This window comes from Lampris incognitus, chromosome 4 (genome assembly GCF_029633865.1).
Source record: "Lampris incognitus isolate fLamInc1 chromosome 4, fLamInc1.hap2, whole genome shotgun sequence".
NCBI lineage: Eukaryota > Metazoa > Chordata > Actinopteri > Lampriformes > Lampridae > Lampris > Lampris incognitus.
Genome location: NC_079214.1, coordinates 17,182,682 through 17,254,770, shown reverse-complemented (window position 1 = coordinate 17,254,770; position 72,089 = coordinate 17,182,682). Strand labels below are relative to the sequence as shown.

The window sequence follows — 72,089 nt, the reverse complement described above, 5'->3', positions numbered from 1 at the left end:
GTGGACACAAAAAGTAACATTTTATGCCTAAATGATTTATTTTACAGTAAAATTTTTCAGTTGCCTTTTTCTAAATGAGAAAATGTACCCTTAGGTAAGTAAATTAGCTCTCTTATTGACCTTTAGCACCTTTCCCAATTTTGAGTAGAGCATCTCCAGACTTTATACCCAAGGCGCAGCGTTTTTGGTTTTTACCAATTTTCACCGGAAAATACCCAGATTTTTTAAAAGGAGCAGATCGGTTTAAACCAATTTTCACCCGGATTTTATGTTTCCACGGATCCAAAAGTTGTTCCTGTTCGTGTGATGTTATGTAACAGTGTTCTCTTGTGGCGAAATTCGGCATGCTGGATGGCTTTGAAAAATAAACACCGAAAACGCTGAGCCTTGTTTATACCTGATAAAATCAAAGAGTTGTTAATGTCCACAGGTATAGGCCGAGTCTTCCAGGACCAAATCAACGAAATGGGAATTTGTAAAATGAGTGTTTCCAGCAATGACCGTATAACTGAAATGTCTCATCTTGTATGTCTTGATTAAACAGATTTCAGAAATTCAGTAAGAAGTTTCTGAATACAGAGATACAGTAAGGAAATCTTTCTCTTTTCTCCTTCTCCTGCTCCTGCCCGTAGTGCTGATGGCACCTATGAGGTTACAGTCTTCACCAATGCCATCGTCCATTTCAATGGCACCATCACCTGGCTCCCACCGGCCATCTACAAGAGTGCTTGCAAGATAGAGGTCAAGCATTTTCCCTTTGACCAGCAGAACTGCACACTCAAATTCCGCTCCTGGACCTACGACCACACCGAGATTGACCTGGTGCTGAAGTCAGAGGTGGCCAGCATGGATGACTTCACCCCCAGCGGAGAGTGGGATATCCTGGCTCTGCCTGGCAGGCGGACAGTAAACCCTTTGGACCCCACATATGTGGACCTCACCTTTGATTTTATTATCAAGAGGAAGCCCCTGTTTTACACCATCAACCTCATCATTCCCTGTGTGCTGATAACCTCTCTGGCCATCCTGGTCTTCTACCTGCCTTCAGACTGTGGAGAGAAGATGACCTTGTGTATCTCTGTTTTACTGGCTCTCACTGTGTTCTTGCTTCTAATCTCAAAGATTGTTCCCCCTACCTCACTTGATGTGCCTCTGATCGGCAAGTACCTGATGTTCACCATGGTGCTGGTAACCTTCTCCATCATTACCAGTGTGTGCGTGCTCAACGTTCATCACCGCTCTCCCAGCACTCACACTATGCCCTCCTGGGTCAAGCTGGTGTTCCTGGTCAAACTGCCCGCCTTGCTCTTCATGAGGCGGCCTCAGAATAACTCTGCACGCCAACGACTCCGCCAGCAGCGATGCCTGCAGACCAGGGGGACCATTCTGGGTCTAGATTATCCAGTCCAATCTAAAACAGGAACAACCATGTCCTCCTCCTCTGCCTTACTTTCTTCAGACTCTGCCCTCTCCACTCCGGGACACTTTTGCAACAAAAACACCGCTCCTCCACCAGGCTACACCCATACCCTTAGGAAAGGGGATATACGTTGCACCGAATACCTTCCGAATGGCTTCCCTGCCACCCAGGATCTGCGTCAGAGAAGCAGTTCAGACTGGGCTGCTGATTTCCAGGAGGCAGTGAATGGGGTGCGGTTTGTGGCCGACCACATGATGGGAGATGATGATGACCAAAGTGTATGTATATACAGTCAAAATATGAGTTTGTTTGGAACCAACAACTGTTTTTTTTGTGTTGTAATGACATTGTGCTCTAAGAATATTGTTAGCGGTTTGTGTAAAGATATTGTCAGTGGGGCATCCGGGTAGCGTAGCGGTCTATTCTGTTGCCTACCAACACGGGGATCACCGGTTCGAATCCCCGTGTTACCTCCAGCTTGGTCGGGCGTCCTTACAGACACAATTGGCCATGTCTGCGGGTGGGAAGCCGGATGTGGGTATGTGTCCTGGTCGCTGCACTAGTGCCTCCTCTGGTCAGTTGTGGCGCCTGTTCAGGGCAGAGGCAGAACTGGAGGGAATAGCGTGAACCTCCCACGCGCTATGTCCCCCCTGGTGAAACTCCTCACTGTCAGGTGAAAAGAGGCAGCTGGCGACTTCACATGTATCGGAGGAAGCATGAGGTAGTCTGCTCTGCAGCCCTCCCCGGATCGGCAGAGGGGGTGGAACAATGACTGGGATGGCTCGGAAAATAGGGTAATTGGCCAAGTACAATTGGGGGGGGCAGTTTCTATGAAGCTTATAGGACGTTATAGATGCTTATAGGGTGTTATAGATGCAAGCTTCATAGAAAGTGTTACCAAAAAGAATATCGTCAGTGGTTACAGAGCTCAACAGTATCCTCTGTCAGCAAGGTACTAAGGTGTCTTTAAAGCAACAGTCCAGGGGATCATTGTTTCTGTTCAACTTACCTACACCTATGGATATACCAACACATTCTCATTCCATGGCATCATATATATTGATACTTTGCCAAAGCAATGATATTTGATGTGCAAAGTACCCTGTGATGTCTGTTTAGTGAGGTAGGAGGTGTTCTGTATATTCCAATGTTAAACTTCCAGGTGGATATATGATTAATTATTACATACAGATTATGTAGTTGTTGAGTTTGTGGTAGCTAGCTAGTGGTTAAGTTGTGGATTAAGGTTAGATAGTAGTTAACCCGCCACATCTCATACAGATGTTGAAGGGTACCATGTATCAACGCTATGGCAAAAGTGTCTGTACATGAAGCCGTCGGATGAGAATAGGCTTGTGATATTGGTAATTGCATTAGTATTTGACCAGTCTGGATCCCGGGGATCCATTTGAAATTAAACAGTTGCAAGTATTGTTGTGTCAATACCTTCTGCACAGACAAACTACAAACATGTTTGAACCTGAGTTTTAGCTATTGATATTGTAGTGTCTGCCAGTAAAGGTCTTCTGTGAGCTTTGTCTGCTGCATCTGCCGTTTAGCCATGGCAACGTTGCCTCTTCAAAGTCGCCACTACCTGCCTTATTCTTCCACATTTCGATGCTACGGTGAAGACATAAAACCCAATGCACTGTATCACTCCTCTCGTGAAAGTCCTACACTACAACAACCATTCCAATAACAAACCACTCAAGTGTTCATTTCTGGATATTTGTGGATTAGCTGTCTTCAATATATCAGCATCAAAAATGACTTGAGTTCATGTCAGTCTTCAGGATCGTAGCATTGAGAAGACACAGATTCTTCTCTTCAAGCTTCAGAGGTGCTCGCCTGTATGTGACCCTGCACTCTGACCTCTCAAGAGGCAGACAAGCAAAAAGAGAGTTGCTCAATGGGGATCAATTAAAAAAAATACCTGCAAATATTTTAGGATGTTTGTATCAGCCTTTTCTGGATCAGAATTGTTAGCGTTGGGGTGGGATAACATTTAGCGAGCTCTGTGACCTCCGAGGAGCAGGGAAAAAAACCACACTATCCCTGAATAGTTGCTGTGACCCTGCGAATTGAAGGCAGACGTTCAGTAATCAATTGAGTTGTTGGACAGATCAATGAAATAGGGAGGTGACCAAGCTTGAGAAATGACTCCTTTCAAAAACTGCTAAGGACAGCATGGAGGATGGGGTGAAAGGGTCAATAGTAATTTCAGTGAGGGCATCAGCAATGTGGGGACTGATCCTCGCAGAGATATAAAACATCTGTCTGCTGTGCGTTAACGATACTTGGACTTCCATGTTGTGCTGCTGCTCGAGAAGTCGTTTTAAAGAGCAGGAAGCCCAACCTCCTCCTTCGGCAATATTACTTTTTTATGCAATCAGGAAGAGTCTAGATAAATGGGAAATGGGATGTTTGTGACAGCAGGGGTTGAAATTGAATCCCTTGCACCCTCTTGCAATGGATCAAGTACAGATCTGTAGAATATCTGACATCAGAGTCATTACGGCAACACACCATACAGAAGTAATAGCATCAGCTAATATTAAAAAAAAAAGTTTTAAATTACTCACAATTTTTCACATTGGCCCTCTTGCTATATTTTTCTTGTCGTATATGCTATGTGCATTGTGACACCTCTATTGAAAGGTGCAATCTGACTTCTATGTGTATTTGCAGATAATTGAGGACTGGAAATATGTGGCCATGGTGGTGGACCGTATGTTCCTGTGGATCTTTGTGATCGTGTGCGTCGTCGGCACCCTGGGTCTGTTCCTCCAGCCACTGTTTCAGAATCAGATTGTCCCCACTCAGCAGCCCAGCTCAGAGACCCCTCTCATCTGATCCGCAACCAGCAGGACTGGTCAGGATTAGGCTCTTAGAAAGGGTTGTATGTGAAGGTATGTTAGAAGCAGACTGAGTTGAGGTGGTAGTTGTGAAAAATATGGCATTTTTGCTTCAAGCTCTTTGTAGTACCAAATGGAGAGGGTCTGCCACACTAGAAATACTCTGGTAAGTTGAATGCATAAGTGTATTTCAAATATGTTGATGTGGTAGTTTAAACATTTGGCATTTAGTTTTTTTTTTTTTTTAATGTGACAAATCCATCTATTTGGCCCTTGTTTGGCAAAACAACTATATGGAAAGTATATGCAAATACTACAGCACAGGTCTGAAGGTAAATCAAACAAACCAGGCAAAATTGATGGAAAAAAAAAAGATTCAGGCGATAACAGGCCTTTGGTAAATGGCAAATGTGTAAAAAGCAACTGAAGCAACACAACCCTATCCAGCTCCAGAGAACATCTGCAGCAGAGCTAATGTAGGATAGGTGTGCCGAGTTCATCTGCCTCGACGGCTGAAGAACTGACTGTTACCCATCTGTCTCTGTGTTAAGAGTACCCATCCACAAAATATGATGTGCTGGGTGATAAATAAACCAAATAATGGCGAAATGTGAGGGACATTTGCCTGTTTTGACATGTTTTACCTGTCGTTTGTGTCACCGCGCTACTCCCATGTTGTTGACATAGGTTGTGTTCTGAAAGTATAAGAATTTATCAAAGCATCACATTCTGTTTCAGTTTCATTAAATATACTGAAAGCTGCAATAAAGTCTTAAAATCGTAGGGAAACTTGCCAAAGGTGTTTATTCAGTTTACGTTCACAGCGACTGAATTTGTCATCATAGTCTGTACATTTACTCAAGATATACCAAGTAGAATATTTATTTCAGAAAACCGTTCGGTTTGAATGTATAATTGAAGTCGGGCTATTAAAATGTTTTATTACATTTTGATGCAATAAAAGTCTTTTTTGAAATTATACTGATTCTGATTGTTTTTTAAAAGGCTCCGTCCTAAAATATTCCAATGAAAAAAGAAGCCTGAAACCCAAAACTTATTCAAGTGCTTGCCAAGTTCTATACTGGGTCTTAAATATGGAAAGAAAATGTATCAGATGAAGAAACATGAGTCTTCAGACTTAGATATTTCATACAGTGCCATCTACTGGCAATTCAATTTATTCCTGAGCTGACAGAGCAACGCCGCAAGAGGTTATTTGTTTATACATTAAGACAGATGCACAAAGTCAAACAATTTACAGTTCACTTTACTTAATACTGTGCTTTTATTAAAAGCATGTGGCTGCGGGGATGTATATGCACTTCAACAACATGCACGTACAATACAGACATAAATGCAGTACTGAACTTTTAGTGCTCAATAAAAAGTGCTGAGTGGGCTCGCTCAGGATTCTGCAGACTGCCGGTTGTTCGACATAAACCCAATCCAAATGAACAAACTGATTTGCACATTCTCCCAATTCTTTTCCATTCATGTGATTCCCTATTAGAGCACCTACTATAACCTATACGGAGTGTGCTCGACCCCGAGTGACCGCCGATGGTTAGTATATGGAATATTTACAGGATAACCATCAATATTTCTTGGGAGGTATTTTAATCCAAGCAAAGCTCGGAGACTATTCACTAAAGAGACCCCAGAACTTACAAACGCTATGTAAATAGTAGTGACAGTTACACAAAACACTACCGTGCCTTGATCAAAAGCTATGGCAATATCAGTCCGTCAAAAGTTATCTGTGAAATAATGTGCTATAATAATGTGCTTTCAACAAAGCTTTGCCCATATATATATATATACCATCTGTTGTGAAATGCAGATCCTATTGGCCCATTGTGCACTTCCACCAGGAGCGCATCGGTCCCCTATAGAGTCATGCGAGCAGGGAATCAGCACCATGGACAGCGCTGGTCCACCCTCGTTTTGGGCAGAACTTTCCGCATACTGACATCCTGCTACTTTAGCTTCTTTTTACTTTAGCTACTTTAGCGTCTTACACGCACGCGCGCAGTTAGCTGTAGCGGGAGGGCATGGCAGCGCTGTCCAGGGTGCTGATTCCCTGCTCGCACGACTTGAAAGGGGACTGTTGCGCCCCTCCTATTAAAGCGTACAAAGGGCCAACAGGATTTGCATTTCAGGACGCACAACAGATACTCCTGATACAAAAGAAATTCTGCAAAAAAAAATATTATTGTTGTTATTATTATTACTGATTTGATCCCATTTTTTTGAAATCAGTAAAATATATATAAAAACCGGTCAAATAAGTCCATAACCCTAACCCCACCCTAACCCACCCCACCAGCCCACGGAAGCCTGAATGCTAAACTGCCAGCTTAAATCGGAGGGAAGAAATTCAAACACGGGATGTTTAAATTCCATGTGAACAAAAAGCAAGTCTGGGATGAAAACAGCAGGATCCAGTCTACTGCTGGAAGGGGTTAGGTTTGCTCACTGACTCCATCTGCGTCCACTCTTGATGCCTGCCTGGCTCTCCCTCCCTCCCTCCCTGTTAAGCCTGCACTCTCTCACACAGTCTGCTCCCTGCCAGCTGTGCTCTCCCTGCGCTTTCTCCATTACCACTTTCTCCTATCTGCTCACCGTATCCGTCGGCCGGAATAATCCTGGGTTAATTTTTTATTTTCCCCTTTGAGCAGCAATGAAAGCCAAATTTCTCCCAATTTTGCCCATCTGTTCCCTCCTTCCCTTTTTTCTATCGGGTGAGTAGTTGATATCTTGGTACTTGTTGCGTTACGGTGTTCTGCTGTGTGCATGAGTAATGTGTGGCTTAGTGTAATAATAAAAACGTTGTATTTTAACTGAAATGGAGAAAAGCGAGTGATAAAATTATAGAAAGCAATAGAAATGTTGGCCCGAGACTTAAACATGCCTTTTTTCCCCCAGGTTTTATATCCATAATTAAGTGTCAATTTAGGTCCAACAAAAATAACGGCTTTTATTGGGTGTTAGTTGTTACGGGTAGGTTTTTTGATCTCTACATTGAATTTCTAAATTTCATGTGATATCTCATCTCAATTTGAGAGTAATGGGTTTTATGCACATTGTGTTAGAGCACCACATGTCCCTGACATCTGAAGCAGAGCGAGTCATTTTCATTTTACATCTCCTGGGAATGTAGTCATTCGCCTTGAATTTGTTGGTGCTTTTTTTTTCCAAAGTCAAATTTCCCAACAGTGTTGGTTATCTAACTTTAGAATAAATCAAATGAACACTGCACTGTTTTGATGGTGATGGTAAAAAAAATGTTTTACAAAAAAGTGAAAGCAAAATAGTGATTATTCCTATCTGTGACTTAAACTGAAACAAAGCAGAATCCTTGACTGTTGCCATTGGAGGAAAGGAAAGCCAACAAAAAATGAGTGATCAGGTTATTATTTATATTAAAAGACAAGGAACTCAGAACTCTTGAGCGCAAAACAAAAAAAATTAACTCCAAAAAACATTGCACCGGTATATGCTTTACATTTCTCTCTGCTGTGGTTCAGGAGGCACCTGCTCGGAGGCAGAACACAAGCTCTTCTCCGTGATATTCTCCAGCTACAACCAGTACATACGGCCGGTGGAAAATGTGTCCGACCCCGTCATCGTACAGTTTGAGGTGTCCATGTCTCAACTTGTCAAAGTGGTAAGACAAGTCGCCCGTAAACAGTATCTAAGTGTTATGGAGACCAGTTCTTATTCACTTCTCCTTCCATCAGTTAGTGTCTGCAGTACATGTGGTATATGTCATGTATGTGGTATACGTTGTAAATGTGGTATATGTGGTACGTGGTATATCTAATATGTGTTGTATATGTGGTATGTATGTAGTATATGTGGTTTAAATAATCTATGTAGTATATGTCATGTATGTGGTATATGTGGTATATGTAATATATGTGGTATACGTGGTACATGTGGTATATGTGATCTATGTGGTATACGTGGTACATGTGGTATATGTGATATATGTGGTACATGTGGTATATGTGATATATGTGGTATACGTGGTACATGTGGTATATGTAATATATGTGGCATGTGTGGTATATGTCATGTATGTGGCATATGTGGTATATGTCATGTATGTGGCATATGTCATGTATGTGGCATATGTGGTATATGTCATGTATGTGGCATATGTGGTATATGTCATCTATGTGGGTGCTACGTTGCACCATCAAACGTGTTTCACTTTGCTCACTGAGTGGCGACATCCTAAGAAGATTAAACGATGCGTCGCATATGTAGATGAAGCACTAACAGCCGATCCCTTTGAGTATTTCCTCAAAAGAGCACGCATTAATTAATGATAATAAAAGCCCAAATAAGCCCCGCGGAAAAAAACAAAACAAAACTACTTGTGTGCGAATGTGTTGCTCCTCATATCGAGGAGCAAGAGAAATGTCAACAGCAATTCGTGATGGGGCATGACGAAATGACATGAGGAGAAGGCAGTGATTGAGGCACCATGCAAGAAACCTGAGATCCTCCCTGCCAGCCCAGCGCTGCCCCAGTTTTATAAAGCCGAGCCTCTGTCAAAGGGAGCCTGACACATAGACAGAGGGTCCGTGTGTGGGTTTGATTGGCCAAGAGAAGATGGGACATGTCAGCTGTCTGACTTGCCCGCTCTTTCCCCTCTCTGTTTAGGCTGTCTGCATCGCTCAATCGCCACCACTTAGACGAGCAACTCTGGATTTACTGCCGTGTTTTGGCGAGGCCCAGATGAGTAGACATCGGTCAAGCAGAGAGATGGCTCGCCCACTTTACGTAGACAGTTCTATGGTGATAAGCGGAATCAGAGTCCGAATCAGAATCAACTTTACTGGCCGGGTGTGCCTATGCACATGAGGAATTTGACTCCAGCACACAGCAGGTTCTTGCACTTGCAGACATCACTCACAGAAAAAAAGACAACACAAGAAATAAACGTAAGAACAGGCAAGCATGTATATACACAACAGATATGTCACAACTATACAGAGTTGTATTATGGTTGAATAATCAACAACCTATGACCGTATACTATACCATATTGCTTATATACTACATTGCCCATACATTATACCATACCACAACTCCATGACCCATCATGCCCATACACAATACTATATACTCCCACTATACGTATTATATATATATGTACCAGAAGTATGCACTACATATGCACCTACCATCCACCTCACTACTACATACTATCTTATATACCTACGTTATAATTACAACAATAGCAGTAGTAATGTGTAACCAGTATACAGCACTTGTACGTGTATAATTAAAATACATGACTTGCTTTGGAGAGGGAGGGCAACTACATGCACCAAATTAAGTGCCCTGTGTGTCGAAACAATGAAAAGTCATTTACATGAGGTGAGTCAGTGTTCTTAGTGGAGAGTTGCGTCATTCCCTGTGCTTCACCGGGATGAGAAAAGGAAGACGCGTGTCAGCGTTTCCTCTTTGCCTACGCTTGCTTGTGCTTACAGGAATTTAACTATCAATCGCGTTTGTTTTAAGAGATCAGTCAACTTTATTTACACTATTTGTAGGATTGTAAGAGCAGAGTAAAATGTGTCATTAGAAAGCACGGTGTCTGCAAAAAGAGGGGAAAAAATGTTCCTAAATAGTCTTTTTTTTTTTTTTTTTTTTTTTTGGACCGGCTGGGCCGGTGTCCAAGACGTGTCCAGGTCTGAAGATGTTAGAGAGATAGACGGGTACTTTGTAATGGTTCCCTGAACTCAGCTCCTCCAGCTGACTTGAGGAGCTCCCGGTGCTGATAGATGGCCATTATTTCTTCTCCGCGCCGAACTGGGATTCAACTGGCTCGGCCCGGAGTAACTGCAGCAGTGCTGTATGAGCTCATCTGAAACATCAATAGCTCATCACTCGGGTCTGCTCAGCCATCCTCTGCAAGGTCGGGGCTTGTTGGCTGTGCCTGCGGCTCTCTGGGCTGTTTCAAGTGGCAGAGAGAGGCGGCGGTGGTGCGACCTGGCAGTTAGTTCAAATGTACTAAAGGGCACTGATTCGATTTCTGCAACACCCGGTGTGTGTGTCTGTCCGCGTCAAATTGTCCGTCATCATCCCAGTGAATCACTGCTCCGCGCCCGGTGGATGTAGTCCCAATGGCCTCCTCACGCTGACCCGTTTGGTAAAATGAGTATACAGTACGTGTTTCTAAGAGGCATTTCTACAGAAACACATGCCCAATTACACTGGTTGTGATACGGCAGTTGAGGTACTCTGTAAATTCATACCCACCCCCCACCTCCACCCCCCCCCAAAAAAATAACACACACACCCAAAGATCTGCTCTCTAGTCTCTCCACCTGTGCTTACCGGCCACCTAGCACCTGGACAGCCTGCCAAGAGACCGGGGCCACATGAATGGTTAATGCTATGCACTGGGTCATGAGATTGGCTCAATCACGCTCCAGGTAACACGCTCCCTCCACCGTACCGATTCTCCTCACCCCCCCTCGCCTCTCCCCCAGCTATTCCGCCGAGTTGTTTGTAAAAGTCAAATTTGACTGAAAGCTGTGACCCGCTGCAAGAGAGGCCCCCCCGGCTCCGGCTGTCATGTAGTGTGCCGCAGGCATGGAGGACTCAGGTGTTCCTCTCCGAGCGCTCCTTTCCAGGAAGCGCAGAGGTACGACCCGGCCGGCAGGAAGTGCTCCGTTTGCATACAACAGCCTCGGACGGAGGATTAAACGATGACCAGTGACAGCGTTTTCTTTTATCTAACTTGAAAATATGAAGCGTTTGTTTGTGTTTTTCCAACTTTTTGTACATCTTTTTTTTTCTTCTTCTTCTTCTCTCTGCACTCAGGATGAAGTGAACCAAATCATGGAGACGAATCTGTGGCTGAGACATGTGAGTCCAGTATCCGTCCGTCCATCCGTACATCACTGGAGCTCAGCGAGGTCACCGACTATGGATCAACCACCGTCATACATACATAAAGGGGCTAGACTAAGGACTGCATTTTAACAACACTGATCACTGTGGTCCAGCCAGTACTACCTTTCATTTGAATCCAATGCATTTAAAGTACACTGTCAAATTTGAATTGTTCCCTTTAAAAATTTCAGCCTGGCATCTCTGGGTTTATGCCAGGAACATCATGCTTGCCCAAGTAACTGTGATCCTCAGTTGGTACGCATCCTGTGGCAGAGGTCCCTACGGCGCAACCACGATAACACAATCATGTGTATACAAATTGGAGGGATAAGGGGACTTATGTGTGTCAGTGACCTAATCTGTATTTCATAATTACATGGTAAAAGGGCTGCGAAGGAAACCCCCCTCGTGTTTGCACTGTCGCACGGCTTGGTGAATTTGTCACCTGGCTGGTCCCACATGTTGCCACGACGCCATTATGCATGGCGTACCAATCACACTCTGAGTGAAATGAAGCAGGACAGACCGGCCTTCGGGGTCCCGCATCTTCGGTTTTCACACACATGCCGGAGCTACAATCGCCTCGGACAAATTATCGTTTCTTTCCTAAAAACGGGGCCGATCCGGGGTTTCAGTTTGCGGCCTGCGGCTAAAACACAGTCGTTCGGTGGCTGCGTTGTCACCATAGCGGGTTTATTATTGCTTAAATCATTTTTATTCTGAAATTGATGTGCTTGATGGCAGGGCTGGGAGCATATTAAAAGTGTTCACCAGAAGGAAGTGAACTACCACGCGACAGCTAAATACAGGGAGCGTTTTTACATATAGAGCTGACCTGTATGTCGAGTTATAATTTGTTGAGCAAGCTCAATAAAACTTATCTTAGCTATAAATCAAACACAGTGACGCTGTACCGTCTCAAATGCCGCCTGTAAATTAAAATGTAAATTTAGACGGCCATGTCAATTTGGTATCGGTATCATACTTGAGGTCAAACGCTGAGCCATTCAAGACCGCACCACTGTAGCATCGCTTCCAACCAGTCGAATTAACACGGTAGGAAAATATAAAGTCACATACTTGACTGATGTGAATGTTAATTAGGTTATATAGGAGATGTTTGATGATCTATTTTATGACCAAGAGACAAAGTAACCGGAGTCCCCAACAGAGAAACCCCCTCAGCGGCCATCCAAGCATCTGCAGTCTTAACTGTAGATGCTTTCTGCTCCCTAATTTAAGTGAAATCTTTACAGCCCTCTGAGGGGTCTCTTCTTTGGTTGTTTTATGAGCCTCACAGGGATCAATGGCTGCCTCCAACCGAGGGGAAGAAATAGTGGCCAATGAGCCAACGATGTACACTGTAAACTTGTGGCCTAGAGGGATCTCCTCGGAGACGTATAACTACATATTACAAGCATTGTTTTAATGACATTCCACGAAACAATGAGATGAAATTTTAATGCAAAACAATTGGGTCATAATTATACCCCCCCCCCTTTTTTTTTACACTTTTTTATGCCTATTGTTGCTCTGTGCAGCACATTTGGAAAAACTTGGGTTTGTTTTGTTTGGACTTTTTCCCCCTTTTTCTCCCCAATTGTCAGTTGTATCCGTCCAATTACCCCACTCTTCCGAGCCGTCCTGGTCGCTGCTCCACCCCCTCTGCCGATCCGGGGAGGGCTGCAGACTACCACACGCCTCCTCCGATACATGTGGAGTCACCAGCCGCTTCTTTTCACCTGACAGTGAGGAGTTTCACCAGGGGGACGCAGCGCGTGGGAGGATCACGCCATTCCCCCCAGTTCTCCCTCTTTCCTGAACAGGAGCCCCGACCGACCAGAGGAGGCGCTAGTGCAGCAACCAGGACACATACCCACAACCAGCTTCCCACCCGCAGACATGGCTAATTGTGTCTGTAGGGACGCCCGACCAAGCCGGAGATAACACGGGAGTTCGAACCGGTGAACCCCATGTTGGTAGGCAACGGAATAGACCGCTACGCTACCCAGACGCCCCCAGATAACTTATTTGTTTTGAAGCTTTTCGCTTGGTAGAAGTGACAGGCCATAGATATTCTTGCTAGGGTTTAACCATAAGGGTCACAATGGCACTTTTGTCTCAGAGAGTTGGAATGAAGGTTTTGTGCAGAAACTAAAAGAGAAAGATGGCATTCACAGTGAAACATAAATATAAGGGAGGTAACTATAGGCAGCTAATCATTGCCTTGCCATTTAACATTTAAACATTTATTTTCTTTTTATTGTCTAATTGTTCTGGTTATCAGTGACCTGTCCCGTATGGCTACGACAAATTGAAAACCGAGAGCATCTGCAGATGTGATTCCATCGGGTTGTGCTTTAAATTTGCCCAAAAATATCATGAAAATGCTGTTTTTTACTCTCTCTTTTTCGAGCCTTAATACATTAAGAGTCATTTTGTTTTTTTCTTTCAGATCTGGAATGACTACAAACTTCGATGGAACCCAAAAGATTTTGGAGGCGTCGAGTTCATCCGAGTGCCATCCAACAGGATATGGAAGCCAGACATTGTTCTGTATAATAAGTGAGTTCCAAAATAAATTCAAAACCCTGGCTGGACAACTTTATTGATTATAGGCTGCAATTATAATAATGATAGGAACACTGTTTACACTGCTTTCTGCACAGTGAGACGCTAGATCATACCAATCCCCACTGACATGCATTTTAAATGTGAGTCTATGTTTAATTTACGTTAAACATATTCTTAATAATGAGTATATGAGGAAGACGGCATATGGTAATCAAACAACGAGGCCACAGGCCATCTTTGTTGATTAATGTCCCTGTGACACAACAGTCGATTTTTTTTTATATCCTTTCAATTTAATTTTCAATGACTCATTTGTCTGCCTCCCTCACATTCTGCATTCTTGGCTTCTCTCTCTGTCACCCTGTCTCTCTCTGTTATCATTTCACAGTGCAGTTGGAGACTTCCAGGTGGATGATAAAACTAAGGCCCTTCTTCGTTACAACGGTGACGTAACATGGATCCCCCCAGCCATATTCAAGAGTTCCTGCAAAATTGACGTTACTTACTTCCCCTTTGACTACCAAAACTGTACGATGAAGTTCGGCTCCTGGACTTATGACAAGGCCAAGATCGATCTGGTGCTGATCGGCTCAACTATCAACCTCACGGACTTCTGGGAGAGCGGAGAGTGGATGATCATTGACGCCCCAGGTTACAAACACGACATCAAGTACAACTGCTGCGAGGAAATCTACACGGACATCACCTACTCTCTGTATATTCGGCGCCTGCCTCTCTTCTACACCATTAACATGATCATCCCCTGCCTTCTAATCTCCTTCCTGACAGTGCTGGTCTTCTACTTACCCTCAGACTGTGGTGAAAAAGTCACCTTGTGCATCTCAGTCCTGCTTTCTCTTACTGTATTCCTGCTAGTCATCACAGAGACCATCCCCTCTACCTCACTGGTTATTCCCTTGATTGGGGAGTACCTCCTCTTCACCATGATCTTTGTTACCCTCTCCATTGTCATCACTGTCTTTGTACTGAATGTTCACTACCGCACACCAAAGACCCACACGATGCCCTGTTGGGTGCGGAGTGTTTTCTTAGGGCTGCTGCCCAGGGTTATGTTCATGACCAGGCCAGAAAGAGACCCAGAGAGGGTTGCAGTTGCAGACAATGTCCAGGTGCAACCATCGAGGCCCTGCACTTTCCACTCTTCAGGTGCCCTGCAGCAGCAGCACAAGTCTCAGATCTTGGCCTCCGGCATGATGCCCAACTTGACCCATCGCCAGAGGCTCATCATTAACACGGAGCTCTCCAACCTCAACAACTTGAGTGGTGACTCGGCCAAGGCTCTTGGCTATGGGTTTCTGAGCCGTGAGGGTCACTGCAGCTGCTGCTGGAACCAGAGGTCCACCAAACTACCTGCAGACTCTGGGGGAGGAAGTGGAGGAGTGGGCAGCTTGGGGGCTCTCAGTGGAGGCAGCACTGCTGGGTTTGGAGGGGCTGGTGCAGGAGGAAGTCCATGCTCCAGCTCAGAGTCTCTGGATGGAGGACTCATGTCCCTGTCACCCCTTTCACCAGAGGTCAGGGAGGCCATTGACAGCATAAAGTACATAGCAGAGAACATGAGACTACAGAATGAAGCCAAGGAGGTAGGTCTAGGCATTCTTACAAGCAAGGTGACATTAAGCCCTAAAGGCATCAAATTTATTTTTAAGGTCAGCTTGCTAGCAATTACTTTTAAGGAAGCAAGGGGAAACAACAATCAGCTGCACTGTACATCACAGTCAGTCATGCCATTGAAAATATCCATTCACTTTGTCTTCCAGGTTCAGGATGACTGGAAGTATGTTGCCATGGTGATTGACAGGATCTTCCTGTGGGTTTTTGTCCTTGTGTGCATCCTGGGAACAGCTGGCCTCTTCCTTCAGCCTCTTCTACTTGGGGAGGACCTTTGACTCACATGTTGGCAGAACTAAGACTCCGGACTCTGAGCTAGACAGCTCTGAACATTACACATGAATTCTCCCTGTGGTTCAGACAGGGGTCACACATAGGAGATCCAAATATAGAGAGGAGAGGATAATAGATGGTTAGGAAGTTGATGACAGATCATCAGTGTAGCTGAACACTGTGAATTGAAGTGGTTTCAAGTGGACTATTGTTCATGATGGTTTATGATGGCCAAGACAACAGTGGCAAACACTACGTTGTTCACACACTTGTACTTCTGTTTCAGTAAATCATAATACAATTTCAAGGCTCTACTCATATAACTGAATGTAAAAGTTCATATGGAGATACAATAAAGCTGCTCAAGAATCTTTTGCTGACAAAGTTATGTTTCTCGTTTGCTGATAAATCATTTACCAATACAACAATACATCTTATGTATTTAAATCAGAGGCACATGTCCATTAATAGATACAAGAATAATGCCACAAAAAAGCCAATTTCACTCCTGCCGCCATTTTAAATGGCCATGCAACAATGAAATATGATGCATGCTGCATCATTCACATCTGTGCTTTACTGAACGATGTCAGCCATGTTCAGAGGGTGACATCATGTGATCGTTTTGTGCAACCACAAGTGAAAAATAACAATTACAAGGCCGTGTGGCAGTTTTAAACAGCTTAGTCCGCAATGATGCTGTCTCTCTTTTGCTCTCAGAATGACTTTGTGACAATTCCTATTGGTTTTAAAGAAGGCACCTTTTGCCGTTTTTAAGTTGTTTTGTTAAAGGAAACTTCGAGTTAGCTTTCCTGCAGGAACTCCTTAAACTGACACATCTCCATTTGTACAATTATATAAAATGAGAGACATCCCCTTGAATGGGTCACTACATTATGAAACCTTCTTATTGGTTTTGTACGCTTACCACTCACACAGAGAAAACCGTCTCTAAAACAAAGGAGGGACAATCCAGTCTCTATGTGGCCATCACCAAAAATGTGGCTATTCAAACACTCTCAAAGTGTTTTGTTATGTACATAAATTAATATATTATCAATTCTGGATCCATTTTATTCTGTCGTTTGTGTACATAAATATTTTACAGCTTCAAAATGTGTGTAAACAATCATGCTTATCTTCTAACATGGTAATTGCATTGAAATTTCAAACATTTGAGTTCAGTTTAGTGCACCACTTCTTTAACAGTCTCAAATAACAATCCCTCTGGTATGAAACATTGCCACTGATCTGAAACACCTCCAGAAGAATGTAATATTATATGCCGTTTGGTCCATCTCAGAAGCAAATATGTTGCTTTCATTAAAACAGAATAAGTAAACAGAAGCAGCAGCAGCAGCAGCATATAGGGATAATTACAGGCGGGCCTCTGAGGGTCCCTACTGATGATGTGTTTTTGCAAAAGTAATCCTATAAAACTTTCATATCCTGTGCCCCCCTGAAGCTGCCTCAGCTTATTGGATCATAATCAATATGCAAAACAGTGATGAAGTACATTGCTTGCTTGGTCCCTGTCCTCATCTTATAGTTTGCCTTTGGGCCAAAGAGCAATATTCATCCGATTGTACGTCATGTGATAAAAGCTTAACCATGTTCCTTCGTATCAATGTCACCATCCATATGTTTCATTCTAGCAAAACATTATACCCGGGGATATCATCAATCAGCAAGCATTCAGTAAGAGAGGGGGAAACTAATTTGTGGAATCGGCGGATATAGTAATTGGTTAGATTGTAAACAGATGTGCTCTGAGCCCATTTTGACACATGGTTGTGGACCATTCTACTAAACTGTGCAGGAGTAGTGCCACAATGGCTGCAGAGTGCATTGGACAAAAGTGTCAACCAGACGAACTGCATTAGTTATCTAATTAGTTCCATTATGTGCTTTCCACTTTCGTTCTAGCCAATATACAAAAAAAATGATTCAGATCAAGTTCCTCATCATTCTCAATCAGAGTTTGGAGATGTTTATGGTGGTTATTTAAATAAACATTATCTCAAGCACGGAATATACTTTACATGGAGAGTATAAGGGACAGCGAGGGCCAAAATGAAAAGGCAACCTCCAAATCGTAAATTTTTTTTTTCAATAATTGGTGTGCTAGGGATAATCGTGCCACACTAAATTGTGGTATTGTCAGGTATTGTGTTGCGTGATGGAGAAGTAGACTCTTGAGTGCTTTCAGCGTTAGCTGAATCTTTGCATCATCATGATGTTTGGCTCCCTCTAGTGTTGCCCCTAGAGTTCCCTCTCAGGCCAAGTTCATACATCCCACCTGAGCTGTGCACAGGTGGGAAGGTTAATTTCATTAGCCATTTTAACTGATTTGACAAAGAAAATGGTTAACAGAAGAATGTACATATATAATCTTACATTTTATGTATTTCTTATATATCTTATAAATCCATATCGTGTTGCAATGTTATAGCCTTCTCTCTCCGACGTGTGACTAATGTTTTTTATTGTCTCTTCTGTGCATGTGAATGGTGTGATGTGAGTCTCCCCTGTGTGCATGTGTAGTCTGTCCTCCTCCCAGGTCTATACGGTGATGGTGGTCGCGTGGCTCAGGTCCTGGGCTGTTCCGGTGGCATCTGGACACTGCTTGGCATCCTCCTCATCATATTCTTCATACATATTATAACTCCATTATAATTCTGTTATCCTCTTCCAATGTTGTATTCTGTAAATTGTGTTTTATTCTGTACACACAACATCCATTGTACGTCTGTCCATCTTGAGAGAGAGATCTCTCCTCTGTTGCTCTCTCTGAGGTTTCTTCCTATTTTTTTCTCCATGTTAAAAGGTTTTTTAGGGAGTTGTTCCTTATCTGATGTGAGGTTCTAAGGACAGGACTTTTTGCCCTTCGCCTGGTCCTGGTGTGAGTCTGCATGCAGGGCCACATGAGGGTGACAGTGTGCATCTCTTGCCTGTGTACTAATCTGTCTATTGTCTCTGACATAATGATGATTGCCTCTGTGAGTTTGTGTATGGCCTGGGTAGATTGTAAAAACTGAATTGCCCTTCTGGAATGAATAAAGTTGTCTGAATCTGAAAAGCCCACTGAGGCAAATTTGTAATTTGTGATAATGGTCTATACAAATAAAATTGACTTGACTTACAAACTGACTTGAGTAGAAGAGTGTTATAGAAAACAGACTACACAGCAATCACTTTTCACATGGCCCACCACAGTTTCACCAGTTTCAGTTTTGAAAGTGGTCGTTGGGCAACTGTATTGTACTGTATTGTTTATGAGGAGTGGGGATACCCGCAGTCAGTTTAGACTGAAGATGTTACTTAGCTGAGTGATGAAACATATCTGTCAATAAACGCTGTATCCAGATGAACTGATTCAACCTTCTTTGAATTCCTTTGCTCCATTTTATGAGAACTGTATGTGGAATCCAATTTGCCCTTGGTGGATCTTTTGGTTTTACTGCTGTTAGCTGTTTGTCATGTTTATATGGTGGCCACAAACAAGCGATTTTTGTCAATCAACTGTGGCACCACGTCCACATCATTAGTGGATTCAAATATAATGTGATACAATGTAATGTGCATCCTAATGCAATATGAGGAACAAAAGTGAATCACACATTAAGCAAAAACTGAAAGTTGGCGTGGCCTAAATAACGAAGTTATATACAGTATGAGTATATACAAGTTGGTGATGAAACTAAAGATATGGGGGCTGAAATGAAAATCCGCCATGTAACCAATGAGAGTAACGTTACACAAGCCACTTTATTTGGCATTGTGTTCTCACAATGACTTTGTTCTCTGCATTTAATCCATCCTATTGTACAGGAGCAGTGGGCAGGTGCAGCGCCCGGGGACCAACTCCACTGCTTCTTTCCATTGCCTTGCTCAGGAGCACAGACAGGAGTATTAATCCTAACATGCATGTCTTTTTGATATAGTACTATTACCTTTAGTTAACTATGTGAACATTTAACTAAACAAGAGCATGTGATTAATTTGTGTGATGAAGAGGGAACACCACAAACTTGCTTAGCGATCTCTATGCAGTGCGTCAGAGATTAAAGATACTTGAAGAGGTGAGATTATGGTGAATAAGGGCCCAGAGCATCAACCCACAATCCCATAAGATCTGGAATTCCTCATGACCACGAGCAAAGCCAGTGACCACGCTGGCGCGGCGTGTTTTGGGGCTTGAAAGCAACGGAGACGCGGCGTTTGTATCATTGTTTACGGTCGTTATGCAGCTGTATTGTTTATAAGGGTGGGGACACCTGCAGTCAGCTGAGACTGAAAAGGTCACTTAGATGAGTGGTGAAACGTTTCTCTCAAGATGAACTGATTCAACTGTCTGTGGTTTTGTTGCCTGGATTATTGAACATGTATCAAGACCCATTGTGATGCGATCATGGTGTTTGGGTCAAAGTACATTAAAACTAATGAATCCTTAACTTTGAAATCAGTATGGTCAACTTTATGCCCTGAACAAAGACATTTTGGGTAACACTTTATTTTACGGGGGTCGGAAATACTTGTAATTTCCTAGTAATAAGGTGGTAGTTTCTACAGGTAATATGGCAGCTAACCCTAACCCAAATTACAAGGTAATTTCAACCTTATTTCTAAGAAATTACGTGATAATTGCCACCTTATTACTAGGAAATTACTAGGTAATTTCCGACCACCTAAAATAAAGTGTAACCAAAATTTGGATTCAAAATACAATGAATCTCATAAATTACACTTGATATTTTGTTGAAAGTGTAGTTGTTATTTGTTTAACTGTGAAAACTTTTCTAAAATGGCAAAAAATATATGTACAAGGTAGATGTAAAGAAACTTACGCTTATTATATATTATTGTGTTTCATTAGTGACAAATTCTGGGGGAGGAAAAATATTCCAAAAACTGGCTGAAAATACAATATAAGAATTAACTACTATCATCAGAAATGTGTACCGTGGATATTATACAAGTTGCATACATAAAAAGTTTGGCAAAAAAACATTTATTACAAGATGTTTTCAACTCTGACTTTGAACCAATTCTGTAAAATGGTCCATATAGGAATTTATAAATCGCCATATAAAAGGCACCTGGTGCATCGCCCCCTCACTTGCTCCTTCTCTCCACACACACACACACACACACACACACACACACACACACACACACACACACACACACACAACATTAATTTCCTTATCTATTGCATCTTCCTACCGTTACCCTACATATTTTGGCAAATGGGAGCATGGGACAGCATTGTTACATTAAAAGATACTCTACAGATATAACCAGTCAGCAAACAAATGCCATCTAATAGACATCCTTGAACTTAATTACTGCTGTCAATATCATTCAATAACCATAAGTTACTGAGCAGCATACAATTCATGAACCACACCAACCAAGCAAAATGAGCATTCAGGAAGCAGTAGTTGCAGGTAAAAAAAATAAATAAAAAAAACAATGTTCATTCTCAATCAGCAAATGCCAGCATCAAAATAATAAACAGCAGACATCTGAGCACCATGGAAAGTGAACAATAGGATATAAAGTCCAGATTAGATATGCAGGGTCCACAACCTGGCAAACCTTTTAGTCATGCAACGGCAGCATTCTGTACAGCAAAACGGGTTGAATATAGAAAAATACCAACTCACCAAGTTGATTTTCTCATTGTCATTCATTGTTTTCTTGTGCAACTGAAACAAAAGTTGATTGCTTTAACAGCTACAAAATCTGTGGTCCCATCCATTCAATACAACACTTTTAACAGTAAGCCTAAACTACAGGTGGTGGACTTACTTCCTTAACATTGTCCATCACTACCATCATCTTCCTCATCATCACCAACAACTGCCTAAAACTGACCAAGTCCAGATCTTGGCGGAGACAATCATCCAACATTGACCGTGGTTTTAACATGTGGTTCGACAGTAGGAAACAAGCATATAGAAATTATGATCCCAGTCAAGCAGACCCAAAATGCCTCACAATAGCCTTTCACATACTTGAGCAAAATTCAAACAACAATATCCACACCCTCCATAAAAAGATTAAAATGTGAAAAAACAGATTGGAACTGTTATTTTCTTTAGCACCGGTTCATTCAGTATAAAGCTCAATTCAATACAAAGCTCAACAGTCACAATAAGAAAAAAGAAAAAGGACAAGGACAACATTCTTAATTGTCAATCATTTTCACGTTTAATGCATGTTTGGCTGGCCTCAAAAATAATTTTATGAATATCTAATTTCACCTCCTGCCTCAATGCAAGCGGCATTCTTTCCAGAGACGGAAGCAGGCTCCTGAGGAAGAGCTCGTCCTCTGAGGGAGGTGGAGGTGGTGGTTGAGGTTGCAGCAGGGCGGCCATGAGCTCCCTTTTAAAGGGGTCAAATTCTTTTCTTGGCCTTTTATGCCGTATGGGCCTCCGCGGTGAGGCATGCTCCTCTTCCTTTTCAATCTTAGTAGGACTATCTGTGGAAAGTATATATACATAACATAATGTACATAACATGCAAATAGATGCCTCAATTAACCTCCCCTGCATCTTGGTGGGAAAATAAACTTGGCACAAAAGGTAAGGAAATGTGTGTTTGGTAGATTATTTCTTTGTTGCAACAATGCTTCTTGGCAATAAATCTTATATCAGGCAGCTGATTGTCAGCACCTGGGGTACCAGAAGCTCAAAACAAGAGTCAACAGCAACAGCAAAATAAGCTGTCTGGCACTGGCAGAGAAGATTTGGCAAATTTTTCATGGGCACAACCCACATACTCAGCTCTGCTGCTCATCCCACAAATGCATGTTCCTTACAAATGTGGCACCACTTAAAAGGCAAATAAACAGGCTTTCCAACGGTATAAGATTTATTGCCAAGAAGCATTGTTACAACAAAGAAATTGTCTACCAAACACACATTTCCTTACTTTTTGTGCCAAGTATATATATAAAATCCAAGTAAACGTTAACGTCTGAAAATCCACAGGTCGACGTAGCTCCGCACGGACGTCCACAATCATCTTGCTACATAGGAAGTTATCTTTAACTCACCTGAGACAGGAGTGCTTAATCCGACGTCCACACCATGCTGTACGGCTTGTGATAATGGACGGCGTCCAAGCAGCTCCTCCAATATCTCTAAGAATGGGCACGAAACAGGACTGTGGCCACTGGTAGAGTTACTTTTTTTGGCGTTGTAATGCGCCTGTTTAAGGTGCTTCCACCGAACGCGGACCTGCTCCGGCGTCCTTTTAAACCCTGCCCCGACCATGTGCTCGGCTACTTTTTTGAATAAGTCGCCATTTCTTGTCTTCCTCCCGTCCATGTATTTTAAAATGTTCAGCTCTTTCAACTGAGTAAGCATATACTCCGTCTCTTCATCCGTCCAAAAATGAACTCTGGATGTGTTCGCCATGTTTGCAGTTACTTGCTTCCTCTTCTTGTGTCCCCCTCTTCTCCCGTTTACGCTGTTCGACTTCCGGGTCAGACTTGGCGCGCGGAAAGTTAGCGCGTGCGCAGACCGCCTCGACCAGCTCCAGTCCGACTAAGGTGTATACAAATCGACTTCCAATCACATTATCTGGGTGTGTTAGTCCGACTATTACAACTTCGATTTCAGTCGAGCAAACGTGTTTACATGCATTGTAAAAGTCCGGTTTTAGTCGGACTAACACAATAATTCGATTTTTTAAGTGCCATGTGTCAGTATCCAGCAGAGGACAGTGAGCTAGGTGATGAGCTTTATCTTTGCCAAATTTAAAGTATTCTTCTGTCCTACAAGACCGCTTTCCCCATCAAACAAAGCCAGTAGTGTTTAAGCATCTCAACTCCTCAATCAGATGATCACAGTTTCTCTATAGGAATTCAAATCATAACCAACCATTTATCATGACCAAATGAGTTACACTGTGGGCTTGGACAATTTGTTTCATTTGCAGCAGCACATCATTTGGTACTGCTTTCCTTTGAGGATATTGTCATCCATAGACGATGAATAGCAAAAACATCATGTTGTTGCAGTGAACTGGACACCTGAGGCGAAAAGGGCTCATACGGCAAGTTATTTTATCATTTTCAAATTACAACATATACTCACCTAGTGAGCCAAGAGGCCTACTTTTGGCAACCAGCCCATAAGGCCAGATGTTGACATTTTAATTTAGCACAATATATCATACCACAACCACTGTAAACATGTAAAGCCCACCATTTAGTACATTCAGGTTATCTCAGGCCCATGCAACACTTGCTGTTACTCATGACAAGCCCAGCTCGTTACAACCCAGCCAACACTTGGCAATACCATAACTGTACCAAAACTACCAAAAGTGACCCAGGTGAGGGTCAGATATATCTTCTACCTGGACTACTTCTATAATAGAATCTGAGCGCTACCATACACATTTCCCTCTAAGCAAATTCCATGTTAACTACACTGAACAGACAAACTTAGCTCTCAACACACTTTCACAACCTGCTAATCAGTATTCAGTGTCTGACAGGTGCAGATGAGAAACTGGTGCAATTGGCCAGTGGGAAGTTGACCTGAATGACAATCATGCAATGCAATAATTGGGTTAGAAAACTTTGACAGTATGCAATGAAGATGAATGATTATAGCTTCTACTTCCTGTCTGTCAGTCGTTCACACTCTTCGTGCCAAACTATCCTTTATGCTAAACTCACTGTGCCTTGAGTGGTAGGCTAATGTTAGTGACCCAGCATCCTCACCCTTCACCAACGAGAAAGTCTATTTATTTATTCATTTATTTGTTATCTGTTAAAATTAGAACTTTGATCATTTCCTAAAAGAATAACTAAGAATTGAAGGGAGGGAAATGGATTGATGGTTGATGGCGAAAGCTGGTAAACTTCCCATCTCATCCTGCAGAATGGCCACCGATCGATGAACTTTTGAGGTACAACCTTTCTTTGCCTGGGCAAAACCATACGGGCACAACACTACTTAAACTAGCTGCCCCCCTGGCCATGGCCGCCGCCCTCAGTATTGCCATGGCAATACTACTTTTTGCCAGGCTATATGGAGTTTATTTCTTTTAGAAGACTTGAGTAACCTGTAATGAAAGCCTAATCTTATGTAGTGAAGACTCTGACTGCATTTGCTGTGATATATGAAAATATTCGACTTTGGGATTATTTTGGTTTTAAATGGGACACAACCGACGAACTGAAGGACCTAAATGAAGTAATCTGCCTTCTTTGCAAACGAGTACTGCCGGTATTCTGACGATTTAGGCTGCCTTGTCAAAAACTGCTTCCATAACATGAATCGATAGCAGTCTAACTCCAACCCTAACCATGCGCAAGACCACTAAGTAGCCCATCTCCATAGGTAGACAGAACATTGGCAAAAGATTCTAACACTATTATTGTGTATATCATTGTACGGTTATACCCCTGATGATATCATTGGGATTTATCTCTACTGGTAGACCAAAAGACAAGGTCGGATGATAAAACTTGAGGGCCATTGTTTCTTAATTGGAGATCTGTTGACTAATATACATTGTTGCTACGGTTTAAGGTAGTCCAGCCCATACTTGTGAGCATGAGAATTTCTCTCGAAGTCAAAATCATAAATCAAGATCATAATCAAAATCATAATTAAAGCTTGAATTTTAAATGCTACCAAAATGAAAAGCCTCAATCTCCATTAAGAGAGACTAAATTGTATGGAGTCAATGTCATGACAATATTTGCACTTGTAGTTTCATTTTGTAAACCTGTATTTTTGCCGTTCACTCAGATTTAAGTTTCTGTGGTTTTGTGTAAATGTAATGTATTATTTCATATATATCTATATGACATTTTCTGTAGTTGTCATTTCAGTTTACGTACTCATAACAAAGATTTGTAGACTCAGAGCTTTTTCCTGGTTGTGTGCAATATTTGTGTACTTACAATGGAAAAGTCAATTGCTGTAACCCCGGTTTGCAAAAGCCAAGCAAAGTAAAAACCTTTTGTTACGATATCGATTTTAGCAGAATTAGAACAGATTTTGTAGGGGCGTCCAAGAGAACTTCGGACATTTCCTGGTGATAACTGTCTATTTTCTGTTTCAGAACTGATCAAGTGTTAAGAACGTAGCTTGTCTGTATATAACCTCAAAGATACATCATTTGAATCAACAAAGTTAGACTGTGGAATACCAGATTTTAAATCCTGACGACAATGGAGATGAATGTCAGTCTATGTCAATCTATGACTTACTGAACATATCAAATGCTGGATGGTATGAAGATATGAAACGGTCTCTTTCACGTAATGAGCTGTGACGCATGCACGACTAAGAAATAATGTCTACTCTGTCTTGACAGGTTATTCAAAGTTGTGTTGTCAACAATAAGTTTTGAGCTGACCTGAGTCAATGCCAACTCTTAAGCAATATAAAAAAGGAATAAAACCTTTTTTTTTCCTAATGAGCCACATCAACAGGTAAGTAGTGCCATGTTAGAGGAAGGACAGAGATGGACAGAGGAAGTGGACGTGACAGAGGAAACACACGGCGGTATGTTACACGTGGGTTTGTAGAAAACGTACCCTCTGGCTGAGAACACTTGGATTAATTGTCATTAAAGTAGGAGTATGAGGTTGGAAACTTAATCTCTTTCAGGAATTCAGGAATGCCATTAAAATTAAAATATTAAAATACAAAGTATTATGATATCCCACCGATCAAAGTTTAATGGACGTTGAGGATTCTTTCGCTGACAACTAAGTGAGGACCAACAAAACTGCCCCAATACAAACGCACACACCGTACAAGAATGCAAAGTTGGAGGGTGTCCGGGCAGCGTAGTGGTCTATTCCGTTGCCTACCAACACGGGGATCGGCGGTCGAATCCCCGTGTTACCTCCGGCTTGGTCTGGTGTCCCTACAGACACAATTGGCTGTGTCTGCGGATGGGGAGCCGGATGTGGGTATGTGTCCTGGTCGCTGCACTAGTGCCTCCTCTGGTCGGTCAGGGGAGGGGTAACTGGGGGGAATAGCGTGATCCTCCCACGCGATACGTCCCCCTGGTGAAACTCCAAACAGCTGGTGACTCCACATGTATCGGAGGAGACATGTGGTAATCTGCAGCCCTCCCCGGATCAGGAGAGGGGGTGGAGCAGCGACCGGGATGGCTCGTAAGAGTGGGGTAATTGGCCGGATACAACTGGGGAGAAAAAAGGGGGGGGAAGCTAGAGAAAAAATGCAAAGTTGGTACAAATTACTGTAATTACCGTAAAAGCAGTATGGTCATTTCTTTTTCAAACAACACATCAAGTTATAATCACATTACAGCATTGGTTATATATCAGTGATATTACAAAAGACAAAAGTCTGTTTCCCCAGTATTTCATAGAGCACTTTACATTACATTATTTTATTTATTCCATTAATTTTCGAATATGCAGGTGATAGTGATCTGCGTGGCAAATTACCATGACAGCACAGGCTGCTTTTCTACAAATCTTTTCTCTGTTGATATTAGATAAATTATTTTGTGGAAATTTATTTGTATATGCAATTTGCCCATTACATACTTTGTTTATTTCTTTTGCTTTTCATTGTTTGCTGTTTTTCTTTTTTATTATTATTTTGTTTGCTTGTTTTTGTATGTGCAAGCTTGATTGTGTTGTACCAAAATGACTGAAAATGATCAGTTTCCTGCTTGGAAACAGTGCTGGTTTGCTCATTCAAGCAAACATGCCAGTTTTCACAAAGGAAACCACATTTTTAGTTATGGTGTCAGACATTACTTTTATACAGACCTAAATTACAGGTGCATAAGGCCCACTTTTTTTCAAGGTTTCACAAAAGTATGAGCACAAATGTCTTGTAAACTGGTAAAAACAGAGACAGGGCTTAAAATAAATGTGCATACACCTTGCAGAGCAGAAAGCACTGAGTCAAATAAAAGAAAGGTGATTCAGTTCATCTGGACACAACGTTTATTGAGAGAGAAATGTTCCATCACTCATCTAAGTGACCTCGACAACCGATGTACTCCCCCCCCCCCCCCCCGGTTCAGGAATGGTCGTTCCCTCTTCATAAACATTCCCAAATCCTCTGTGAATAGTACACATGGCCACGGAAACTCTAGTTAATGATCACAGTAATTTGCATATGAAACCGATCGTTGGTTTCGGTCGTTATGCCACTGTATTGTTTATAAGGGTGGGGATACCTGCAGTCAGTTTAGACTGAAGAGGTCACTTAAATGAGTGATAAAATGTTTCTCTCAATAAACACTAAGTCCAGATGAACTGATTCAACTGTCTTTGATTTTCTTACCTAAATTATTGAGCATGCATCAAGACATTGAGTCAAATATTCAACTGTTCAACTTCTATGTCTAGAGGCAGCAACTCCAGATCCTGAAGCAGAATGTTTTCCTGTGTATGCGAAGTTGATCAAAAAGCCAAGACACCAGATCTAAGTAGCACTGTACACCTAAACTTTTTACACCTATGTAAAGAAAGCAGGCAGCATCTGCTTCATGTTGTGGAAGGTCCTTCCAACATACCATTTAAGGAGCACAGCCTATGTCAATGTGATCCTCCATGGAGAACATGCAACAAACAAATGGTCTACCTTCCCCAGGACAACCTCACTCTTAAATTGTAAAGTCACTTCGAAACTCACACTATTTTTGAGCAAAACCGTAAGTTCTCTATGTAATCTGCAATGTCTGAACATTACATGTCATACGGTTTGATTTATCATGTAACCTGCTATCTTCTCATAATTGTGTGGTGTGTGACCCATACCGACTCTGATATGAAGCTGTTTGTGCTACTGCCATACTTCAAATGAAATTCTGGTCATAATGTAAAGCCAAAAATGTACAGCAAAAATGTACAACAAAGGTATGTTAATTTCAGGCTGAAAGCCCAAACACGGAAACTTCCTTCCACCAAAGTATAAATCAAAATTACAAGCCAGGTTTATGTTGCTATCCCCAGAATGACCCACCATCCACTGAGATGGACCAAAGCTATAAAAGAGACAACTCTCGTTTATATATCGCCTCGCTCTCTCAGCTTTCTCAATCCATCTCTCCATCTGAAACTCTGAGCTACTCAAACTTATGGATTACTAACATCCCTACTGTTGAAGCTACTTATCTGTCCTTGTATCCAGAGGCTGTTAACCGAACGACCTAACCTAGCAGGGTCCTCACCAGCAGTACTCCAAGCTCTACTATTCATTCTCTGTCCCTGCAAAGGTGGGCTCCTGCTTTGCAAACCTTTACAGCTCGCATCTCCAACACTCACTCAGAGCTAGCAAGTACTATGATAACCAAGAACCACCCAGAACCGACCTCCAAGATGACCAACCCATGCTGGCACTTCCAATCCCTGACTTTCTGCCTCAGTCAAAGATGCAAACCAATGAAAGACAGACTGACTACAATCCTAAACTCGCATGTCAAATTCCTGCTGATAGATCCACCAATTCAATGTGTTTTTATTGATCTGTCTTTCATCATAGTATGTCTGAGTCATATTGTAACTAACCAATATGTACCTTAGTAAGCAGCAATTTACTAATATCTTTCACTAATAGCACTTAGTAATAATCTGGTTCACATGTTGCTGATGTAGCCATACGCCTTATTGTTCCCTTTTCTCAGACGTTGGATTCCTTTACCATTCACTTCCTCAATTCATTCACTGCTTTCATTCATTTATTTCATTAATTTTTAATTGCTTATTTTCATTTATTAGTTCATTAAGTCTCCTTCCAAGTAGTTTGTTCCAACTATCTAGTAAATTCACAAATTACTCTTTCGATAACGCAACAACTCTGTGTACTTGTATGGAACGCCACAAACCTTAAGATTATGAGACTGACTGAAATAGTAAATGAGTAATTCCAAGGAATGTGTTGACCTCAATAATGATGTTAATTTCTAAATAGTTAATAGCTTCACTCACTCTTAGTTTAAATACATTCAGCTGAGCACTCTAGAATAAAGTTCCATATGCTAATTTTCTGCTTATTTTCTTATAGACACCTTTGTATCGCAAAGCTCAACACAGACACGAATGACCATGTGAATGTAAAACACCCAAATGTTCTCAGAAAACTTGTCGATCAATTACTTTTTGCTGATATAGTCTGTTACTGTTTGCTTTGCTGAAATTTGCTTTTCATCTTCGAAACATACTTTTTCAAAATGTGTGTGAATTAAAATATGTCATCTTTTCAGCATGATAATACTGGCAACAAAGTTGTCGTTTATCAAAAAGATGTCATCGGACATTACAATGTTCTCTATGATTTGATCAACAGCTAAGGAAAATTACTTTACCCTATATGACATTCAGTGGACCATTTTTAGCTACAGACAATTACATATGTAAAATTCCAAATCTTTAGCATGGACATATCAGAGCAAGACCTCTACAGCTGATACTGTTGTACTCTCCATTAAGCATTTCAGTTCAAGAAATACAAGCTCCTCCATTGGTATGAATCACTACAAATATCGGTATCACTGTGTCACCATGGATCTTTCAACTTTTGAAAACAACTTCATAATCGGGTTCTCATGTTGCATAAGCGGTTCACGCTGTTGCTTCACATGTTCTGTGTGGAGTTCACATGTTACAGAGGGTTTTGTCTGGACACCCCAGTTTCTTTGCACAGTCCAAAGACGTGACTTTAAGGTGAATTTAGGTTTCTAAATTACCCATAGGTTTGAGTGGAGTACGAGCAAACGTGTATAGGGGTTCTGTGATGGACTTGCGACCTAGCCAGAATGCCTCCCTGCCTTCTGCTCAATGCTTGTTGAGAAAGGCTACAGCTTTTAGTGACCCTAAATTGGATAGAGCAGATATAAGGAACGAATCGTTTATAAATTTAGCAAGATGTATACAGTAACTTTTTATGCCCTAAATGGTATCCAATACAAGCAGAGGATTTTCCAGGTGGTTGAATAATTAATCCTCTCAAAGAACAGGGCATATTCAACAAGCAGTAAAATGAGCAATCTATGTCTAACTGAACATTTTTTTATCATTTGCAAACCAGAAATGTCCACATTGATTAACAGGAATGAATTGGCCAGCGGTTGCAGACACAGATATAAGCACATATTTTGTAATTACAGATAAATCATGACAATAGAAAAATACCCCCCATATTGGACCGTTAGAGATCATGTGTTTTTGAAATTTTTGTACGTTGCACATCTCCCTTCCCCATTGGACAATGTGCACGTGATGTGCATGACAAGGCAGTAGATGGTATGTCCTTCCTTGAGTAGTTTCATTGACAGCTGATGATTGCTTATAGCATGAAACAGGCTTGTACTGTCTCATAGAAAATTTACCTGACTAACTGGATTTTATATATATATATAAAATCATCGGCAGTCACTCGAGGTTGAGTATGATTGTCCTCCTTCTAGGTCCTTGTGGGTAATCTTGCAGGAGGACACCTGCACGTGACAGCTTTTTATGTGGAGAGGCTGATGTGCCTGCAGCTACCACATGGTCCTTGGCAGGGGGTGGCCAGAGTCCAATGGCATGGAGAACCAAGACAATTGGGGACCACCCCCTTTTGCAGCCTTCAACTGACTTCACTGGCATTGGCATTCAGTGATGGCTGGTGGTGATACTGGGTGGGTGGGCCAACAAATATAGTATACCCATCTGTAATTCACACTGCAGCAACAGTTACATGACGACACTATATACCTTGTTATATCAAGTGCTCTACAACACTATAGAGAAGTATAAGAATGGCCTGATGCCAAAAATCTCTCTCTCTCTCTCCCTCTCTCTCTTTCTCACACACACACACACACACACACACACACACACCATTTGACCATTTTTCTCTGTACACATTAGCACCCGCCATTTCTAACAAGAACAACATATGCAAGAGTGATGGGGTGATATGCTACATGATAGAACAGAATGCAGACTCATGTAGCCTACAATGTCAGAAAAGGGCTCACCTAAGGATGCGCAACAAAACGTGTCCCAACTGAAACGCCTGCCAATAAATACTGCAACTGTTTTTATCACAACTGTTTTGCAACACATTGTGTCAAACATGTCCCGAATAAAACAATTTGGTAAGAACAGCAAAAATAACGGTCATTATAGAAGAGAGACAAGCAATATGTAGACAGGAAAGCCAAACGTGTCTGGCGGTCTTCTAAGAGGTCTACAGACTTGGGCCTACCTTATTTGAAGAGAAGCTCACATCGACGACCTTTCTGGGACGCAAACAGGTTCATCACCAGGTCACTGAAGTCCGGTGATTTTTGGATGAAGTCCGGCTCAATAGACAGCACAGCCAGGGCGTTCAGCCTATCCTGTCCCACAGTACTTCGGAGGTATGACTTGATCCTCTTAAGTGACCTCTCTGACTCTGCAGATGTCATGGGGGTTGTGATGACTGTTAATCTCAGTGTTGCAGAAAAAGTGCTGTGAAGGTTGTTCTCAGATTGTTCCCTGAGCACAATACCGCACTGGCTTACACACGCCGCATCGGTTGTCTCAGCCAATGTTTGTCCATAAACAGCTAACTTACAATCAAGCAACTCATTTTGGCTCGTCTGTGCCGTGTACTTGGCAACCTGTGTGTGTTTGACAGGTGATCGGCTAGCTGGCTATCCGAAAAAGAGAGCTGGTCAACGAGGTCCAGAAACACAAGTCGGGGATTCGTCGGACCCCCGCAGAGCTAGCTCACGTGCCCCACAACATTTAATACGGTCCACAATCCGCGATAATGATTGGCTGTTTTCTTTACCAGCTCGTTGTGTCTCTGTATAGAAATGCGGTGGCCCTCATCCAGTTGACCGGCGGTGTTAGCTTTACCCAGCATCGATAGCTTTACGCTAGCTCCAGGGTGACTTGTGCCGCATTCATGTTTCCTGATTTTGTCGGATAAATGTTTCAAATCCACAATTCCTGCTGGGTCCGAGCCGGGTCTCCCCCAAAAACCAAGCGTGGGGAACAGAAAAGTGAATTCTTAGCTACACTTGCCGTTAGCCGGTCCTTTCGTTGAAACCAAGTAACACAAAACTTACGATTTTGTTGTTTGTCCTTTCGTGTTATTTGAACATCGTTTGGGCGATGTGTCCCCAGCCTCTTCACTTCCGATTTTTCCTCCAAAGACATTGAAGAAGATGGACGTTGAAGTAAATAATCCACCTCGTTCATGCTAATGCCAGCGGCCGCCATGGACACCGTCACTCACTTTTCTCCCCTCCCACTCTCACACAAGCAGCGCGTCACTGTATGTCCTGTCAGTGCTGTCATTGGTCAAAAGTCAGTAGGCCAAATGATCAGCAAATCAAGGTGGCGTGTCAAGACGCCTGTCACTCACGTAACACGTAGATTCATGGAATCTGATGCAATTGTGTTTGGGCTGTAAAAAAATAGCCCATTTAGATGTATTTTGTGTTTTTCTTGTGACTATTTGTTGCTGCTCTTAGGTTCCACCAACATTTTAGATAATTGTTCTAAGGTTTTTTAACAATAACTTTCTCATCTTTATTGTAAAAGACAGGGAGGGCTTAGCCCTGTTAGTCCATTTATACCAGCCGTCCCTGATGTCTTCCACCAGTTCCACCATTGAGGTCTCTGTTGGATCGCGCTTCGTCTGGAACCCCCCCCCCCCCCCCGACCAATCCGCCTTGGGTGACCCTACCAGGAGCCAAGCTCCGGCGGCATAGCTCTTGGGATCATTAGTACAAGCAAGAGTCTCCCCCATGACAAGGTGGCACAGCTTATCCTGGAGCCTATTCCAGCAGTCATTGGGCGGCAGGCGGGGAGACACCCTGGACAGGTTGCCAGGCCATCACACACACTAAGAAAAACAAGTACCAGTGTGTACCTAAGTGGGTACAACTGCTTGCCGCTGGGGCAGTACTTTTCTGAAGTACAATAATGTACCCATGTAAAGACACTTCATTAGGTACCTTTTTTACCTATGGAAAGATACATATCTGATCCTTCAAAGTACAATATTGTACCTCTGTTGCTGTAATGTACCTATGAGCACAGAAGTGTACCTCTTTTGTACCTCAATTTCTGAGAGTGTATGTGTGTGTGTGTGTGTGTGTGTGTGTGTTTATTTATTTATCTGTTTATTTGTTTGTTTATTTTATTTATTTATATATATATGTTTGTGTTTATTTTTTTCCGCCCCTCATTTGTTGAGCACTGGGGTGGGAAATATATATATATATATATATATATATATATATATATATATATATATATATATATATATATATATACACCACTGAGACTTAACACTCCAGTCTATACCTCCCTCTCCGGTTGAGTCCCTGCTTCTCTCACCCCACCCCACCCCACCCCTCCATAAAACCTCTGGCAAGCCACCCACAACTCACAATTTTATAATGCTACCGCTATCTGTTCAGCACAAAATGCTCGAGAGTCAAACAAAGAAGGTTACTGGTGATGAGATTCAAACATCAATGAAACCGAAGAGACCCAAGTATGCATCTCAGACGTTGGTGGACTAAACCAAGGCTTAAATGCAAGTGAATATTGGACTTGGGTTTGTTACATTTGAGCCATTTTAGGTGGAAGTAGCTTCTTGGAAGCAGGTGGAATAGCTTCTTGAAAGAGCGGTGATAAGGAGTGAGGGTCGGGAACTGTGAGAGTTTGTTTTGGAATCTGCTAGTGGAGGGCAGACAGCTATTTGCCCGCTACTGGTCAAAAATTACCTAATGTAGCTTTAATGATATATTTTGCTAAATTTGGGTAGGAGTTATTAATTCAAGCAAAGGTATGCTATGTTGAACAATCCTATTAGCTTTCAAATTGTCATGATAAATGTCCCTAACTAGCGTTCAGGCAAATCCCTGAGGAATTTGGTCATTTTTTTTCTATACAGTTGCTGTGTGTGTGTGTGTGTGTGTGTGTGTGTGTGTGTGTGTGTGTGTGTGTGTGTGTGTGTGTTCTCTCTCCCCTCACTCGCTCACACTTAAACACACAACCACACAAATAAGGCAGTGCTTTACCTGACTGTGAATAACATAGAGTTGGTTACAACATCCGTGAAAGTGCATGAATATGAGGTAGAATTTCTGATGCTGGGCTGCTGATGCTGTTCCAAGGCTACAGAGAAGCAGTCTACCTAGCTGCTCACAGGGGAGAATCCCTGCTGGTGATTAGTGATCACACTCCTCCAGGAGACTGCCGAGAGAAAGGGGGGCTGGGGTAGCTTTCTGAAGTAGAAGCAGGAGGAGGAGAATGTGCTGCTTGCTGCACATTAGGAAGCAGCAGGGACTGAAAACGGCATCTGTACGAGGCAAGGGGAAGGACCTGCACGGAAAGAAGGAGCGCTAGAGCAGCACTGTTGTTGTTATCAAGATCCGACCAGCACCACCCAGGATTGTGTGGGAACGGCAGAGCCACAGAAAAGGTGAATGCATGTGTATACAGAATGAATGTGCTTCTATGTGATACATTAATATGATGGTGCACCCCTGATTTATCAGGTTAGCAAGGTGAGGAAGGTGTCTATTTGCACAGAATTTTGTTGTAAGTGGTCAAAGTCTAAGTGTGCATTCAAATGCTTGGTTATGTCTGCATGTGTGGGTTTTTACAGCACCTCCTCTTCCAGGATTCCTAGAATGCTGTAGTACATTAGGCTGTACAACACTGAATATCAAAACAAAAGCTATTTTACTTTTCAATTTTTCTGAATCCATATGTTTAGCAAAGAAAAAGGGATGGAGGTGAGGTGGTGGGGGGGGGGTCAGAGGAGAATTCAACACCCAACCTAGGCCACATTAGTGTCATGCACCACTCACTGGTCGATACATCATCCAACATACAAGGACACGGCTATCTTTCTTTAGGTTCCAACAATGTGACGCCTGAAGGACCGGCGGTGGGGATCTGACACTACCTCTGATATCATGCTGAGATCAGGAGGGGCAGCTACCTCTCCCATCCTGCTGCTGGCACTGCTGCCGCTCTTTTTGTGCAGTTGCCACCTGTGTCACTCACTGCGTAAGTTCCCCTACTTACTCCTGTGTCAAAAAAAGCCACAGTGTAAAATGTAAAACAGACCACTGAGTGCGCGAGGGATGATGTCAAACTCAGAGATAAGCTGAACAGCGTCAGATGAGATAAGAGAAGGTCGAAGAGGAAAGATGCAGAATCTAGAGGTAGACAAGAGGGCTTGCCAAATGAGTGTCTGATATGCAAACAAACAATTAGTGTCAGTTTGGTCGTCTAATCAAATCTATTTTTCCTGTGCTGCTAGTTGTTTTGAAAGTGGGCAGTTTTCCATATTAGCGCAATTAATTTCCCCACTGTTTGTGCTGTGGGTTTGTGTGAAAGCAATAATAATGGCGCTCACTGTATTACCACCTAGCTAAAATATTCAGCCAACGAAGAAGGGCCATGGACCTTTATTAATATGGTCTACGTCAAAGGATCCTCCTAAATAGAAAAAAAAGAATAAAAAAAATCCAAAACATAATATGAAATGTTATTGCATTAATTAAGAGACAAAACTGGGACTCATCCGATGTATATTAAAGAGATGGTTGGAGGGTTTAAGTTTCATGTGTCGAACACAAGGTGTGATAATATACTGTTTATGATGCTCCTCTGCATCTTCTGCCCTAAGCTTTTGTTGTAAATGAATATGTTGTTGTTTTCCTTGTTGCCTGCTACAGCTGAATAAGGTTATCTGCTTGTCTGGTTAAAAAAAAAAAGTTTGAAATAAATCAAAAGATTATGAACCACAAGTAACTGAGGAATGTTCACATAATGTGGAGCCACTTGTCAGTCAGAAAAGCATCCCCCAAGCTTCGCCTCTTGATAGAATCATGAAGAAAGTGTTGCTTGTAGTTTTGGGAAAGACGTGTTCTTGCTGACTAATCGGTTCAGATTTGCTAATACGCAGAATCAGGTGAACATATCTCTTATTTCTTATGCCGTCCCCCTTCATTTATAACCCATTAGAGAGAATGGGTTTAAGTGGTAGTGTCAGCGAGGTTATCAAGTTGGCACTGACAAATATTTCACTGGCTCGGGACCTCGCCATGTGACTTCTGGTGTCCTGTGAATAATTTCCTCTAAAAACACTGATTTGGAAATGTGCTCATCTGCATGATAACCTGTCTCTACAGCCTCAACAGTTCTACACGTGGGCTGACACACAGTTTACAACATACCACCCATTAATTTCTAGCCTCTACTTTCTCTAGCTTTCCCTTTGGAAAGACTTGTTCAGGTTGAAAAATAAGACTAAACTGTTACCAGCCACATGAATAAGAAATGCAACGAGCTGTATTAGGATGTATTTGCCCTTAATGGGTACCTCTGAAATTAAAACTCTTGCTCAACTCTTCTCAATAGGTCATTTTCCCTTGAGAAATAGGTCTGTTACTGTCTAGCAGTTGGTCCCGACGGCATCCAACACAGTCCGCTAATCAGATATTACACTGTTGAACTTCATGATTGAGCAATCAGAATTGAGTAAGCTACTAAAAGGGGACACATTAAAATTCATGGACTGTTACGGTCTGTGTACGTTCACGAACTGCCTGAACTTCCACAGGCCTGGTTACTGACTGTGGCACTGACCTGGTGAGTGAGTGAGTGATTCGTGCAGCCCAAGACTTGAAGCTCCGGGCTGGGAGAACGAGTGCTGAGTTAAACAAGAGTCAAAGTGGTTGCTTTTCTCAAAGGGCTAGATGAATACAATAATGACCCTGATACATTTCCACAAATACAGTTAATATAAGAGTTGCGCAACACATTGTCCTGCCTCATCTTCGCAGATGGAGATGAGGAACTGTCACTCCCAACTCGGTTAAAAGAGTCGTTCGTGGCTGAGAGGATTTCCAAAGGATGAGGATTTTTCTACGGGCAATTAAAGAGGCAAAGGCAATAACATTAGATTTGGATAGCCGTTGTAGTGATTTCGTCTGGGGTCAAAGATTGCTATGTGAGGGGATGGACAGATTTTCAACTTCAAAATTTCTGAAATCATGTTAAGAAATGAATGCCAGAAGCCAGTTGGTTTGGGACATGACCAGAACATACGTATGAGCCAAATCGCAAGGGGCTAGGGAACATCTTTCACAATTTTCATCCACTTTGCTCGGGTAAAGTTTGGCGAGCTTAGCCTTGCTTTAATAGGGCCTATGAACTACTTTGAACTGTATGAGACTGAGCCTAGCACAACTAGCAGAGAAGTTGACAGCTTCCAGAGCCTTTTTCCAGAAAACATCTGAAATAGTGGTCCGCAGTTCTTTTTTCCAGCAGCTCTACTCTTATTAATGGCCGTAAGGTCATAGAAATAGGAGACATGGCCCTTGGATAAGGTTCCCATCTTGAGTAATAAGTCTATGCAACTAGGAAGGGGGATTTGAGGGAGGAGGGTTGAGTTTTACCTAAAAAAAAATTCTACTTAAACTGAAAAAAAATAAAGTTTACAATGAGAGGCTCCTCTGATAGGTTTTATTCTCACTGGAAGCCATTGATTGAATATGTTGATCGCCTCCCTCCTGGTGAGGTGGCGCCATAGAAATCGGGCTTGGGCCAGCCTGGGGTGAACGAATACCTTGCGGCTTGCCCACCACATACACAGCCAGCAGTTACCCAACGTCATTAAGCCCAAAAAGACCATTAAAATGGATCAGATGCTAGTACAGTAGTTATTCTTTTATTTATTTACTCACCTCTTTATTTATTCGTTTCTTTTACTTATCTATTTTTTTTCTTTTGTTTCCGTTTTCATGTTTATATTTAACCTACTGTAATGTGGTTTAATTCTGTTCTGAGAAGGGGCCTGCGGGCTGGGGTAGGAGTAGATAGAGGGGAGCAGGATGTAGGATGTGGGTAAATGGGGATTTGGGGATGTTAAAATGTTAAAACATACCATAGAATCTTTCAACGGTAATTGTTCAATTCGATTTGTTTTTCTTGGGGGGGGAAATTGATAATAATTTTTTTTTAAAAAGAGTCGTTCGTTTTGAACGATTCGTTCACAACTCGCACATCACCACTCTGCTTGGTCCAACCACCGCTGAATGAAGTAAAACGCGTCTGTTCCCATGCGCAGTTTGAGATTATTTGGTTTTTTTCCACAGGACGTGTCATACTTTTAAAAAATGCAAATACAAAAACCTTTCATGTTAGCTGAATCATTATTGTTTTACCATAATTGGTGATAGATAGTGACGAAACGGACGTTTGTTTATATAAAAGTTGAACATTACCAGTTTAAATTTTCACGCGTTGGCACTGAAGCATTCTTGAGAAGGATATTTGACTCCTCTGTTCCTGGGGTGCCACAGTAAGAGGCTAACCCCACACGCGAATCAGAAGGGGGATTCTTCCCCCTTAATATATTAATAATATCCGATGTAGTTAGTGTAAACGGTTATTTTTTTGCCCGGTGTCTTATTAGTAGTTTACAGTCGTCACCCTCTCCCGGAAGCGCGCCCTCGCGCTTTGTTATTCCCGCGCTCCGAAGAGACTTCTGAGGATCTGCACACTTCCGGATCCCACCGCTGCCACCAATGTAACCGATTATTTTCTTGCCCGGTGCGGGATTCGATACGGGGCGTACTGCACCACAAGGCGACATCACTAACCGCTCGGCTAAAGGGTCAGACCCGTTAGCTAGGGGCTAACGTGTCGTATTAGTAGTTTACATTAGTGTTCTCTTCTTAATGTTGCTTGTTTTTAATCAAATGTTGAGAAAAAATATTTCATAGTAGGGCATCTGCACAGTTCCGGGTATATCTGGAGAAAACGGTGTGGGCCTCTGCACACTGAGCGCTCCACACGAAAAACCTGCAGCTAGCATGTGGAAAGAAGGGGTCACCTGGCTCCACATTGTATCGGAGGATGCTCGTGTAAGTCTTTGCCCTCCCAAACTACTGTTGTGCAATGCTGGGACTCAGGAGAGCAGGAAATTGGACATACCAAATTGTGGAAGAAAACAGAGGGAAATAAATAAATACTATCTCAGCTATATGCTTTAACAAAAACTATACCCCACATATATAGACTTTAATTAATCTGCTATTTTCCCTGAGGCTAGCTTCAGCAACTCTCCAGGAGACTCTGCAGCAGGCATGATGCTGGTGAGAGTAGGGGAGAGGTTGCAGAGATGATGAATCTGCTAATCACACTGTTATTGATTGGGGATGTTGCAGCCTCGTCTCTATTGATCTGTAGCTTGAGAGGGTGACACCGTAGCGTTAGTGGTCCAAGATAGCTGAGGTTGATTTACAATCACATTCCCTCCCATGATATGAGCTCAGAACCATCTGGGGAATGATTTAAAGAGGAAGCTGTAAAAAAAAAATTGTGTGCCATTCAACCAAATAATCAATATTTCCCTCTCTCCAACTCTGCCTCTGAAAAACAATGCAGCTATTTGCCTCTTCTGATGCAGGCTGTGGGGAAATAGGCCAATGTTGATATCAGAAAGACCTTCACATTTAAGACTGATAAATGAGGGTGCCTTTAGTCAAGGCACCATTAAACTGGCCCTCAGGAAAAACCTAAACACTTCTGTTTCAACACCTGAACATTCTTGAAAAGCTTTTCTGACAATTACACCGACTAGCCAAAACATTAAAACCACTGACGGGGTAAGTGAATAACATTCATTATCTCATTACAATGGTATCTGTCAAGGGGTGGGATATATTAGGCAGCAAGTGAACAGTCAGTTCTTGAAGTTGATGTGTTGAACGCAGGAAAAATGGGCACGTGTAAGGATCTGAGTGACTTCGACAAGGGCCAAATTGTGATGGCCAGATGACTGGGTCAGAGCATCTCCAAAACGACAGGACTTGTGGGGTGTTCTTGGTATGCAGACGTCAGTACCTACCAAAAGTGGTCCAAGGAAGGACAACTGGTGAACCGACAACAGGGTGCTGGGCGTCCAAGGCTCGCTGATGCGTGTGGGGAGCGAAGGCTAGCCTGTCTGGTCTGATCCCACAGAAGAGCTACTGTAGCTCAAATTGCAGAAAAAAGTTAATGCTGGCTATGATAGACAGGTGCCAAGTGCATCGCACCCTGCTGCGTATGGGGCTGCATATCCACAAATCGGTCAGAGTGCCCACGATGACCCCTGTCCACCACCAAAAGCGTCTACAACAGGCATGTGAGTGTCTGAACTGGACCATGGAGCAACGGAAGAAGGTGGCCTAGTCTGATGAATCACGTTTTCTTTTACATCATGTGGACGGCCATGTGTGTGCATTGTTTCCTAGGGAAGAGATGGCACCAGGATGCACTATGGGAAGAAGGCAAGCCGGCAGAGGCAGTGTGATGCTCTGGGAAATGTTCTGCTGGGAAACATTGTATCCTGGCATTCATGTGGATGTTACTCTGACACATACCACCTACCTAAACCTTGTTGCAGACCAAGTACATCCCTTCATGGCAAAGGTACCCCCTGATGGCAGTGGCTTCTTTCAGCAGGATAATGCGCCCTGCCACACTTCAAAAAATTGTTCAGGAATTGTTTGAGGAACATGACAAAGAGTTCAAGGTGTTTCCTTGGCCTCCAAATTCCCCAGACCTCAATCCGATTGAGCATCTGTGAGATGTGCTGGAAAAACAAGTCCGATCCATGGAGGCCCCACCTCACAACTTACAGGACTTAACGGATCTGCTGCGATCGTCTTGGTGCCAGATACCAGAGGACACCTTCAGAGGTCTTGTGGAGTCCATGCCTCGATGGGTCAGAACTGTTTTGGCAGCACAAGGGGGACCTACATAATATTAGGCAGGTTGTTTTAATGTTTTGGCTGATCAGTGTATTTTATCTGTACAAAATGTGAGCAGGACTAATGCTTTGCCTGAAATAGGCTGTATCTGCACTACGTGTGAATAGTAAAAACACCAGACTATAAAAACCCAGACTAAATACCTTGCAGCAAGGAGAGAGTGCCATTTGAGAACATTAGGAATGGTCCCACAGAATCTTTTACTGTCTATTCTGGTACGGCGAAGAGATTTCAGAGTACAGAGCTTTCATAGAAAAAACACAAAAATTTGAAATACCAGGATACAAGCTTTTCACATGTACTTTTTTTATACCAGTTCAAATGGTTGTATTTTCAGACTACATGAGGATTGTAGGGCGTGTTGGAATAATTTTAGTGAGTTCTGTTAAATATGAGTAGAGAAAAAGCACCACAAACTGAACTCAAATCAAAGGAATTCACGTTTCCAACCAGGATTGTTATGGAAACCCTTTGAGCTAGATTTGTTCAGCACAAACAAGCGACTGGCAGCAAAAGAAAATAGAATAAGTTCAAGATGTTGGCCTTCATCAGCTTTGGATGAAGTCAGTGAAGTCATCAAATTGGATAAAATCATGCCAACTCAACAATGATTACAAATTCAAATTTATTGCAATTCTGTTTTTGAGAATAAGTCATTCAGTTGCTGAGGAAACTACACCACCTGCCATCTCTGTAGTGGTGCAAACTGTGAAAATATTGCTGATATTTATCTGGCAGAGCTGGATAGCAGCAAGGTGACCAATATAATTATTTCAAAATGGATTTCTGGCTTACCTCCACACAATGGGAGACCATCAATTCTATCATAGCCTGCATGTGCTGAGGTCAAAACATAAGAATTTTTTCAACTCTGGTGTGACCAGTCTAGAGCCGAAAGCCATTGACATGTTTGGTGTGCTTCTTGTCAGGCAAGAGATTGATGCAGCTATTAGTAAGACTCTGCAAGCCAGTGACAGTGAATCATAGATGCCAGGTGTTCTGTGCTGAACTAGTTCAATTACCTTTTGCAAATTCAATAGGAAAGCTTAATCTTTTTTTCTGTTCAACCACTCTTGATTTTTACACCTTTTAGGCATTCCCAAACTTTCAGCTTATGCAAAGACAGAGGACAGGCTGTTCAAGTACCTCTTTAGAAACTACCAGAAATGGGTGCGACCAGTAGAACACCTCAATGGGACAGTGGGGGTGAAATTTGGACTGGCCATCTCCCAACTAGTAGATGTGGTAAGTTTGTAAAGACTCAGACTATCCAAAGATAATGTTGTATGGAGCTTCACTGCATACATGACTTCTATTTGTGGTGATATTTTTGCATGCTTGCTTCTTTTGGAGGTTAGTGTGATCTGAGGCTTAGGTAAGCTTGGCTTGAGTCCTGAACATTGTCACTTCAAATTCCCAGACAAGCCAGGAAAATGTATGTAATGTTCTCCCCTGCTTCAAAACTAATGTTGAGCATGCTTGAGCAAAGCGCTCACTGCATACATGTAAAGCAGGGTGGTGCTAAAAGAAACCCAGTGTGCTCAAAGCCTTGCCCAGATTAACACAACAAAAAATTATTTTGCTTTGTTGCTTCTTAAAACGTCTTGTTTCTTCAACCTAGGATGAGAAAAAACAGCTTATGACAACCAATGTGTGGATGAAACAGGCAAGTAGAACTGCTTCATACTGTTAAACCTAGATAGATTTAGAGAATAAACACATCCCTCATACAGTGAATCAGAAATTTAGAAGGACAGCCAGTTAGCCCTCACTACCTAGTCCCTTTTAATCTCTTCTGGTGGCATTTTGCTGATGGTTCCCACCTCAATTACTCTCTTGGGCCTGATTCTCTGCCCTGTGCCCACGCATCTGCCTCCAGCTTCTGCTTGCCTCACCTCCCTGTCAGCTTTATTTATAGTCTTGCTGCAAGTGAATTATCTCCACAGGCCAAATGCTGCAAAACAGGTCAGCTGCTCCCTACCATGATGAGAAATTATATCATGCAAATGAGGAGATGGAAGGACAGGGGCTGCAATAGGACATCCATCTATCAAAACTGGTCCATTATAGAAAAGGTTAAAGGAGGAATTTTTTTTTCTTTCACCTTTTCGTTCAACCTCCACCATCGTGTTCACCATGTTAAAATACAAATGGTGCCCAATTTTGTTTTTAATAGCAAAAATTACATTTTTAATAGGTTCACAAGTTTATTTTAAGTACTGTAAGGCTCTGTACTATGGACTTTTACACAGTAGCCTAACAACGGAGTAAAATTGACAAGCACGCCAGTCCAGAATCAGGTTTGCATCCTTTAATTGGAAAATGAAAATGGTTCTTCCCGATATGGAGATATGGTTCCCCTGACACACAGTTGGAAATCATTACATCAGGTAAATTAGATGCCAGAGGCAATATGTATGACGTCTTTCCCATTGTTTCCTATGCAGGAGTGGGTTGATATGAAACTGAGATGGAACCCTGATGACTATTTAGGCATCACAGCTATTCGAGTCCCCTCTGACACCATCTGGATCCCTGACATTGTGCTGTATGATAAGTATGTGTGTTGATGTATGAGAATTGACCCATTATGGATGGCTTGCATTTTCGCTATCTATAATAAAATCAAACAAAGCTCATAAAAGAGGCTATGATCTTACAGAGATTTGGGGCACATCAAAAAGTCTTGAATGCATTTCTGTTATGGGTGTGTGATCTGGGTCATGGGGGGGGGTCCCCCTGATTGGTGTTTTAGTTCACCTGCGCCCGTGTGCCTGAGTGACCCTGATTACCCGGCTTCACTAACCTCCCCTTTCTCCGATTGGCTGTCCAGTTCCTGCCCTGTCCTGCGCCCAATCTCCCTCCCCTTTCTCCAATTGACTGTACGGTCCTGTGCACAATCTCCCTGATTGGCCTCCCCTGGGTATCTATGCCCCTTGGTTGCTCGAGTTCTTGGTCGGTTCGTCTCACACACTCACAGAGATACTCGGAGACTCTTGGTCGCCAGATCGCCACGTCATTTTGTGAGCTTTCCTGCTGTCTGTACCTGCTGTTTGTGTTATCAAGGCTTTGTTTCAAGCCCAGCCGGTCCCTGCTGTCTGCATTTGGGTCCTCTCCTGCTCTTGCCGTGACAGAGGACCCCCCCAGGGACGGATTCCAGACATCCCAAACAAGCAGCCCATGAGCACCAAGTAGGACGGACGGAGGGGTTCAGGGGGAGGATGAATGGGGCCAGGGATCTCAGGTGGATGGTCTGAGGGCTGGAACCGATCTGGAGGGCGACCAGGATGCAGGACCAAGGGACAGAGCAGCTCTGGCGGGCAGGCAGATGGATGAACCGAAGGCCAGCGACACCGACAGGACTGCCACGGCGTGACGGCCGCTCGGGGAACAGACTTCAGAGACGGTGGAAGGGCCACCGCTCGGGGAGCAAGCTTCAGAGGCAGCGGGGCGGCCAACGGCACAGGAACAGACAGACCATTCTGGGGCTTGGGGACGCTGTCGTGCAGGACTTGGGAGGAACCGGATTCAGTTGGAATTTCCACCTGGAGAGAGCCACTTCTTGGGCTACGTTAGGGTCCTGTTTCCAGAGTACGGTGAGAAGCTCAAAGAAGCCTGACTCTTCATGGAGGGAAGTGTCCCTCGACACACCAAAATCCTCACATGTATACGGCAGGTCTGCTGGGTCTATATTTGGTCGGTTCGTTCTGTCACGGCAGGAGACGACCCAGATGCAGACAACAAGGACAGGCTGGGCTTGAAACAAAGCTTTAATAACACAAACACTTACAAACGGCAGGTACAGACAACGGGAAAGCTCACAAAAATGATGTGGTGATCTGGCGACCAAGAGTCTCCGAGTATCTCTGTGAGTGTGTGAGACGAACCGACCAAGAGCTCAAGCAACCAAGTGGCATATATATATATATATATATATATATATATATATATATATATATATATATATATATATATATATATATATACCCAGGGAGGCCAATCAGGGAGATTGTGCGCAAGGACCTGTACAGCCAATTGGAGAAAGGGGAGGTGAGTGAAGCCGGGCAATCAGGGTCACTCAGGCACATGGGCGCAAGTGAACTAAAACACCAATCAGGGGATGGGAGCCCCCCCCCCATAACCCAGATCACACACCCAACAATTTATTCGGTATTGTGAAGATACAGGAAACTTATTCTTCAGCTTTTTATTTATTTATTTATTTTGTTTAATTTGTATATTTGTTTTATTTGCTTGCAGTGTTATGATCTTGTTCTGTTTATTAGAAAATATATACGTATATATTTCCTCCAACAGTTCAGATGGCCGTTTTGAGGGTACTGTCACCAAGGCTGTTGTCAAGTATGATGGTACTATATCATGGACAACACCTGCCAATTACAAGTCGGCCTGCACCATCGATGTCACCTTTTTTCCTTTTGACCTCCAGAACTGCTCCATGAAGTTTGGTTCCTGGACCTATGATGGCTCACAGGTTAAGTATAATATGCAATAAATTTGAGAATGATTTGAGTTCCAAATAAAATATTGATCATGTAAATCCAAATAAACTCTTATCCCAATTTTACCTATTAAATCTACTTCAGTCTTGAATACAATAACGAAGGTGAATGGGAGATTTTTAAGTGTTGAGACTATTGAGATTACATGTTGTCGTAGAAGGTGGACCACTGCGGAGATGGACTGAACTTGTTGTAAAACAAAGTTATTTGGGTGTCTGGGTAGGGTGGCGGTCTGTTCCGTTGCCTACCAACACAGGGATCCCGGTTCGAATCCCTGATTGGTCGGGCGTCCCCACAGACACAACTGGCCGTGTCTGCGGGTGGGAAGACGGATGTGGGTATGTGTCCTGGTCGCTGCAATAGCACCTCCTTTGGTCGGTCAGGGTGCCTGTTTGGGAGGGGGGGGCGGCGTGATCCTCCCACGCGCTACGTCCCCCTGGCGAAACTCTTCACTGTCAGGTGAAAAGAAGTGGCTGGTGACTCCACATGTATCAGAGGAGGCATGTGGTAGTCTGCAGCCCTCCCTGGATCGACAGAGGAGGTGGAGCAGCGACCGGGAAAGCTTGGAAGAGTGGGGTAATTGGCCGGATACAATTGGGGGCGAAGGGGGGGGGGTGTTACTCATCTATTTGACCCAAACATAATCTATTGACATGTCTTTCTTTCACAGGTAGACATCCTTCTGGAGGATTTCCATGTGGACAAGCGGGACTATTTTGATAATGGTGAATGGGAGATAGTGAAGGCTACAGGCTGCCGTGGTCTGAGGACGGATGGCAGCTCCTTCTATCCCACCATAACTTACTCCTTCATCATCCGCAGGTTACCGCTCTTTTACACCCTTTTCCTCATCATCCCCTGCATTGGGCTGTCCCTCCTCACTGTCCTTGTGTTCTACCTGCCCTCCAATGGCGGGGAAAAGATCTCCCTCTGCACCTCAGTTCTTGTGTCGCTCACCGTTTTCCTCCTGGTTATTGAGGAGATCATACCCTCCTCCTCAAAGGTCATCCCACTCATCGGGGAGTATCTGGTCTTCACTATGATCTTCGTCACACTCTCCATCGTCATCACCGTCTTCGCCATCAACATCCATCACCGCTCTTCTTCAACACACCACGGCATGGCGCCTTGGGTGAGAAGGATTTTCTTGCACCAACTGCCTAAGCTTCTGTGCATGCGCAGTCACGTGGACCGATATGCCTCAGCTGGGATGAACAGGCCAGGGCAAGCAGGGCAAGGGGAAGTAGGAGGATTGTTAGGGTTGCAAATCACAAAGGGACCAGTTCCAAAGTCATCGCCTCTCTTCTATTCACAACACGGCCTGCAGGCAGCTTTGGACTCTATCCGCTACATTACAATGCATGTAGTCAAAGAGAATGAGGTCAGAGAGGTAAGAACCTTTCAATTCGTTGTTCTAAATAGATTTACTTACTAAATCAAGCAGTAACACAAGATAAATAAGGTTGTACATATCTGCTTAGTTAATTATAAGCCACTGATAACAGTATGAAATCGCAAATGTCACTTTCAGTGCTGGAGAGTGGAAAGTGACATGTTGTATTTTTGTACAGGTGGTGCAAGACTGGAAGTTTGTTGCCCAGGTTCTGGACCGCGTGTTCCTCTGGGCATTCCTCCTGGTTTCAATACTGGGCTCTGCTCTACTCTTTATCCCCGTCATTTATAAGTGGGCCAACATTATTGTACCAAACCATATTGGAAGTGACATCTAAAAGCTTCAGATTACTAAACCCCAACTGGAGCCAATAAACCATTGAGGTTTCACTATGGATCACATTTGAGGTATTGATAGGGTTTTAAAGGCATTATGACCTACCACTGGTACTGTATCTCTGATTATGGCATTCTTTTAAGTACGGCTACATTGAAGTTCAAGACGCTGGATTTTGGCCCTTTTATTCAGCTATCACACAAAAAAATAAATAAATAGGAAACTTGGACTATGCCACTCAATTTAAACATTGAATGAGAGTATTTAGATTATCAAGGTGGAAAGTTCTGCTGGGGGCGGCACGGTGGCACAGTGGTTAGTGCTGTTGCCTCACAGGAAGATGGTCCTGGGTTCAATTTCCAGCCGGCCGGCCAGGGTCCTTTCTGTGTGGAGTTTGCATGTTCTCCCCGTGGCACCGGTCTCCTCCCAAAGTCCAGAGACATGTAAGTTAGGTGAACCGGAGACACTAAATTGCCCCTGGGTGTGAATGTGGGATAGGCTCCAGCACTCTGCGACCCTAATTAGGATAAGCGGCTTGGAAAATGAACGAATGTTCTGCTCATAAGAACGCTATAATCAAGGGTTTCCTGTGCCTTTTTCACATCTCACAAATTAATGAATTTCAATACATTCAAATCGTGGTTACTTTGACTGGTGTTAACTTAGCAAGGGCATACAGGAAATAGCCAACGTTGAGTATAACAGATAAAAGTGGTAAGAACTATACGCCTAAAATAAAAGCTCCCACAGAGCCTTTTAAGATATGCAAATGAACCGCAGGTTACTGGCGAATGATTTTAAACTGCTGCTTAAGTGCCAGAATGCCTCATATTGCATATTTACATTATTTAGGTGGGCTTTGAAATATTTGCAATGAAACTTTACTTCTCTACACAAGCGTTCAGAGTCTGCATACTTCAATGTCATTTTACAGATAATGCCATTAACTTGACAATTCATGGTTACAATGTAATTTTTCATGCATTGCCTCCTTTTCTATTCCTTGTCTATTGTATCTGGCAAGACGAAGGTCATGCCTTTGATCACAGAGTATACTATGGAGAGAGTTTCCGGCAAAAGTTTTAGAACTACACAAAAGACAAAAGACAGAGCAACACTCTGAACGCTTTTGTCAACCTTCAGAACATCCTCTGATGTAAGGTCTCCTACAGTGGCCCAGTGGTTAGCACTGTTGCCCCACAGCAAGAAGGTCCTGGGTTCGAACCCCAGGCCCTCCCGGGTCCTTTCTGTGTGGAGTTTGCATGTTCTCCCTGTGTCTGCGTGGGTTTCCTCCGGGTGCTCCAGTTTTCTCCCACCATCAAAAAGACATGCATGTTAGGGTTGATACTCCTGTCTGTGCCCCTGAGCAAGGCGATGGAAAGAAGAACTGGAGCTGGTCCCCGGGCGCTGCAGCTGCCCACTGCTTCTATACAATAGGATGGGCTAAATGCAGGGAACAGATTTGTTGTAAAGAAACTACAATGACAAAGTGGGTTAAGGCATATTTGTGTGTAGCCACAGTAACAACAGAGAGATATCATATCTTATTTTATTCAGAGTCCCACCATGAGAGGGAGAAACTGCCACCCCAGTTTAGCATATTGTCAATCCTCTCGACCCCAAACTCGGAGATAAGTACATAACCAATACCAATATGCTCTAACTGATATCCTAAAAAATATTTTTGGTTTGCCGGTATACTGATAACTGCCCGGTGGGACAGCCTCAGTGTTGACAGAGCAGTAATGTGAACAGCTCCTACATGTTTACTGTTGACTTTGCAAATATGATTGTATCACTTGGAAACTAGAATAGGGCTAGTCTTTTCTGGGGTTTATAATGTTTGCTTCAACGGCTTTGCAACATGTACCCCCTCTTTAATCCAAAATAACAGCATTTAGCTCATTTGAATGTTGAGAATGTTTGTTTATTTATCTTTTTGAGTTTTTGTGCAGCTCATATAGTTGCATCCATAGGGAACATGATGTGTATACAAAGGATTTTGGGTTTTCTTAGTTTGACATGATTTGTATCGCAAGTACTGTAAAACTGTGATTTATAAGTACGGATACTGTAGATCTTTTTTTATTATTATTATTATTTGCCCATTATGGAAAAATAAAAACATTAACTAAAAGTTGCCTGCCAATAGTCATAGTATGATTCAACACACAGTTAATAATGTTAAGAAATACTTTTTTTGCTATTTTTTTTGGTGTTTCTTTTTTTTAAAATTTGATTTGAATTGATTCTGATGTGACGTACCAGAATCATAACTATAAATAGCCCTATTAAATCCAATTCTAAAACTCAGGTAACTGGTGAAAAGAGGTGCGAATGGGTGTATTAAATTCCCCTTGCAGAAGCCAAGCAGCAGCATTTTGAATTAACTGGAGACGGTAAATTGTCTTCTGGCTGAGCCCTGAATACAGAAAATTATAATAGCCCAAACCTGATGAAAGAAAAGTATGGAAGACTGTGGCTGATCTGTGCATGTTAATGACTTTACGTATTTTGGCTATGACCCTAAGTTGGAGGAAGCATGATTACACGACCTTGGTCACCTGGCTATCAAAGGAAAGATTAAGTCCAAAGACAACGCCCAAATTGCAGGCACTGTCTTTGATATTAGTGAACAGACAACCAAGGTTAAAGTGAGGAAAACTGGTAGAGCAAGGAGGGGCCGAATAGAAGGATCTTTAATTTGGATTCATGGAGCTGTAGGAAGTTCTGGGACAGCCAGTGCTTAAATTCTGGAAGACTGGACATGATACGCTTTGAGATGTGTGATTGGCCAGGTTTCAGTAGGACATATAGCTGAGTATCACCTGCATAACTGTGGAACTGGAGATTGTTTCTGCATGATATGGGACCCAAGGGGCATCATGTAAAGAAAGAGAGAAAAAAATAACAGACCTGGAACTGACCCCATGGCCAATGGAACACGACCACTAGAGGGCGTAGGTTTTCACTTTCCCAAATTATGTTGTCTGTACAACAACAACAAATAATAATAATAATAATAATAATAATAATAATAATGCATTGTATTTATATAGCACTTTTCGTCATACTCAAAGACGTTTTACATAAACTAGAATAAACTTAAAAGCAATACACCAAAAACCTGCAACACAACATTAATCAAACATGAAAGCAAGTCTGAAGAGGCGAGTCCTGATTAATGACTTGAATGTGGGCAGACCGCAGCAGTCTCTGGTGTGCTTGGCGAGGGAGTTCCGAGAGGAGGGGGCAGCAGGTCGAGTACTCGGTTCCTTAGTCTGCTTTAGATTGGGGGGGGGTAAGAGAGCGGGGGGGGCACGAGAAGGCAATGGAGAAAAGGTGTGTCTTGAGACGGAAGAATGGGAGGGATTCTGACTCGCTATTGATTTGGGGGAGTGAGTTCCAGAGCCTGGGAGCTGCCCTGGAGAAGGCTCGGTCACCAAAGCCGGAGGTTGGACCTGGGAGTGGAGAGGAGGGATGCTGAGGTGGATCTGAGGGACCGAGAGTGTTGGTAGCGGGAGAGGAGGTCGGTAAGGTATGGGGGAGCCAGTTGGTGAAGGGCTTTGTAAGTGAGAACCAGGATTTTGTAATTGATCCGGTGGAAGATGGGTGGGGGTCCTTTAGGGCTGGGGTGACGTGGTGCCAGGATTCGGTGAAGGTTAAAAGTCGGGCAGATGCGTTCTGGACCAGTTGGAGTCTCTTGATAGAGCTAGCACTGACGCCATGGAGGAGTGAGCTGCGGTAATCAAGGCGGGAGGAGATGGAGGCATGGCTCAGTGTCTCGGCAGCAGGGCGTGAGAGAGAGGGTCTTACTTTCGCAATATTGCGAAGGTGGTAGAAGGAGGGTTTGACAATTTGGCAGATATGGGGCTCAAGGGAAAAGGTGGGATTGTGGCGATACACAATTGAGCGTGGATTCACCAGGGGGCTGCTGCTCCTTTAAGGCAGCCGTTCAGAGTGCTGACGTAGGCACTGCTTAGAGTTTCCGGGGTGGAGCCATGTTTGCAGCAGCCTAGCGGTTGGTTAGCTGGTTGCCAGGAGAGATTGTGCTGTATCGGTGTCGTTTCATGTGGCGAGTAAACGGAATTGACTCGACTCGATCTCTCCGTCTCCTCATTCCTGCACTCCCACAGGATCAAGGATCACAAATAATAAACAAATAAGCAAATCGGCCCCTGATTGGTTTGCAATAAAGATGTTAAGTTCACTGCTTGTATTTTTTGGGTGTTTTTTTTTCTTTTTTTAGATAGTTCACTATTGAGGCGAATTCGGGGGGCTATTCACGTACGTTACACTATTTGTAACGTGCACGGATAAGAAGACACGCTGGCCGCTGGACCGCGCGTCTGACACTTTAGTCGAGCGGTTAGCGATGTCTCCTGCGGTGCGGGCGATACGGGTTCGCTTCCCGGTCGCGGCAATTCCTGTGGTTGCGTTGTCCCCCCGAATTCGCCACAATATTTTACTTAAGGCTGACCTTGTGGAGGGGTCGAGTGTTTTGAAATTGACCCCCTAAATGGGCCATTCTACTGAATTAGTGCAAACTGCTGTCCCCAACCCGCAAAAAAAAAAAAATTTAAAAAGCATGCAAATCTTAGATCACAGAACGTCGATTCGGTTCATCTGGACGATGAATCGGTTCATCTGGATACAAACTCGTCCAGATGAACCGATTCAACTTTCTTTGATTTTCTTACCTGGGTTATTGAGCATGCATAAAGACAAACTTCAGACGTTTACTAAAATCCTTCTATTGTCTGTTGAAACCCAAAACAATATTTGAGGAAGCAGTAAGCTTAAGAGATATAAAATCATCATTCATAGGTTACTTTCAATTATGAGGTGGCTGTCCCGAACCCTAACGCCTAAATTTCATCTTGTGAAAATGATACTGAACTAATTTTTTTGCATATTTTTCCACCGTTGCTTTTAAAAAGCAAGGCAGCGTTCATCAGTACTTCTTTGCCTTCCCTTGGAGGGTTTCTGGGGCGTTACAGCGGCATTCCTCCGCTTGGCTGCAGGTCTCAACCCTCCTTCCTTCTCCTCTTCCTCTGCAGTTCTCTTGTGCACTTGCACGGGCTTTGTCTTTATGCGTGCGCAATAATCCAGGGGAGAAAATCAAAGAAGGTTGAATCAGTTCATCTGGACACGTTTATTGAGAGACACGTTTCACCACTCATCCAAGTGACCTCTTCAGTCTCAGCTGACTGCAGGTATCCCCACCCTTGTAAACAATGCAGTTGCATAACGACCGAAAACAACGATCCCTTTCAAATGCAAATGTGCGTGACCCCAAGTTTCGATGGCCATGTGTACTATTCACAGAGGATTTGGGAATTAGCTCTTACCCCCCCTCTCCTCCTCTCTCTCTTTCGGTTCAGGGATGGTCGTTTCCTCTTGACAGGGATGACCTCTGACTCCCCGTTCAAACCAGCGTTCCCCCCTATCAAGGATGTGCACGTCCTCATCCCTGAAGGAGTGGCCACTGGCCTGTAGGTGGGCGTAGACTGCGGAGTCCTGGCCTGACGCGTCAGCTCCTCTGTGCTGTGCCATCCTCTTCAGCAGCACGTGTTTGGTTTCCCCGATGTACAAGTCACGGCAGTCCTCCCGGCACTTAACAGCGTACACTATGTTAGTACACTATTATAGCCCCATTTCCTCTGCGGGCTTAACCTAGTGCTTGAACTCGGCCTATCCGAGAGCTTGAGCCCTGCCGTGAGCACTTTTAATTGCCCAGTTTGTGCCGGGGGACCCGGTCCTTGGGGTGGACCAGCTTCTGGCGCGGCGGTGTTTTGGGGCTTGAAAGCAACTGAGACGCGGCTTTTGTATCGTTGTTTACGGTCGTTATGCAGCTGTATTGTTTATAAGGGTGGGGACACCTGCAGTCAGCTGAGACAGAAGAGGTCACTTAGATGAGTGGTGAAACGTTTCTCTCAATAAACGTTGTGTCCAGATGAACTGATTCAACTGTCTGTGGTTTTGTTGCCTGGATTATTGAGCACGTATCAAGACCCACTGTGATGCGATCATGGCGTTTGGGTCAAAGTACATTAAAACTAATGAATCCTTAACTTTGAAATCAGTATGGTCAACTTTATGCCCTGAACAAAGACATTTTGGGTAACACTTTATTTTACGGGGGTCGGAAATTACCTAGTAATAGGGTGGTAATTATCACGTAATTTCTTAGAAATAAGGTTGACATTTACTAACCCTAACCCAAATTACAAGGTAATTTCAACCTTATTTCTAAGAAATTACGTGATAATTGTCACCTTATTACTAGGAGACAACCTAAAATAAAGTGCAACCAAAATTTGGATTCAAAATAAAATGAATCTCATAAATTACACTTGATATTTTGTTGAATGTGTAGTTGTTATTTGTTTAACTGTGAAAACTTTTTTAAAATGGCAAAAAATATATGTACAAGGTAGATGTAGAGAAACTTGCTCTTATTATATATTATTGTGTTTCGTTAGTGACAAAATTCTGGGAGAGGAAAAATATTCCAAAACTGGCTGAAAATACAATATAAGAATTAACTACTATCATCAGAAATGTGTACCGTGGATATTATACAATTTGTATACATAAAAAGTTTGGAGAAAAAACATTTATTACAAGATGTTTTCAACTCTGACTTTGAACCAATTCTGTAAAATGGTCCATATAGGAATTTATAAATCGCCATATAAAAGGCACCTGGTGCATCGCCCCCTCACTTGCTCCTTCTCACCACACACACACACACACAACATTACTTTTCCTTATCTGTTGCATCTTCCTACTGTTACCCTACATATTTTGGCAAATGGGAGCATGGGACAGCATTGATACATTAAAACATACTCTACAGATATAACCAGTCAGCAAACAAATGCCATCTAATACTGACATCCTTGAAATTCATTACTGCTGTCAATATCATTCAATAACCATAAGTTACTGATCAGCATACAGTTCATGAACTACACCAACCAAGCAAAATGAGCATTCAGGAAGCAGTAGTTGCAGGTAAAAAAAAAAACCCCCAAAAAAACAAAACAATGTTCATTCTCAATCAGCAAATGCCAGCATCAAAATAATAAACAGCAGACATCTGAGCACCATGGAAAGTGAACAGTAGGATATAAAGTCCAGATTAGATATGCAGGGTCCACAACCTGGCAAACCTTTTAGTCATGCAACGGCAACATTCTGTACAGCAAAACGAGTTGAATATAGAAAAACACCAACTCACCAAGTTGATTTTCTCATTGTTTTCTTGTGCAACTGAAACAAAAGTTGATTGCTTTGACAGCTACAAAGTCTGTGGTCCCATCCATTCAATACAACACTTTTAACAGTAGGCCTAAACTGCAGGTGGTGCACTTACTTCCTTAACATCGTCCATCACTACCATCATCTTCCTCATCATCACCAACAACTGCCTAAAACTGACCAAGTCCAGATCTTGGCGGAGATGATCATCCAAAATTGACCGTGGTTTTAACATGTGGTTCGACAGTAGGAAACAAGCATATAGAAATTATGATCCCAGTCAAGCAGACCCAGAATGCCTCCCAACAGCCTCTCACATACTTGAGCAAAATTCAAACAACAATATCCACACCCTCCATAAAAAGATTAAAATGTGAAAAAACAGATTGGAACTGTTATTTTCTTTAGCACCGGTTCATTCAGTATAAAGCTCAATTCAATACAAAGCTCAACAGTAACAATAAGAAAAAAGAAAAAGGACAAGGACAACATTCTTAATTGTCAATCATTTTCACGTTTAATGCATGTTTGGCTGGCCTCAAAAATAATTTTATGAATATCTAATTTCACCTCCTGCCTCAATGCAAGCGGCATTCTCTCCAGAGACGGAAGCAGGCTCCTGAGGAAGAGCTCGTCCTCTGAGGGAGGTGGAGGTGGTGGTTGAGGTTGCAGCAGGGCGGCCATGAGCTCCCTTTTAAAGGGGTCAAGTTCTTTTCTTGGCCTTTTATGCCTTATGGGACTCTGCGGTGAGGCATGTTGCAGCTCCTCTTCCATTTCAATCTTAGTAGGACTATCTGTGGAAAGTATATATACATAACATAATGTACATAACATGCAAATAGATGCCTCAATTAACCTCCCCTGCATCTTGGTGGGAAAATAAACTTAGCACAAAAGGTAAGGAAATGTGTGTTTGGTAGATTATTTCTTTGTTGTAACAATGCTTCTTGGCAGTAAATCTTATATCAGGTAGCTGATTGTCAGCACCTGGGGTACCAGGAGCTCAAAACAAGAGTCAACGGCAACAGCAAAATAAGCTGTTTGGCAGAGAAGATTTGGCAAATTTTTCATGGGCACAACCCACATACTCGGCTCTGCTGCTCATCCCACAAACGCATGTTCCTTACAAATGTGGCACCATTTAAAAGGCAAATAAACAGGCTTTCCAACGGTATAAGATTTATTGCCAAGAAGCATTGTTACAACAAAGAAATAATCTACCAAACACACATTTCCTTACTTTTTGTGCCAAGTATATACACATAATAGTGTACATAAGGTTATGTATAAGTATTAGTGCTGTCAAACGATTAAAATTTTTAATCAGATTAATCACAGGGTTGCTGTGGATTAATTTCGACTAATCACGATTAAATATCATTCATTTTTAATCTATATTAATCGCGTTTCATTTTGCATGAGCAAACAGACTCAAGAAGGAAGGGAATATATATGCACTTAACATGTTTATTAAACACCTTTAACAGTTTGTGTTAACAAAAAACTTTGTTGACTCTCTTTTTCAAAACAAACATTTATCCACATTAATGTGGCCCTGTTACTTGTCAGAGGTAGACTTACTGAGGCCCCGACGTTCCGTGAGGGTGGTTTGTCGCGAGCCGGGCGACGCGTCAGCCGAGGTGCTAGCAGAATCCCCGACTAACGGATGCTTCGCATTAATGTGGTATTTTAAGCTGGAAGTGCTTCGGTGAAAAGAAAACTCCTTCCTGCAGAGTGTGCACACTACTTTCTGTTGGTCGACTGTTCCGTCTTGGTTTTTTCTGTATTCAAATTTCCCACCGAGAGGGCCAACGTGCTGTTTAGCGTCTTCCATACTTCCTTATCGAGTTGGTTGGTTGGTTCTGTCCGCGGAGCGTTATTATGGATCCCACTACTTTTCTGGGCGCTCTGTCTCTGATTGGCCAGTACTCGTACCCGTTTTCCGCGAACTCTGCCTCTGATTGGCTAGTACTCGTCGCCTCCGTTGGTTAAGGTTAGGGTTAGGGATAGGGGTAGCCAATCAGAGATAGAGTAGGGGCGGGTCTTCCTAGTCTTGCCCAGTAAAGTGGGATCCATCAACTGCCCATTTGCGCATGCGCGGCGGTATGTGCGACGGTAACTCTACTTGGACAAACTGCCCGAAATGCGTTGCCAGAGACGTTTCAGGGATTTTGAGTCATTCTGCGGCGCAGATGGGTTAATTGCGTTATAATTTTTAATCAGATTAATAATGATGATGGATTAATCCGCGTTAACGCGTCAATTTTAACAGCCCTATTAGAAATGTGTACCGGGGATATTATACAATTTGAATACATAAAAAGTTTGGAGAAAAAACATTTATTACAAGATGTTTTCAACTCTGACTTTGAACCAATTCTGTAAAATGGCCCATACAGGATTTTATAAATCGCCATATAAAAGGCACATGGTGCGTCCCCCCCTCGCTTGCTCCTTCTCTCCACACATACACACAAACATTAATTTCCTTATCTATTGCATCTTCCTACTGTTACCCTACATATTTTGGCAAATGGGAGCATGGGAAAGCATTGATACATTAAAACATACTCTACAGATATAACCAGTCAGCAAACAAATGCCATTTAATACTGACATCCTTGAAATTCATTACTGTTGTCAATATCATTCAATAACCATAAATTACTGATCAGCATACAGTTCATGAACTACACCAACCAAGCAAAATGAGCATTCAGGAAGCAGTAGTTGCAGGTAAAAAAAAACCCAAAAAAACAAAACAAGGTTCATTCTCAATCAGCAAATGCCAGCATCAAAATAATAAACAGCAGACATCTGAGCACCATGAAAAGTGAAAAATAGGATATAAAGTCCAGATTAGATATGCAGGGTCCACAACCTGGCAAACCTTTTAGTCATGCAACGGCAGCATTCTGTACAGCAAAACGAGTTGAATATAGAAAAACACCAACTCACCAAGTTGACTTTCTCATTGTCATTCATTGTTTTCTTGTGCAACTGAAACAAAAGTTGATTGCTTTAACAGCTACAAAGTCTGTGGTCCCATCCATTCAATACAACACTTTTAACAGTAGGCCTAAACTACAGGTGGTGGACTTACTTCCTTAACATTGTCCATCACTACCATCATCTTCCTCATCATCACCAACAACTGCCTAAAACTGACCAAGTCCAGATCTTGGCGGAGACGATCATCCAAAATTGACCGTGGTTTTAACATGTGGTTCGACAGTAGGAAACAAGCATATAGAAATTATGATCCCAGTCAAGCAGACCCAGAATGCCTCCCAACCGCCTCTCACACACTTGAGCAAAATTCAAACAACAATATCCACACCCTCCATAAAAAGATTAAAATGTGAAAAAAACAGATTGGAACTGTTACTTTCTTTAGCACCGGTTCATTCAGTATAAAGCTCAATTCAATACAAAGCTCAACAGTAACAATAAGAAAAAAGAAAAAGGACAAGCACAACATTCTTAATTGTCAATCATTTTCACGTTTAATGCATGTTTGGCTGGCCTCAAAAACAATTTTATGAATATCTAATTTCACCTCCTGCCTCAATGCAAGCGGCATTCTCTCCAGAGACGGAAGCAGGCTCCTGAGGAAGAGCTCGTCCTCTGAGGGAGGTGGAGGTGGTGGTTGAGGTTGCAGCAGGGCGGCTATGAGCTCCCTTTTAAAGGGGTCAAGTTCTTTTCTTGGCCTTTTATGCCTTATGGGCCTCCGCGGTGAGGCATGTTGCAGCTCCTCTTCCATTTCAATCTTAGTAGGACTATCTGTGGAAAGTATATATACATAACATAATGTACATAACATGCAAATAGATGCCTCAATTAACCTCCCCTGCATCTTGGTGGGAAAATAAACTTAGCACAAAACTAAGGAAATGTGTGTTTGATGATTATTTCTTTGTTGTAACAATGCTTCTTAGCAATAAATCTTATATCAGGCAGCTGATTGTCAGCACCTGGGGTACCAGAAGCTCAAACAAGAGTCAACAGCAAAATAAGCTGTTTGGCATTGGCAGAGAAGATTTGGCAAATTTTTCATGGGCGCAACCCACATACTCAGCTCTGCTGCTCATCCCACAAATACATGTTCCTTACAAATGTGGCACCATTTAAAAGGCAAATACACAGGCTTTCCAACGGTATAAGATTTATTGCCAAGAAGCATTGTTACAACAAAGAAATAATCTACCAAACACACATTTCCTTACTTTTTGTGCAAAGTATATATATATATATATATATATATATATATATATACATACACATAATAGTGTACATAACGTTATGTTTAAGTATATATACATAATGTATATAACATGTACATAAATAGATGCCTCAATTAACCTCCATTTAGGTGGGGAAAATATTTTGCTACAGAAATGGCTCAAGTAGGTCTAACTTAAGACTATTTCCTTCCGGTAATTATGGAATTAAACAGATTTTGGCCCGGAAAATGATTTTCAACACTTTTCATCGAATATCTGGTTAACATTACACACATGTAGTGGGCCAATATTCGCTCGCGTGTCCTCCCATCTGCTCGTGCCCTAGCAGTAACAGTGGGGGGGGGGCAAGTCTGTGCTGCTGGTAAACAATCGGGATGGCCATTTCAAGCAGAAACACTATCGACCGGGAACTATTCGACCATTGTTCGAAGATCCCGCTCCCGCCAGCTGCACAAACACACAAAAGAGAGCAACGAGAGACCCATTCACGATTTCCACAACTTATCTTCGAAAATCCCTCGCTTATCGACAAAGCCGATGGGAAGCACGTCTCTAGCTATCATCTCTGATACGAAGGTCGTTGTCTGCTCCGCAGGTCTACTTACTTAGTCTGGTGACAAAGCTAGCCATTGATTGTTGATCTGTCGACGGGCCCCCGTCTGCTGCTGGGTGCTTTGCTCTCAAATGACTGTGCATAGTTGTTGTAGACTTGTGATATGCAAGCTTGACCTGGCACAGTTTGCACTGCACCTCATATTCGTTTATTTTTTTGAACGAGCTCCACGCGGAACTTTTTGACGGCTGTGGTGGCCTTTGCATGTTTCGCCTATTTGTGGGGCAGCGTCCAGCCCATCTCCAATATCGCCGAACTGCAAGCTCTTCTTCCTTGGTTTTCAGAGGTGGTTTGCATCCGAAATGTTGCATTACCGCCCTCTACTGGATTGAAAACGCCTAAATTCTCTCCATCGTCTCCTTTCAGGTTTATTGGTGGTTGGTAAACGACGATTCGGCGCATTACCGCCACCAACTGGAATAGAGAGGACGGGAGGGGGGCGGAAAACCCCTCATGTCTTCAAATCAAATCAAATCAATTTTATTTGTATAGCCCGATATCACAAATTACAAATTTTGCCTCAGTGGGCTTAACAGCAACACAACATCATGTCCTTAGACCCTCTCATCGGATAAGGAACAACTCCCTAAAAAACCCTTTAACAGGGAGAAAAAATAGGAAGAAACCTCAGGGAGAGCAACAGAGGAGGGCTCTCTCTCCCAAGACGGACAGCGTGCAATGGATGTTGTGTTCACGCAATTTACATAATACAACATTGAAAGAGAATAACAGAATTATAATGGACATACATTTTATGAAGAACATGACGCACAGGATGCCAAGCAGTGTCCACATGCCAACGGAGCAGTCCTGGACCCAAACCACACGACCAGAATCATCATGTAATAAAAGAAAAACTTAGGCGTCTTCTCAATTAAATTATTTCATTGGTTTCTGAGGGGGGCAAAAAGCCTCTCTCGGTAGCTGCTGCACACCTCCGGAAACCCCCACAACACGCAGAAATGTCTTTTCTGCATCCATGTTACGACCCTTTAGTCTAGGGGACGTACAGAGCCTAACATTATGCAGCGAGAATGTGTGTTTAAACACAAAAACCAAGATGCCGACTAAAATGCCAAAAATATATATCTATAAATAATATGAACGTCACGGCGAACTAAGAGTGGTGCCCAAATAAAGATATCGTTAAAAAAAGTGATTTCCTAAACTAGTGCAATATGATTCTAGACTAATAAATACAGAGGGTGGGCACCCACTCCTATAACAAAGATGGGCTACGTGAAGCAGAGTACACCCATGGGCAGCTGATCTATCCCCTGGCTCCTGCGCGTAAAAACCAAAACGCTACACCGCGTATAGGTCGTAAAACGAAGCTGTACAACAAACAAACACATAACAATGTCCAGCCAAGCTAAAGACAAGACGACATCTCCCGAACAAAGGACAGGAGGGCATTTAAACAGGCGGTCGGATGGCTGATTAGATCTGGAACAGGTGCACCAACGCGATGATGGACTGGAAACACCTGGGCTCAACCAGCGGCTCCACAGGAGGCGGGGCATTACTGGAGAGGGGAAATTACGGCAGGGGGGCAGTAACAATCTACACTTGACCTTTCGCAAAGTCCCGCCCCCCTTAGTTACTGTTGCTATGCCCGTCAAGCATTTCAGAACTATCCAGGAAGTAGCCGGAAAACACCAAAACATGAAGGAAGAAATCAGCGCATTGTGTGGGTAAAAGTAACAGTAATAATACGTTAGCCGTATTAGCTATCAATATTAGCTAGTAGCTAGCTTAGCTTGGAGCACACAGGTATTTTTGTTGATTTTGGATGGATTAAGCTGGCCATGGGGTCTGCTATACTGCCAAATCTATTGGCAACATTGCGCTTCTTGCGTTCTGGGTTTCGGGAAGGGAAAGAAAATTACACCCCCTCCAAACTTTTCAGATATCCAGTATCCGATTTGCAGATCCCATAGGCCCACCGTTTCAGCATTTTGTTTGAAAGCTTGACGGACCATTGTTAAGGTAGGATTGGACAAGCACCGTTCTGGGGCGGTACTTTGAGAAAGGTCAATTATGTTAATTATCTCGGATTTTCTTTATGCGTCAACAGTACACGTAATTACCATTGCCAAAAACTTCATCTGGTCCTTAGAAAAGGAAAACTCTGCATGCTTTTCGACTGACTTGTCCTCCTTAGCTTCTTGTCTTACATCATTCTAGTTGTTTTACTCCATTTTCTTAGCAGCTTCAGCATATGAAAATCTCTTTTCTGCTCTCATCTCATTCGCTTTCTCTTCCTTAATTCTTTTTGGATACTGTGCTGACCCCGTATCATGATTTCCCATGCAGTGCATGCACTTTGCTTGCGCCTTCTCAGCCTTAAAAGTTTGCACGTTGCATTTGTCCTTCCCACATCTTCTGACTCCTTTATATCCTGCAGAAACATATCCATATTCCTGACAGCAGAAACATCTGAGAGGAGCTCTCTGATATGGCCTTGCCCTGTAACTTACATAATCAAGGTTACACTCTTTCTGCAAATTGCCCTTCAAAGGTCAAGACACACAGAATTGCCGTCGTCCTGGGAATCTGGTCATTCTTCTTGCCTTACACACACCTGCAACATCCCGAAATGACTCAGCCCTTACTGACAGTGGTAGGCCACCTAGCCATCCCTTCCATTTTGCTTTTAATCTGAGTGGGAAGCAAGTCACACAGAGACTCCTAAATATTGCCATTCCTCTGACGCTTTAATACACGACCAGTGATAACCTAACCATCCCACTTCTAGTTATCCTAATCGATCATACTTCTCCATGTTTTCCCCCTACAAACTTTCTGATTTCATGTGGGTCCTTGGAAATCCTGTCTTTTCTTGTCACGGCTATCATCCCAATTAAATATGTCTCCTCTGTTCCCAAATGACAGACTAGAATCGCTTGAGCAATTTGATGTATTCCTCCTCCTTTTCTTATTTTCAAACCCTCTCCGCCCCTACGAGAACATCATCCCATGAACTCGGCGTCTCACCTCGATGGGCCTTTTTGAAACGACTCTGCTCGGGTATCTTGTGCTCTAGATTTAATACATGTATTCTCTAAGGGTCCTGGACTATACTTGAACATAAATAAATCTGAATTACTGGCAGTGAAAGACTCTGGTATTCGCTCAGTGTCAAACATTCCTGTCAAAGATACAGTTACATACTTGGGGATCTCTATCAGTAAGGACTGAAAAACTAGAAGTGCTTTAAATGTTGCCCCAATCATAGAAAAAGCCCAAAGGAAATTTAACCAGTGGCTTCTAAGGGATCTGTCTTTGAAAGGTAGAACTTTAATAAAAAAAAAACTTTAAAAAAAGAAGTAGAGAGCCTTTCTAGGCTTACCTATGCTGCCCTCTCATTACATATCAATAATAAAACAAATATTTTGTAACGTGCATGGATAAGAAGACACGCTGGCCGCTGGCTGACAGGTCTGACCCTTTAGTCGAGCGGTTAGCGATGTCTCCTGCTGTGCGGGCGATACGGGTTTGCTTCCCGGTCGCGGCAGTTCCTGTGGTTGCGTTGTCCCCCGAATTCGCTACAATATATTGTAGTGGGAAATGCCTGGGGATGTACTTGGACTGTTGCACTGGGCACGTGCAGCTAGAGGACCAATCACAGGTTAGCTCGCGCTGTCACAGACGCAACTATATTAGACACCGCGGGGGAGACAAAGGCCAGAACTGTTTAGCAACCATATCGTAGACTGTCACCTTAGCGTGGGATAGAGCAGGGAAACCTAGCGTATCCTGGGCTAGACAGCAGATACGGTGGCTAGCAGTGGTAGTGTTAGCAGCAGACTGCCTCGGTACCTGTAGCTAGCTGACTACCCCCGTGAGCTTCCCCAGAGAGACTGAGAGAGACATTCACCCGGTCACGCCGGAGCCAGAGTACGGAGAGAGAGAGAGACACGCACCCCGGAGAGCAGCCATCCATCTCCCGCCCCGCCTAGAGCTCAGCCGCCCTGTTCCATCACCAGCCCTGGTCCCAAGGTGAGCTTGCTAACCCATTAGCACACGGCTAACTAGCTAACTAGCAGGCCAGCCCTAGCATTGGCGCAGCTATCTAGCTAACGGTGGTGAAGCCCGGTTTGTCGCACCTAAAAGTCCCCGCCTCCATCCATAGTTATCCGGGCTATAGAAAAACCGCGACAAGTGGTGTCAGAAGTGGGATAAAAGGTTGGGATTCGCCATAATCTCAACACCGGAGGATCCTGCCCCGGTCACATGGCGGCATAATTCAGCCTGCACACTGTGAGCTAACCCAGCTAGCAACTGAGTGAGTCAGCCGTTTTGTGAAGCACTGTAATTTCTTCAGCAGTCACGTAAATCAGTGGAAAAGTGAAAATGTCACAGGACAAGGGAGATGTAGAAGAACAGTCTGAGTTGAGTCTGGATGGTGCTGGTGTGGGGACCGAAGACCCCGGAGAGCACGCCTGGATGAAGCTCCTCCTGGCGCAGATGGAAACCATGAACCAGGCCCAGGTTCAGATGCAACGCCAGATGGAAAACGTGAAACGCCAGGCCCAGGTTAAGATGCAACGCCAGATAGAGATGCAGATGGAGGCCCTCACAGCGCATATCGATGGACTAGCGGAGGCGGTGGCTAAGCGATTTCGTCCCCCCACACCTCCCATTCAGCGCGCCGATTGGGCCCGTCATCGTTCGGATATCCGGGGTGAGCCTCCCGGTTTGTCGCCCATCGCTCAAGTGGTGAAGCAGGGGGTTTCTCCTGGTGGCCCTCAAAGCGATAGTTGTGTAGGGTCGGCAGGGGCTGTGCTCGGAGAACGAACTAGCAGAACGGTGCAAGACATGGGCCTACTCTCGCAGTTCACCCCGGCCCGGGAGAACCCAGGGGCCAGACAGCGAGATGGCGCTGATCACCTGTTGCCAGCAGCTATGGGCGCAGTGGCTAACTTGAGCGACCGGCGCAATGAGGAGACGCCAGCCAGGCCGAGCAGCAAAGCGGCCCCAGCAGCCCTGCGCTATACAGGAAATGGACCCAGTGAGCCCGCACCACTTACCAGCACTCCGATCGGTCATGGTGGAAAAAATGGAGCGACTGCAGTACCACCCCCCGACGGGATGCAGGGTGGCCAAATGTCCCTGGACAGCAACGGCGGCCGAAACCTGCTGGATGACAGCGTTGGAGGGCAGGCAGGTTCCTCTAGAGGTCAACAGAGCCAGACAGGAGACCTTCAAAGTCGGAGCGGCAACCGAAGCTCACAAGGTCCCGACCGAGGACACGAAAATGACATCAAGCTCCTCGCCACTTTTGATGGTAAGGGCGACTGGGATAGTTTCGTTGGACCATTCGAACGGATGGCGAGAAAGAGGGGCTGGACCGACGAGACCTGTTTGGACGCCTTGTATCTCCGACTGAGGGACAACGCCATGTCTTTTGTCATCGCGCAGCCGGCTCCGATAAAAGATGACTACCACGCGCTCATCACCCAGTTACGCCGCCGCTACGGTAAAGAGCTGCCTGGGGGAACTGCGCGCCGTAAACTCAGCGAGGTTAAGCAGGCCAGAGAGATGACCCTCTATGCGTTTGGCGAGGAAGTGAGGGGACTTGTCACACTGGCATACCCGCGGGTTGGTGTTACACTGCAGGAGGCCTACGCTGCAGAAGCCTTTCTGCGCGGGCTGAAGAACCAAAACATCGCGTATGAAGTCCTGGGGGCAGAACCCAAAACACTAGCTGAAGCAATCAGGAAGGTTGAGGCACGCGAGTATGACTTTGGAGCGACGCTGGGGCGAGAGGTTGAAGGAGGGGGGAGAGTCCGGCGAGTAGCATGGGAAGACGAGCGGCGTCGCGATAGCTCTCCAAGTCCTCCGCCGGTAGGAGACAGCTTGAGCACCCCCGAGCTCAAGACCCTGGCCAGTGGCATCGACAACATTAACAAGGTGAAGTTGCACAGGCACATCAGCCCAGACCACCTACTCCAAGTGTGTTCTCGAGTATGTCCACTGCTGGAGAAAGAGGTTCCTGCCAGCGTGCCTGGTCTCCACAGCATCCTGGGAGCCGGCAGGCAGAACCTCCTGCGTACCAACAAGAGCTGCAAGCATGTTGTGTGGAAGGGCTCAGCGCTGGCTGCTCTGCACTGTGGACGACCCCCAGAGCCTCCTATTATCTATGGGAGTCCACCCAATATCGTGGAGACGAGCAATGGGCATCGGCTCAATGGCTCCTACCGTCTACGCCAGCTACTGCCTACAGCTGTCTACCAGCACATGAAGATGCACAAGAGGATTCTGGGACATCTCTCCTCTGTCTACTGTGTCACCTTCGACCGCACCGGGCGACGCATTTTCACGGGCTCAGATGACTGCCTGGTGAAGATCTGGGGCACAGATGACAGGCGCCATGCTCTGTTGTCTGCTCCAGCACCAGCCATAGGGCCGCAGGAAACACCTGAAGGAGGTCCTCCCGCTGCTGACATGGAGGAGCCGGGGGCGCAGAGAACAGAGGAGTACGAAGGAGTGACAGAGCAGGAGGAGATCGATGAAGACCTTGATCTCCGGCTGGAGGACCTGTTCCACGCAAACGACGATGGAGGACCCAGCACACCAGGCTCCCCGGCTCGGTTCCAGCCGCTCCAACACACTGCTGCCAGCTACTCTTCAGGCGAGTCGACAATCACCCAACGTCGTGGGACAGCAGCCTGTGCTCCGGGCGGGCAGTCCAACGCCCCTGACCCAGAAGGAGACGAAGCCGACGCCGCTGAGTCCCATCTCCCGTACACCACCAGACGGGGCCGGCCAGTCCGGAGGCCCGCCTGGCTCCTAGACTAACTTTGACGGACGTGACTAGTTGACTTGGGGGTTACTAGGCTAGTCACAAGAGTCCAGTATGGATAGCGACCACCCACATTTGTTTGACGCCCTTTGTTCCGGGCCTAGTTCATTTCGCGGGTGTTCTGTCCCGTTTATCGTGTTAGATTAATCAGACTGATCTTTGTAGTCTGTTGTTCATTTATGTTGAAGGGACTCAACAGTGCTGGAGGGGGGCAGTGTAGTGGGAAATGCCTGGGGATGTACTTGGACTGTTGCACTGGGCACGTGCAGCTAGAGGACCAATCACAGGTTAGCTCGCGCTGTCACAGACGCAACTATATTAGACACCGCGGGGGAGACAAAGGCCAGAACTGTTTAGCAACCATATCGTAGACTGTCACCTTAGCGTGGGATAGAGCAGGGAAACCTAGCGTATCCTGGGCTAGACAGCAGATACGGTGGCTAGCAGTGGTAGTGTTAGCAGCAGACTGCCTCGGTACCTGTAGCTAGCTGACTACCCCCGTGAGCTTCCCCAGAGAGACTGAGAGAGACATTCACCCGGTCACGCCGGAGCCAGAGTACGGAGAGAGAGAGAGACACGCACCCCGGAGAGCAGCCATCCATCTCCCGCCCCGCCTAGAGCTCAGCCGCCCTGTTCCATCACCAGCCCTGGTCCCAAGGTGAGCTTGCTAACCCATTAGCACACGGCTAACTAGCTAACTAGCAGGCCAGCCCTAGCATTGGCGCAGCTATCTAGCTAACGGTGGTGAAGCCCGGTTTGTCGCACCTAAAAGTCCCCGCCTCCATCCATAGTTATCCGGGCTATAGAAAAACCGTGACAATATTCTCTGCAATTGGTGGACTAAAATTTCTATTAGAGTGCAATTACAACATTGAAAAGATTCCCTTTCTAACTTCCACAAACAGACGTTACGTGCACAGTGTATGATATACGAGCACAACTTTCCCCACACCGCTATTCTATATAGAATAATAGAGATATACTTTACAAAAACAGATCTCTACTTTTCAAGGAATGGTTCGATAATATAATCTCTTCCCCGAGTCAATTATTCAATAGTAACGCTGTTTTATTTGGTTATCAGTAATTTCTTCAACGTTATGGGTGGCATGGTGGCCCAGTGGTTAGCACTGTTGCCTAACAGCAAGAAGGTCCTGCGTTCGAACCCCAGGACGTCTCAGGTCCTTTCTGTGTGGAGTTTGCATGTTCTCCCCGTGTCTAAGTGGGTTTCCACGGGGTGCTCCGGTTTTCTCCCACCATCAAAAAGACATGCATGTTAGGGTTAATACTCCTGTCTGTGCCCCTGAGCAAGGCAGTGGAAAGAAGAACTGGAGTTGGTCCCCAGGCGCTGCAGCTGCCCACTGCTCCTATACAATAGGATGAGTTAAATGCAGAAAACAAATTTTATTGTGACCTACAATGACAAAATAAAGTGGCTTTCATTTCATTATCAGATACCTGATAATATTTTTTTGGGGGGGGGGGTCCTTATGTTCATGTCCTTGTGTCCTTTGCGTTAAGGCAGAGAGAGCCAGAGCACAAGAATTTCATTGTATATGACAATAGAGTTGTACTTGAACTTAAACTTGAACCTGTAACTCCTAAACAGTTTGCCATAGTCTTCGATGCTATCCCTTCTGGGGTGTCGATGTTATTTAAGGATTTTACACCAGCTTCTGTTCTTGATGCTCCTTCTACTGATGTAGCTGACTCACCAGTGTAGTGTTGTTTCTCTTTCACCTGGAATAGCTTTTTGGAATAGTCGTGTGAAAAACTTATGCTCATTCTTTTGGGTCTATAAGGTTAAAGAAGTTTCATTTAAAATCATTCATCGATGGTACCTGGTTAGGTTTTTCTTTGTTAAGGTCAGAAATGATATTGATTTAAGCTGTGTGTTCTGGGATTCTCATACTGAGACTGTTTTCCATCTATTTTGGAAAGGTATGCATACCTGGAAACTGTTGCTAGATATTTGTAGGTTTATCCTGGATAACATTATTAGCAAGAGTTAAAGGGGTGGAGTACAAGATGGTAGTGAGACCAGCTATGTTGTATGGCTTAAAAATGGTGGCACTGACGAAAAGACAGAAGGCGGAGCTGGAGATGGAAGAGTTGAAGATGCTGAGATTTTCTTTGGGAGTGACAATGAAGGACAGGATTAGGAATGAGTATATTAGAGGGACAAATCAGGTTGGACTATTTGGAGACAAAGCAAGAGAGGCAAGATTGAGATGGCTTGGACATGTGTGGAGGAGAGATGCTGGGTATATTGGGAGAAGGATGCTGAATATGGAGCTGCCAGGCAAGAGGAAAAGAGGAAGGCCAAGATGATGTGGTGAGGGAGGACATGCAGGTGGCTGGTGTGACAGAGGAAGATGCAGAGGACGGAAAGAGATAGAAACGTATGATCCGCTGTGGCGACTCCTAACGGGAGCAGCTGAAAGTAGCAGTAGTCATCATCATCATCATCATCGGCGGTCACTCAGGGTCGCGTATGACCGTCCTCCCTCTGGGTCCCTCTGGATCCTCAGGTAGGTGTAGAGGCTGATCCTGGAGCCGCATAATGGGAGGATGCCTGCGTCTGACAGCTTTTTACATGGAGAGGTGGATGTTCCTGCAGCCACCACCAGCTCACTGTGGGCAATGGCGAGTGGTGACACATTCACAAGTGGCTCTGAGCATGATGTCAGATTCAGGGCAGCAACATAGGCGATGTCTTGCCTATTTGCAGACTCACAACCTTCCCATGTAGTCAGGATGGTCTCTCTTATGAGTTCCTCGTTACATTCAGTGACATAGGTGTCAGTGTCAATCGGGAAGCGAGAAAGAGTATCAGCATCGGTGTCTCTTCCTGGCCTGTATTTGACATCAAATCTGAAATCTGCCAGCTCACCTACCCATCGGTGGCCTACCGCATTCAGTTTTGCAGTACTCATCATATATGTGAAAGGATTATTGTCTGTATATATGGTGAAATGGGGTGCATAGAACAAATAATCCCTGAACTTCTCACATATTACCTTCTTCAGAGCAAGAAACTCGTGTTTCTGTGAGTGTAGGCTGTAATTCTTCTCAGCAGGAGACCGAGTCCTTGAGCCATAGGCAATGACCCTCGATTTTCCATTCTGTCACTGGTACAACACCGCACCGAGTCCCTGGTCAGAGGCGTCAGTGTGAAGCACAAATGGTAGTTCAAAATCTAGATAGGCCATTATCGGTGGGTGTGAAAGAGTGTCAGTCAGCTGTTCAATGATCCTCTGGTGTTCATCAGTCCATTGGACAAGGGTCCTCGAAGGCAACTGAGCTCCCCTGCCCCTTTTAGGTTTCCCATGTGTTACTGCAGAGCTTACTTTCATTCTCAACAACCCGTAAAGGGGTTTTGCAATGCTGGAGACGTTTTGAGTGTATATTCTAATGTAGCTTAGGAACCCAAGCAAATTACACACTTCACCAACTGTGCTAGGCCTTGTTTCTTTCAGTGATATGATGGCATTGATGTCTTTTGGGTCAATCCTGACACCATCAGCTGAGACCATCCTCCCCACATACCTGATCACTCGCCGGAACAGCTTGGCAATTTGTTGGTCAAAGCCTGACACCATGGGATTTCAAGGCTCTCAGGAAACAACGTACTCCCTCTTGGAGTAGCAGAGGATTTCATCTAGGTAAGGTATGCAGCAGTTGTTGTGCAAGGAGTCCAACATCTCCTCCATGCTGTGCTGAAAAGCAGCGGGGGTGTTGGAAATCACGAATGGTATCCTCACCCACTCATGCAGAAGGAGTGATTAACACTATCATGTGTCTGGATACTTCAGTTATGTAGCCCTGGTCATAGGCCTTGCCTTGGTCTAGGATGCTGAACCATGTGTGGCCTCCTAGGGTGTCTATGAGGTCCTGGGTGAGAGGCAGTGGGTGGCAGTCTGGGACTATCTTCTGATTCAGAAGTCTCTAATCAATACATAACCTTAGGGACCAATCCTTTTTCCTGACACAGACTACAGGTGCTGCATATGGTGACTTAGACTTAACTATCTTTAGCAAGCAGGTCTTGGATATATTATTTAACCTCTTTGTAAAGGGGCTTGGACACCGTGGCATATGTACGCTAAATTGGGATGTTATTTTATAGATTAATTGCCATTTTTAGGCTCGGGATACATCCCATGTCCCTGTCATCTTGAGTGAAGACCCCTGACTCCTAATACAGCATATTTCACCTCCCTCTGTTGCTCATCACTTAGGTGGCTGACATCCGCAGGTGGGTGCTACAGAGTATCAGTGTGTTGGCTATTGTTAGAGCTCAGTAGTGGTGAAGAGTTGGCTGTGTTGGCCTGAGCTTGGTTGGCCATGCTGCTCAGATGGTCTGTCTCTATCGATGGTTTCAATGGTGCCTAAGACAGTTGAGCTGGGCAGGGTCACAGTGTTTTTAGAATGGTTTGACACAACCATCTTTATGGAGGGTCTGTCTGACTGTTGGCTCTCCATTAATCCTCCTCCAATGCTCAGCGGTGCCAGTGGTGTAGTTTCTAGGTTAAGCTCAAACAACACAAATGAGTTGGAGTCATTAATATCTACTGGTGTCCTACACTTAATATAAGCTACCTGACCAGGATAAATAGTGATTTCTTCCTTGTCTACCTTTAATGTGGCATTTTGTTCTACTTGTTGCTGCTCAGCCTGTGTGAAACTCATTATAGCGTCTGTCATAGCACTGTCAATCTCCCAAGCACTGGTAAGTAGGCTGACAAGGATGGACATGATTTTAGATTTGCTTTCATTACTCTTAATGAGTTTCTGGATAAAATTAAAACCAACTAATGGTCTCTCTAATTTTAGTCGACTCACCAGGAAGGGTACTTGAATGATTAAGTCTGGCTCTTCATTACCTTGTAGGTTTACTATCACTCCTATCCATCCATCATATGATGTTTCATCTCCTGTGACAGCAGTCAAAATAAGGTCTTTCTCCAAGAGTTTGCTGAGGGGGCGAATATCTTGTCCAGGTAAGTATTTGTCTTTCTAGGCACGGTCAGTGATGCTAACATTGACTCCAGTATCTAATAGGGTGGTTAGAGCATAGCCGTTCATGTTACATTTCAGTAGAGACTTCCAACCAGTTAGTGGAACTATCTTCTCGGGTGGGTGGAATTTGCTATTTGTCTCTGTGTTGATAGCTGTGTCTTCCCCACCTAGTCTTGATGCTGCAACATTTTGGGGTTGGAGCTCATCCTTTGAGTCGGTCAAGGGTTGTCCCATTGCCCTGACTGGCACCCATTCCCTTTTTCCCCACAGGAAAAGAGTGGTTACAGTTTGGTTGGGCCTGGGCTATGGATTTTGGGCATCCATATGGCCTCTTCTCCAGTGTATTGGCCAGCTGATCTGCTGATATTTTTGCCAGAGCCTGTCAATTTTGATTTATAAATTTTGGATTAACAGAAAAGTGAAG

The 72,089-nt window shown here is 43.7% G+C and overlaps 4 protein-coding genes across 4 annotated transcripts in view; 3 read left to right on the top strand and 1 right to left on the bottom strand.

Moving 5' to 3' along the window:
• chrnb4 (cholinergic receptor, nicotinic, beta 4 (neuronal)) overlaps positions 1-4,273 on the top strand; it is a 9,596-nt gene extending 5,323 nt beyond the window's left edge. The window contains exons 5-6 of the mRNA XM_056278084.1: positions 633-1,698; positions 4,109-4,273. Coding sequence (XP_056134059.1) covers positions 633-1,698; positions 4,109-4,273 — 1,231 coding nt within the window. The remainder of the gene's footprint in view (positions 1-632; positions 1,699-4,108) is intronic.
• A 3,513-nt stretch (positions 4,274-7,786) lies between these two features.
• chrna3 (cholinergic receptor, nicotinic, alpha 3) lies at positions 7,787-15,671 on the top strand. The gene is made up of 5 exons (XM_056278164.1): positions 7,787-7,942; positions 11,119-11,163; positions 13,646-13,755; positions 14,153-15,365; positions 15,543-15,671. Exons 1-5 carry the CDS (start codon positions 7,922-7,924, stop codon positions 15,669-15,671), a joined length of 1,518 nt encoding a protein of 505 aa, XP_056134139.1. The 5' UTR covers positions 7,787-7,921.
• Positions 15,672-21,866: 6,195 nt separating this feature from the next.
• Positions 21,867-23,093, bottom strand: LOC130111976 (uncharacterized). The gene is made up of 2 exons (XM_056279285.1): positions 22,730-23,093; positions 21,867-22,153 (listed from the first exon to the last, which is right to left on the bottom strand). The coding sequence occupies exons 1-2, from the start codon at positions 23,091-23,093 to the stop codon at positions 21,867-21,869; spliced, it is 651 nt and encodes a 216-aa protein (XP_056135260.1).
• A 12,517-nt stretch (positions 23,094-35,610) lies between these two features.
• On the top strand, positions 35,611-47,713 carry chrna5 (cholinergic receptor, nicotinic, alpha 5). The gene is made up of 7 exons (XM_056278183.1): positions 35,611-35,701; positions 42,554-42,705; positions 43,082-43,126; positions 43,908-44,017; positions 45,778-45,955; positions 46,654-47,373; positions 47,555-47,713. The coding sequence occupies exons 3-7, from the start codon at positions 43,100-43,102 to the stop codon at positions 47,711-47,713; spliced, it is 1,194 nt and encodes a 397-aa protein (XP_056134158.1). The 5' UTR covers positions 35,611-35,701; positions 42,554-42,705; positions 43,082-43,099.
• The last annotated feature ends 24,376 nt before the right edge of the window (positions 47,714-72,089 follow it).

Bases quoted from the DNA above. Each gene is read 5' to 3' on its own strand.
- chrna3 (XM_056278164.1), top strand. From the start codon at position 7,922: ATGTCTCAACTTGTCAAAGTG. The intron at 7,943-11,118 runs GTAAGACAAGTC...CTCTGCACTCAG, and splicing joins TGTCTCAACTTGTCAAAGTG to GATGAAGTGAACCAAATCAT. The intron at 15,366-15,542 runs GTAGGTCTAGGC...TTTGTCTTCCAG, and splicing joins TACAGAATGAAGCCAAGGAG to GTTCAGGATGACTGGAAGTA.
- LOC130111976 (XM_056279285.1), bottom strand. From the start codon at position 23,093: ATGGCGAACACATCCAGAGTTCATTTTTGGACGGATGAAGAGACGGAG. The intron at 22,154-22,729 runs GTGAGTTAAAGA...TACTTTCCACAG, and splicing joins ATTAAGCACTCCTGTCTCAG to ATAGTCCTACTAAGATTGAA.
- chrna5 (XM_056278183.1), top strand. From the start codon at position 43,100: ATGACAACCAATGTGTGGATGAAACAG. The intron at 43,127-43,907 runs GCAAGTAGAACT...TTTCCTATGCAG, and splicing joins CCAATGTGTGGATGAAACAG to GAGTGGGTTGATATGAAACT. The intron at 45,956-46,653 runs GTTAAGTATAAT...TTTCTTTCACAG, and splicing joins GGACCTATGATGGCTCACAG to GTAGACATCCTTCTGGAGGA.